Source organism: Heteronotia binoei, chromosome 3 (genome assembly GCF_032191835.1).
Source record: "Heteronotia binoei isolate CCM8104 ecotype False Entrance Well chromosome 3, APGP_CSIRO_Hbin_v1, whole genome shotgun sequence".
In the NCBI taxonomy this organism is placed as follows: domain Eukaryota; kingdom Metazoa; phylum Chordata; class Lepidosauria; order Squamata; family Gekkonidae; genus Heteronotia; species Heteronotia binoei.
In genome coordinates this window covers 864,100-936,188 of record NC_083225.1, presented here as the reverse complement: position 1 = coordinate 936,188, position 72,089 = coordinate 864,100, and positions in this window count along the sequence as shown.

Here is a 72,089-nt window from a genome sequence, read left to right as displayed (position 1 = left end):
GATTGTGAAGATTAGCCCTGTGATTTATTTCATAATTATTCACAGCACCCAGCATGAATTCTTTGCTTATTTTTAATCAATCATGTTTATTAATGCTATTAATTTTCAAACTGTCCCCTGAAAGGCAATATACACAAGCAGGAGGTACAAATTGTTCCATGCCGAAAGATAACCACATGAAGTAGGTTTAGATGTAAAAATGCCACTGGGCTACAGAGCTGTTTAATTCCTCTGGCCAGCCATTAGCTGCTGATGGTGACTTCCTTGAGTCTGTGTGTGGGAGCAAATAGTTCTTCCATACACTCCATAACATCTTTTAAAATGATCTGCTTTCACAGCACGTTTACATATGCATTTTGGAGCTTCTGGCTCTACTTAGTCCCATGTTGCAAAATAGAAGGAAAAGATAAGGGAAGTGACTACTGTTTCCAGGGTTGTCAATGCCATCTTCCAGGTGGGGAGATAGGGAAGAAGAAAGAGGAGGAGGAGGAGGAAAATAAGAAATTGGATTTAAATCCTGCTCTATACTCTGAATTTCAGAGTCTCAGAGTGGTCACAATCTCCTTTACCTTCCTTCCCCACAACAGACACCCTGTGAGGTAGGTGGGGCTGAGAGAGCTCTCCCCAGAAGCTGCCCGTTCAAGGACAACTCTGCGAAAGCTATGACTGACCCAAGGCAATTCCAGCTTCAAACACACCCAGAATACTCAGACCACGAACAGGTAAAGTGTCAGACATATAACACAAAGTCCTTAGGGATAGTTAGTAGACAAGTCCATTCATGCTTTTCCCTCTATTCACACAAAATGGATCCCATTCGATTCACTGAAGAAGATGTTTCTGCTCCGGGATAATGTCAATTAATTAATTATTCTACTGTTTGTACATAAATAAATATTAGTAAGCTTGTGTTCTGAATATTCTGAATGTATTTGAAGCTCTGAGTTACAGGATGATTTTCATGGGGGCAGTGCCTTCCCTATCTCCCCCTCTCTCCGTGATTCTTATTTTCATTGTGTAATGTACTGAGTGACGAGACGTGTTGAAGGCAACATACTTTATTAGCAAGTACATCACAAGAGAGAGAATGGCAGGCCGGGTCCCAATTATATACATGCCCCAGAACAACCCTCCATCAGGCCAGGTCCAATCCTGGTCAGTTAAACTTCACGCCACAGATCTTGATTGGCGGTGCGTATTAGTGAGCTACATCCAGGGACCAGTGAGGTTCCACTGGTTGCCTCTGTAACGTGTGCTGTGCTGTACATAGATATTTGAATGCAGGACATAACACTCCTCCTCCCCTAGTTCAGGACACAAAGTCTTTCAAGTAGGCCGGTGCCCTGCGTTCCTTGGTCGACCTCCTTGGGGTTGATTGGGGAGTTGGTGCGGCCACTGCGGCTGGCGGAGCGGCGGTTTCCCCTTGTTGAGGTGTCGCCGGACACTGACTGGCCGCCGCTTGTTGCTCGTCCAGAGTCTCTTCTCTGGTGGGGTCGTTTCCGCCGCTGTGGTGCTCTTCCACCCGTGCAGTCGATGCAGCTGGCATGGGCAGGGTATTTTCCGGGGGTGTTGCTGTCAGTTCTTCCCCGCTCCCCTCACCCCCTGTGGCGGTTGGTTTTTCTGGCAAAGTGCAGCGACGCAACTAATCGATATGCCTCCTGAGAACCTGGCCCCCCTCTGTCGAGACCTCGTAGGAGTGGGACCCGGTCACCCACAGCACCCGGGCGGCCAACCACTCCGGGCCGCTTGCAAAGTTTTTAGCATACACCAGATCCCATGGAAAGAACCTAGTGGCTTCCCTGGTTTCGGGGGAACTGCGAAGGTCTGTGGCCCGATCGGGGTGCAACTGGTCTAGCCTCGTGATTAGCTTCCTTCCTATTAGCAACTCTGCAGGGCTCAACCCGGTGACTGGGTTGGGGGTGACTCAGTTATTGAATAGGAAGGCTGCTAGGTGGTGGTCCCAATCCCCTTGTACGATGCGCCCCAGAGCCTCTTTCGTAGTGCGCACCATGTGCTCTGCTTGGCCGTTGGTGGCCGGATGGAAGGGGGAGGACTGGATGTGGTGTATTAGGTATCTGTTTACGAACTCCCAAAATTCCCGGGAGGTGAAAGCAGTCCCATTGTCCGTGACTAGGGTATCGGGGATACCATGCATGCAAAAGACCCTACGTAGGGCTCTGACCATTGCCGCTGCCATGGAGGTTGAAGCTACTGGAATAACTTCCAACCACTTGGTGTATGCGTCCACCAGAATTCAGATGTTCTTCCAACATAACTTGAAGAAAGATACTTCAATGTTAGTTATATGGGACACCTTCAAAGCATTTTTTAGAGGGATTGCTATCTGCTATTTAGCTAAGAGAAAGAAGAAAAAGACAAAAACTTATCAAGACCTATTGCTACAATTGAAAGACCAGGAAGTACAACAAAGGATAAGAAATACTAAAGAAATAAAACTAAAAATTCAAATTATCCAACACAAAATTAATTTGATTCTTACCGAAGAAGCAGAGAAAAATCTGAAATGGGTGAAACAACACTACTTTGAACACGCTAACAAGACCAGCAGATGGCTTGCCTACAAGCTAAGAAAGGAAAGGGCGAAAAATACTATCTCCTCTCTTAAGAATGGAAATAATGAGGAGGTCTCCCAAATCACTCAAATAAAAGAAATAATACATAACTATTATCAAGATCTATACGCCAAACAGGACATTCCAGAACAACACCAGGAAGAATACTTAGAGCAGGTCCAAATCCAACATTTAACGAAAGTACAAAAAGACAGATTAGAGGAACCGATCTCAATGTATGAAATTAGTGAAGCCCTTAAAAAACAGAAAATTAATAAATCTCCAGGCCTGGACGGTTTGCCTATCAAATTCTTTAGAGCTTTTGAAGAAGTATTGTTAATTCCCTACAAGGAAGTAACAGAAGATATCCAAGAAACTGCTAACATTCCAGTATTATGGAGTGAAGCGATCTCTCTGATTCATAAGAAGGCAACTGATCCCCAAGAGGTCAAAAATTACCGACCTAGATCAGTTTTAAATGAAGACTATAAAGTATATGCCATGATTCTATCCAACAGACTTAAAAATGTAATTTCGTCTGTAATCCATACTGATCAAACAGGATTTATCCCCGGTAGAAAGATGTGCCAGAACATAAGATACTTACTTAATATGTTGGAATATTATCGTCAACACCCAGACAAACAATTTGCAGGCATCATATTAGATGCTGAAAAAGCTTTTGACAAAGTTAACAGGTCTTTTATATTTAAATCACTAAAGGCAATTGGATGTGGCAGGAAGTTTATTCAACTCGTGCAAGCTATCTATGTCAAGCAAAAGGCAAGTATAAAAATTAATGGTCATCTTACGGAAGCGATTGATATTCAACAAGGCACAAGACAGGGGTGTCCACTACCACCACTCCTCTTTATTTTGACCTTGGAACCCCTGATTAACAGTATTCGAGATGATGAGGAAATTAAAGGAATTAAAATTAAGGATAACAGCTTCAAGATCCAAGCCTTTGCTGATGATGTTCTGCTTGCGGTAGAAGATCCCTTATATTCCATAGCCCAGCTTAAGAAGAGACTTCAACATTATAGCACAGTATCTGGTTTTAAGGTAAACTTTCTGAAAACGAAATTCATATCACAAAACATGACAAGGGACCAAATAACTCATCTGGAAAAAGAATCTGGATTTCAGCATGAGAAGAAAGTAAAGTACCTGGGCATATATGTAACCAGTGATTTGAGGTCACTACAAAAGGATAATTACGACAAAATATTAAAAGAAACCCGAGGCTGGCATTCATATCTGTGGTACCAGGCCCCCTTGGGAAACAACATATTTCTAAGACATGTAATAAGGAAGCCTATCTTTAAAGTGTGGAGCAAAATTAAAAAATATCTATTATACACATGTACCCTACTGGGTATCCCCAGTTGAAGCCTCCGCACATCCTAATGTTTATAATTGGGATCTTAATTATAATTATGGAACACTATTAGATAATGCCCATAAACTAAAGTTAGAGGAAGAGAATATCAAATTAGATTGGTGGACCAAGATGCAAATCAATTCAAAATTTCATGTTGATAGAGTAATGGGGTTTTATAATAAATTAAATGAATTGGATATGATTTTACAAGATGATGGAAAACTTATCTCTAAGGTCTATAATTGGCTGTTGAAGAAAAAAATGCAAGACGAGGTAGTTAAAGAGTGTTGGATTAAATGGCTTAAAGATTTCGGTTTTAACATAGAATTGAAGGAATGGGAGGAAATTTGGCGGCAAAATATTCAATTAACTAAATCAGCGATCTTTAAAGAAAACCTTTATAAGATGGCATATCGTTGGTACTTGACTCCAGCTAGATTGGCAAAGATCTACACGAATTATTCCAACAAATGTTGGAAATGTGGTAGAATAAAGGGTACCCTTTTACACATATGGTGGCAATGTAAGCACGCAAAAAAAATTGGGCTCAAATCCATGATTGGTGCCAGAAAATTCTTAAATTAAGATTCTCTCACACTCCTGAGCTCTATTTATTGAGTATTGTTAAAGAGAAGGGTTAAAGGGTTCACATCCTCTCTCTTTTGAAGCTCTCTGTGTGATCTTTGGCCAATCATGTGCACTCAAGTCTAGCCCATCTCACCAGGCTGTTTTGAGGAAATGGGGAAGGAAGATCAATAGGTACTATTCTAAGCTAACTGGGGGGAAAAGGTGGGACAAAAAACATATTAGATAGAACAGAATGGCCCATGGGAATACCAAAGTTGGCCATACTTAATTCAGGATCAAAGTGCAGTTCTTGAACTCTGCATTTGCCTAAATTACAACTGCAGGGTGGTGGATAATTATCATCTTGAGACAAGCTTGTCCTACTAATCTACTGGTGACAGGTCCACGTAATACTTCTCCAACAAAAAGGTACCAAATTAGAAATCTAGCACATTTCACCAACAGGAACATCATCATGAAAGAAATGGACAGGCCTCAGATTCAGTGGGAGCTCACAGGAGCATAGCTCCTGAACCTTTCTGAGAGTTCCACCTCCTCCTTCTGAGAGTTCCACCTCATTGTCCATTGAATAGTAGGTGCAGCTGCATAACAATCCCTGGATGAGCCCCACCTCCTATTTTTCTACAAAATGACCCCTGGAAATGGACAATAGTTTTCAAGAAACCTGAAGGTGGTCTGATGGAACAGTGCACACACATTCAGGGGTTATTTTGTAGAAAAATAGGTGATGGAGCTCATCCAGGGATTGTTATGCAACGGCACATACTATTCAATGGACAAGGAGGTGGAACTCTCAGAAAGGTTCAGGAGCTGTGCTCCTGTGAGCTCCCACTGAATCTGAGGCCTGCTTCTATTGCTTCTGGTAGACAGCTGATGTAGGTTTTAAAAGCTTTTTTTAAAAAAAAAAAATCAAACCTGTCTGACCAGAGGCCATAGTGTGATTACAATTATTATAACACAATGCTTTTGACTTCTGGAAAATAAAGTTGGCAACATCTTAAGTCATCTGTCTCTCTTTTCCTTGTTTTCACCTTTTTTGGATAAATATTCAGATTTTCTCCAGTTGCTTGCTACTAGACAAGGACTAGGAAGCTGGGCTTTTCCAAACATGTGTTAATGGTTATCTGGACATTGTGTTTTGCAGGCAATACAACCAGTTACACAGCATAAGGAAACTCTCAGAACGCTACTCATTATTCATTTTTGTGAGGTTCCTCCTAACGTTGTTTAAAGGTCACGTTTTCTCAATTTGCCCTGCTTATTGTCAACATTTATGCATCCGCATCTCTCTCTGGATTAAGCTCAGGTGCAGTCTGCATGCCAAATCGGATGCACTCCATAAACCAAGCAGGTTGTGATTAAAAATTACAGAACTGATCTCCCAAACTAGATTTTAATAGCTATTGTGATAAGAAGAGTGATGTTATTGGATTATCAGCTTTGAATTAATTTTCACTATCTTTTTTTCTCTCTTTTAATTGTTTTGGCCTACACTTCAATACACATTTCCTATTCCAGAAGAGCTAATGAACACTGGGAGAAAAGAAGTATGCAAAAGCTTTTAAAGTAAACATTTGTCTGGACTAATTAAAACAATGCACAGCTCTAAGGAAAGGATTTATTCCATGAAAATGTTTAGGCACAAAAAATGTTTACTAGTATTATTCAAGTCTGATCAATGCAGTAATTAGAGGTGCGACCAATATAGTGCATTTGAAGGATCTAAAGTCCTTCGTAGACAATTATATGAGCAATACCAACACCATCCCTATAAGCAGGGCTTCTTTTGTAGAAAAAGCCCAGCAGGAGCATATTTGCATATTAGGCCACACCGCCTGATGCCAAGACAGCTAGAATTGCATTTCTGTGCATTCCTGCTAAAAAAAAAAGCCTTGCCTATAGAATCATAAAGTTGAAAGGGACCGCCAGGGTCATCTAGTCCAACCCCCTGCACAATGCAGGAAACCCACAAATACCTACCCCAAATTCACAGGATCTTCATTGCTGTCAGATGGCCATCCAGCCTCTGTTGAAAAACCTCCAAGGAAGGAGAGCACACCACCTCCCCAGGAGGAAGCCTGTTCTACTGAGGAATCGCTCTAACGGTCAGGAAGTTCTTCCTACTGTTGAGCCGGAAACTCTTTTAAACTCTATAAAGTTGCCTAGTATTGCATCCCCATAAGGTTGGCTTGTATTCGTATCACAGCATTCCCCATTGCTACATATGGATGCAGAAATTACACAATAATGAACCTGACAGGAAGATAGTTGATTCATCTAAAATATGGTGTTGGAGGAGAGTTTTATGGATGATGTGGACCACCAAAATGACAAACGTGGGTTTGACAGGGGACTACCTTTACCTTTTTACTTTAATTAACACTAGTAAAACATTGCTATCCAATTATATATACACCATACCCTCCTTAACATACAAATAATGTGTTTTAAACAAATAGTAAATAGTACAAAACTATCCCAATTACTGTATCACAATATTAATATTTACTTAACATTTCCACCATATCTGTTCATTACAGAAATCTAGTAAATCTGTTTCCGGCTCGATATAGTCTCTGTAGTATCATTCTCAACATCCAGTCTGAGCAAAGAGTTTTCCAGTTGTTTAGCAGTTTGAAGGTAAGCTACACTGGCCATTTTGTGGCTAGCTTCTCCTCTTGTGGCAGCCATTTTGTGGCAGCCAACACTCTGTGTCAGAATTCCAAAGGTGCCTGCAGGCTTGAAAATTTTGGGGACCCCTGCTGGGATTGAATATCGCTTCAAAAGTAGTTTCTATAGTAAAATGGGTAGGAAAGAGTTAGCTAGAATCTGATTATGGGACAGAGGAAAACTCCAGCACCTAGGCTGCTCTCCTTTCCTGTTCCTGTCTGAAGAAGCTGGTTGAAATACAGCAGATGGTTACATTCAGCAACCCCTGTGAGTGAATTGCCCCAGTGAGATCACAAAAGTATGGACTTGCAAACTGTTTATTTGAGCTGCTTTGTGTGCGTGTGTCCCTTTGAAAAACCATGCTTGGAAATGCTCCTGAAGCCTGATGAAGGGGGAACCCTGAATAATTAATGAATATCCCTATGATAATGATGTACTGGGCAATTGAGATATGCTTCTGCCTTCAGAACTAGGATGTCTGATGCAACTCTTCGTTAGAAGCACAGACAGCCCCAAGTGGGTGTGAGTTCAAGGTTTTATATTAGATAAGAGATAGTGACCTCATTGAGGCCTCTGGATGTGTATTAGATAACAAAGGGGCCTCAGAGAAGCGTCTTGCTGGAGCTGATAAAGCATGGAGACAGGAAGAATGGAAAAGTACTAGAAGGAATTGCAAGGGAGTGGGGAATGCTGAATCAGATAAACCTGTGTGCCTGCGTCTGTGTGAACAAAACGGTCTGTATGTAGAATGATTTTAACTTAGTCATTTTGGGCCCATGGCCAACTAAGTTCTGCTCTTGGTACCAAAAGTAAACCTCGTTTCATACCAGTAATGTGTGTGGACCTCGTTATTTCTCTGCTTCACTGACAAGGGGATTTGTGGGGGTATGACAAATTTCACTTTCATTTAGTGAAAGTGCAGCTGCTAGGGTAGGCAAAAGAAGACAAATGAGGAAATGAAGACTGTATTCAGGGAAACTGCACTGCTGTATTTTTATTTATGTACGGAGTGGGAAAGCCTCCTGGATCCACCCCCAAATATTTCCTAGATTTGATCAACCACAATCCCACACCCTGTTGGCACATGTGGTTATGTAAGTTTACTTAGAAGTTGCAGAGTTCAGTGGGATTTCTTAGGACTGCAGTTTTAAATCATGGTTGGGTAGTGCCTATAGGTTTCAACAGTACTGGGAATGAGCCAAGAGATGTACTGGGCAATTGAGATATCATAGATTATCTTAGATCCAAGTGGGCAGCCAGGTTGGTCTGAAGTAATTGAACAAAGCAGGAGTCGAGTGGCACCTTTAAGACCAACCAAGTTTTATTCAGAATGTAAGTTTTCATGTGCTCTCTAAGCACACTTCATCAGACGAGGGGATCAGGTATTGTGGGCTGAAATACAAGCAGCTTGTTGATTAAGAGTGCAGACTGATCACATGGTAAACTAGTGTGGCTTGGCCATTTGGTCTGGATAGCCATAAAAGGTAATAAAGTCCTCTATCAATTGGTGTTTCTGTAAATGCCAACTGGGCTAAGCACTGATTAAAACAACTCCAGTGAGCCCAAAGCAATTATCAGAACCAACTTTCTCTTCAGTTTTAAAAATGAAAATTCGACTGTGGACTAAAAATAATTCTGGCAAGAAAGAAACCATTTTAAGTCTCCGTTTTTTTAAAACCCTCAAAGTATTTTGCTTGGAGTTTTTCCACCTGTAATTCTTTATTTTTCATCTAGGCCCTGTATATGCCAAAACCAATTGCTGTCAGGTTCTCTCTCAGGCTTTTAATGATTTCCTTATATTAGTCAGTAAAGTTGATGAACACAGATGCTCATTTCTTTGCCAATTTCTCAGTGCTAGAAGAGTGTTCTGAACTTGGTATTAGAAGTAGGGTTGCCAAGTCCAATTCAAGAAATATCTGGGAACTTTGGAGGTGGAGCCAGGAGACTTTGGGGGTGGAGCCACGAGCAAGGGTGTGACAAGCATAATTGAACTCCAAATGGAGTTCTGCACATCACATTAAAGGGACTGCACACCTTTTTAAATGCCTTCATATAGGAAATAATAAAGGATAGGGGCACCTTCTTTTGGGGCTCATAGAACTGGACCCCTTGGTCTAATCTTTTTGAAACTTGGAGGGTATTTTGGGGAGTGGCACTTGCTGCTATACTGAAAATGTGCTTCTATCTCAAAAAACAGCCCCCAGAGCCCCAGATACCCGCGAATCAATTCTCCATGATTTCCTATGGGAATAAGTCTCCATAGGGAATAATAAGTGTTCCCAGTGGACACTTCCCTCCCCCCCACCCTGCTTTCTGATGACCCTGAAGCAGGGGGAGGGCCTCCAAAGCAGGGGATCCCCTGCCTCGACCTGGGGATTAGGAACTTTTGTTTTGTGCTTTTGTTACTTTTATTAAAAAGGAGTTAATAGAGTGTTACGACACTTTGAATACCTTACAGATGAAAAAACAGGAAATAGATTTAATTATTCATAAATAAAAAAAGAAACCAGTCAGCGAGGTGCCAGCATAACAGCCACAGCAGAAGGCTTCTAACTGCTGCTGGATGTCAAAAATTATCATGTCCAGATTAAGAACATTTACAGTATGTATGCACGGGCTTGGATCTTAAGAATACAAGAACATTAGAGACTCAGAGCGGCTTACAATCTCCTATATCTTCTCCCCCCACAACAGACACCCTGTGAGGTGGGTGGGGCTGAGAGGGCTCTCACAGCAGCTGCCCCTTCAAGGACAACCTCTGCCAGTGCTATGGCTGACACAAGGCATTCCAGCAGGTGCAAGTGGAGGAGTGAGGAATCAAACCCGGGTATCCCAGATAAGAGTCCATGCACTTAACCACTACACCAAACTGGTTCTTCCCCTGGTGTGGCTTTTCCCTGATGTTGCTTTCTGGCTCTGGGATTCAGTGGCTTAATGCCTCTGAATGTTGAAGTTCCCCTCAGTCACCAGGGCTAGTAGCCATTGATAGCCGTATCTTGATTTGTGAACACCCAGCTATGCATGTACTTTATTTGATAGTGTAAGGTAGAAGTAACAACTTCTGAAAAGAATGAAACCTCCAATTTGCATTTTAACAGGGCTTTCCCCCCTCTGGGCACAGAACAGTCTGGGAAGGAGGAACTGAGACAAGGGCTTTCCAGATGTACCTCAGCTCACCTTCATACAAATGTAAATAGTTTTAACCAGAGAAATAATGAGTGGGACAAGCTCTCCACCTTCTCCCCACCCCCCCTTCAAGAAGGGATCAGAGGTTTGGAGGGATAAAATACTAGACAGCCTACAGGAAGGAGATTCCTGGAGGGCAGGGCAGAAATGAGACTTGCAGGCCAGAGCATGTCCCACCACAAGTGCAATAATAAAATGGCTGCCACAGGAGGTGAAACCAACCACACAATGGCTGCCATAGGAGGTAAAGCCAACATCAAAATGTCAGGGAATGAGGTTGTGTTCAAATCTAATAGTAACTCTTTGTCATTTCAGTCAGAAACTCCATTTAAAAGGATACCTTCTTTAGCCAGAAGCCAATTAGAAGCCTTGCTGGGTGAAATCCCACCTAGCTCCACCCATGCTCTGAAAGTATTTGGTGGGTACCAGGGAAGATGTTTGCAGGTGGCATAGTGCCCCCAGGAACCACATTGCGGAACTCTCCAACACCACAAAAGAAATATATTCTGGTTTAGGACTTGGGGACCAAAGCTACAGATTGTATGCACGCATGAAACACACACACAGTGTTGCTTACTTTAAAACAACAGATATACAATTTGACATGGAATTAGTATTGCCATGTCCAATTCAAGAACTATCTGGGGACTTTGGGGAGTGGAGCCAGCAGACTTTGGGGGTGGAGTCAGGAGAAACTGGGGGTAAGGCCAGGAGCAAGGTTAGCATAATGAACTCCAAAGGGAGTTCTGGCCATCACATTTCAAGGGACCACACACCATTTAAATGCCTTCCCTCCATTGGAAATAATGACGGATAGGGGAACCTGTGGGGGCTCATAGAACTGGAGTCCCTAGTCCAATCCTTTTGAATATTGGAGGGTATTTTGGTGAGAGGCACTGCATGCTATGCTGAAAATTTGTTGCCTCTACCTCAAAAAACAGCCCCCCCCCAGAGCCCCAGATACCTGCAAATCAATTCTCCATTATCCCCTATGGGAATTGGTTTCCATAGGGAATCATGGAGTGCTCAGCAGACATTCCGCCCCACTCCACTTTCTGATGACAATAAAATGGGGGGAGGGTCTCCAAACTGGGGGATCCCCTGCCCCCACCTGGGGATTGGCGACCCTACATAGAATATTTAAGCTCAGCTTAAATCAAGGCAAGTTCATTCACAATCAATTCCCTTTCGGGCTGCTTCGGCTAGCCCCCTTTTTCAGCTGCTCGCTTTCTCCCTAGCTGAGTGAACATGTAAGGGAGTTGGACAGCCTTGCCGGCCCTGTCTGGGACATGAAGGAATGCAGAGGAGGATAATCACAGCCTCATCCGCACAATTCTCCAACGGAGCTGCCCAATAATGCCGTTCTAATTGAATAACTTATCTGCAGCGATTTCCCACGGGAGAGCCTCCAGGTTCCACTTTGCACGGAGGCAGATGGTATAGCATGCACAATGAAACCTGTAATTTTCTCTCACCACTGGGCATGTTAGCAGAGATTTGTTTTCTCCCTCCGCCCTTTAATATTTTAACTATTTCTCTCAAATTATTATGTGCCAAGGAAGCAGGGATGAGGAAACTCGTGATAAATTACAGTCTGCTCAGCCCGCTACCCACTGCGCCTCCGTTAAGCAATAATTGCACATGCCAGACGCTGCCAGGTGTATGTGGAAATGGAATGATGGCAATTAAAAGCAAGTGTCGCCATTGGAAACAAACCTCTACAAATTGCCCCAGCCACCATGGCGATCCCAGTTTTATTCGTATTATAGAAGAAGAATGGGCCATCAAGTTTCAACTGACTCATGGCAAGCCCATCCATGGGGTGTTCCAGAGGAGGCACAAACAGAGGTGATTTGCTGTTGCTTTTAGGGTTGCCAAGTCCACCCCAGCCTCTGGTGAGGAATTTGTTTTGCGAGTAATGTCACTGCATCGGTGATGACGTGCATTGGCCACTCTAGGCATTTCTGGGAAAACTCTGTTTTTCCCGGACACTCTAGCATTTTGGGAGGGAAAAACTCTATGGTACCTATTATACCATAGAGTTTTCCCTCCTAAATTGCTAGAGTGTCTGGGAAAACCACAGAGTTTTCCTAGAAATGTCTAGAGCAGCCGGCATGTGACATTGCCAGCATGATAACGTCACTCATGGGTGATGTCATCGCACCGGTGATGTCAGGGGAGGTTCCCCCAGCTGGCCCAGTGTGGGCCGGTGGGTTGGGAACCTCCTGGACAGGAAAACCCCCACCCGGACCAGGGGTTTGGCAGCCCTAGTTGTTTTCCTTGACATAGCCACTCCAGAGTTTCTTGGTGGACTCCCATCTAAGTACTGACTGACTGATGAGCCCAGGCTAGGATGAGCCCATTCATAAGCCAGTGCTAAGACAATCTCGGGGGGATATTTAGGCAAATCTCCAGCACAGGGGTGTCAAACGTATTTGTTATGAGGGCCGGATCGGACATAAATGAGACCTTGTTGGGCTGGGCCATGTGTGTCATAAAAATGTAATGTCAGGTAGCAAAGATATAAACTTTGTAAAGGACACAAACACAATTAAAGATGTTGTATCTCTTCAGTGCGATCAAGGGAACTGGGCAAAGGAAGCTCTGGCTCTTTCCCTCCCTCCCCAGGGGATGAAGAGGGGCAGAGCTTCAGCCAATAGAACAAAGAGAGGCTTGGCTCAGTAGCTCTGCTGTGCAATTGAGAGAGCCTGGCAAAGCAAGCTCTTCCTCCTCCCCAAGGGAGGAGCCTCAGCCAATGGAGAAAACAGAGGCTTTGCTCTGTCACTCCAGTGCGATTGAGCAAGCCTGGCAAAATGAAGCATGAGAGAGGGAGAAGAAAGCAGATTTGCTCATGGGCCTGATAGGACCCCCTCTGGGTGCCTGATATGACCCCTGGGCTGCACATCTGACACCCCTGCTTTAGCATATAAAGATTTTGTGATAGAGTGGTTATCTTAGATGCAATCTATCCCACTCACAAAAGCTCAGGGAGTCTGGTCTCAAATTCTATACTTATCTACTTCATTTATGCCTCGCCTTAGTTTACAGCGGGGACCCAAATCAGCTTCCACTGTTCTCTTCACCTCTATTTTATCCTCACAATGAGAATCCTGTGAAATAAATTAGGCAGAGTGTATGTTACCAGCTGGGGTGGAATTCTAGCAGGAGCTACTTTGCATATTAGGCCACACACCTCTGATGTAGCCAATCCTCCAACAGCTTACAAAAAAGAGCCTTCTAAACTCTTGGCGGATTGGCTACATTAGGGGTGTGTGGCCTAATATGCAAAGGCGCTCCTGCTAGAATTCCACCCCTGGTGACAGGTAGGGTTTTCAGACCCCCCACCCCCACCCTGGTGGAGGCAGGGGCATCCTGCCACCAGGCTCCACCTCCACCACCACCAGCAGCAGAAGGAACTTACCTCAAAAAAGAGGGAGTCCCAAACTGATGTGCGGTGACGCATTCCATGAACTCTACTGGGTGATTTCAGTCAGTCACTCTCTTTCATCCTGATCAAAGGGTTATGGTGAGGAAGGAAGAACTATTTGTGCTCCCCTAGGCTACATGGAGCAAGAGCCCCGTGGCGCAATACTGCAGTCGGAGCCCTCTGCTCACAACCTGAGTTCGATCCCAGCAGAAGCTGGTTCAGGTAGCTGCCTCCAGGTTGACAGCCTTCCATCCTTCCGAGGTCGGTAAAATGAATCCCCAGCTTGCTGGGGGGAAAGTGTAGATGACTGGGGAAGGCAATGGCAAACCACCCCATAAAAAGTCTGCTGTGGAAACATTGTGAAAACAACGTCACCCCAGAGTCGAAAACAACTGGTGCTTGCAGCTTTTTTTTAGGCTGCATGGAGGAAAGGTGGGATAAAGATATCCTAAACAAACATAAGATGTGGCCAGGGATAATTTTGTAGAAAAAGAGGTGCCGGAGCTCATTAGCACAACTCATTTGCATAACTCATTTGTACATGCCACACACCCCTGACACCACTGGATGGTGTACTTAATTATATCAGCTCAGCATCTTCCTTTAAATGTTTCTTGAATTATAACTGTCATAATAAAACCTTATTCTCATTATACTTTTTCAATTACTTTCTCCTCTGTGGCCACAGCAGCATGAGGAAGATTTCCATCTGTCTGCTTTATATGCTTTGGTTATTTTCCAATTTTTGGTGGGGGAAAATATTAGAAAGTGTCACATCTTTGAGTTCAGCAAAATTCTCACAGGGGTTTTGAACAATGGAGCCTAGAAGAAAGTATTGGGGGGGGGGGGAAGAAAGAGCACAATAAAATTTACAGGTTCCACAGCGCCACTCCTGTGAGCTCCTCCCCAAAATGAGGCCTGAATGTGGCATATCTCTCTCGGCTTGACTTCGCGAACAAAGATTTAAGAAGGGTGCAGTAGGCCACATCTGCTGCCGGCTCGCTGGTGGCTGACAAGACCAATGCGGGACAGGCAGGTCCGGCAACAGTGGCTGCAGGGAAAAGTCTGATTTGGGATTGGTGTTGTAGCAGTACGATTCTTCCTCAATCTCCTTTTGTCCTCAAGACCAGCTATGCGTGCGTTCTCAAAGGAAGAGACAGCCTGGTGGATGGTGTGCCTCCATGCTTTGGAATCTGAGGCTAGGCCATAAAAATTTTGAAAGAAATACCCTGGAGTGTGCGGCAGCGAAGATTTAAATTCAAGAAATTGTCTAACTGGTTAATTCAACATGAAATACAATTTAGATGGCTCATCCCCCAAGGGCTGTTCTTCACATATCAAACTAAGCGGTACAATATTACTACTGAGGCGAAGATGGAAGAATTTTGGGAGGATTGTGTCAAGCGGGATGGTTCCGAATCAGGAGAAGAGCAAGATGGAGCCAAGAAGTCCACGGATGAGGACTCTCCCAAGAAGAAACAAGAGAAGGTGAAAACTAGACTCCAGACTAAGAAAGACTTGGCCAAGATACCTGGTAGTAATGATTCAGCAAAATGAACTCTAAATTAGGAACTAAAATACTCTCTCTGAACGTTAACGGCATGAATGAACCTGGAAAGAGGAAGAGAATCTTCCAACAACTGAAAAAATCGGGTGCACAAATTATTTGTCTACAAGAGACCCATATCAGAAGGGATAATGTCAAATATTTGGAAAACAAGAAATTAGGTACTCTATATTCATCATGTGATCCGCAAAAAAAAAAGAAGGGGGTTGCCATATTTGTTTCTCATCAGATTAAGTCAAGTTGCTTATATTCGGATGAACAAGGGAGAATTATAATAGTTGAGGTGGAAGTAAACGGCCTCAAAACAGTTCTTGGAAACATTTATGCTCCCAATGAAAACCAGGAGAAATTTTATCAGGCCTTATATCTTAAACTCAGGGAATTTGACTCAGATAGATTTTGTATTGTTGGTGATTTCAATGCGATTTTTGATATTAACATGGATAAAAAATACAATGACTTGCGGAAAAAAAAGAAAAATCGTAACTTATTATCTCCGTCCTTTTTGAAAATGGCAGAAGAATTGAATTTGGTGGACGCTTGGAGAACTAAAAACCCGACCACAAGGGATTTCACTTTTTATTCTCATGTACATAAATCGTGGTCAAGAATAGATATGGCCTGGATATCCATGAGTATGATACTGTCGGTAAATCAGGCGGATATTCTCCCTCAGTCTTATGCAGATCATAATCCAATTGTACTGATATTACAAGAACAGTCAAGAAGCTTCTGATGGTCCCTGAATTTACAAATCTTAAAAGAGGCTCAATTTTTGGATCAGGCCAAGAAAGAGATTCGGGAGTTCTTTAAACTTAATTTGAAAAAAGATACGAAGATTCCAATTATTTGGGATGCATTCAAAGCTTTTTTTAGAGGAATCGTGATTAGATACTCATCAAAGAGGAAAAGGGACCAGAAGAAGACCTACAACGAATTGATAACAAAATTGAAACATCTTGAGGGACAACAGAAAGCTGCAAATACTAGGGAGCGGCAGGCCAAAATTACTTTTATCCAGCATCAGATAAACAAACTCTTGGTGGAAGAAATTGAGAAAAAATTGAAATGGATAAGACAAAACCACTTTGAAAACGCAAACAAGGTGAGCAGATGGTTGGCCTATAGACTGCGAAAGGAGAAGGAGAAGAAGATAATAAAAATGTTGAAGAATGAGGCTAAAGAGGAAGTCTTCCAGAATTCTCAAATGAAAGAAATCATTCAAGATTTTTATCAAAACCTCTATAAAAAACAGAAGATTGAATTATCTAAACAAGAAGAGTATATAAAAGAAGTTAAGATGAAGCAATTAACAAAAGAACAGCAAGCAAATTTGGAGAATCCCATCTCAATACAGGAGATAGTTGATGTAATTAGAACCCAAAAAAGTAACAAGACACCAGGCCCAGATGGACTCCCGATAGAATTCTTTAGAGCTTTCGAAGATTTACTACTGCTGCCTTTTAAAGAAGTAGTGGAGAATGCCTACAATACAGCTGAAATTCCTGATTCCTGGAAAGAAGCTTTAATCACACTTATCCATAAAGAAGGAACTGACTCTTCTGAAATTAAAAATTATAGACCAATCTCGCTCCTGAATAGTGACTACAAGATATACGCAGCTATATTAGCCAACAGATTGAAGAAAGTAGTTGCCAGCTTAATTCATGAAGATCAAACTGGGTTTGTCCCAGGCAGATTAATGAATCAGAATGTAAGACTGCTATTGAATGCACTTGAATACTACAAAGAACATTCTGATAAAGAATTTGCGGCTATTTTTGTAGATGCAGAAAAGGCGTTTGACAACGTGAACTGGCACTTTATTAAAGCGATATTGACGGCAATTGGCTGTGGTGAAAGATATTCCAGGATGGTTGAAGCGATTTACTCCAAACAGACAGCAAAAGTGAGTTTTAATGGAGTACTGTCCGACCCGATAGAAATTGAACAAGGCACTAGACAGGGGTGTCCACTATCTCCTTTACTTTTTATTCTGACGTTGGAACCGTTAATTAAGAAGATCAGGGAAGATACCCAAATTCAAGGCACTAAAATTAACAATATAGAGTTCAAGATTATGGCGTTTGCAGATGATCTTGTAATTACCTTGGAACAACCCTCTTCATCGATCGTCCCTTTAAAACACCGATTAAGTGAGTTTGGAGGAGTATCCGGATTTAGGTTAAATTCTGCCAAGACCAAAATTTTAACGAAAAACATGGTGAAGACTCAAATTGAAGCACTAGAGTACCTCTCAGGGTTTAAACACGAAAAGAAGATTAAGTACTTGGGAATACATCTTACGAGTGATCTAAAGTCTTTATACAGAGATAATTATGAGAAAATTCTGAAGGAAATTCGTAATGATTTATTGAACTGGAAAGATCTTCAAATCTCACTTTTAGGTAGAATTGCTACAATAAAAATGAACACTCTTCCGAGGGTCTTATTCCTGTTTCAAACAATCCCAATTACTTTACCTAAATCATTTTTTCAACAACTCAACTCTATGATCAAGATGTTCATTTGGCAAGGTAAAAAGCCTAGAATTAAATTGAAAGTTCTACAAGATAGTAAACTAAGAGGCGGTCTAGCTTTACCAGATTGGAACTTGTACTACAAGGCTTCTTGTATCGCATGGTTGAGAGCCTGGTGTAAGCTGGATAATAGAAAACTACTGACTATTGAAGGGGCAGGTCTTGGTGAAGGCTGGCATAGTTACATGTGGTACCGTGCACCGGTCAAAACTGGTCGTTTCTTTAGACATGAAATAAGAAGATCTTTATATAAAGTTTGGGATGAAATCAAAGATCGATATACTTATACTCCCAAGTGGCTTTCTCCGATAGAAGCTCTGAGCCATCCAAATTTGTATAACTGGGATAATCTACAAGACTATACTTATCTGTTGAACGACCAGAATGAATTGATTGAGGAGGAGCTTCCTAAGCTAAGTTGGTGGCTTCAATGTCAAATTAAATCAAGATTTCGAAAGGACAAGGAAAAAGGCTTTACAAATGCACCGATGGAATTAGATCTTATCTTAGATTCTAAACAGAAGATAATTTCTAAAGTCTATGACTGGCTACTACAAAATAAGATGCAAGATGAGGTGGTCAAAGAAGCATGGATACGTTGGTTGAAGGACTTTGGTTATAGTATAGATTTGGAAGAATGGGAAAAATTATGGAAACAGAATCTAAAGTTGATTAAGCCAGCAGAATTGAAAGAAAACTTGTACAAAATGGTATATAGATGGTATCTCACTCCAGATAGATTGGCAAGAATTTACCCCACGTATTCCGATAAGTGTTGGAAATGTCATGAAGCTAAAGGCTCTTTGTTTCATATATGGTGGCAATGTAAAGAGGCCAAAAAATATTGGTCACAAGTTAATATTTGGACTCAAAAAATCTTGGAAATACAAATTAACCATGTACCGGAACTTTACTTGTTAAACATTAGTAGACAAAATTTACCTCAGCCTAAATTGAAGTTGTTGTTGTATATAGTTACTACTGTCAGAATAGCATATGCTAAATATTGGAAAAGCGATAAAATCCCTATTAGGGATGAATTCATTAACAAGTTACTGGGCACTGCAGAATGTGATTTAATGTCCGCAAGATTAAGAAATGGCAATGTACAAAAATCTCAAGAGGTCTGGGATCCTGTTTATAAATGGGTTAAAAGTAGAGGCTTTACATGGGAGTAATGATGCTATTATGTTGTTTCTGATATTTAAACCTCTCCATCTCCCAGTGGTATGGCTGGGTTTAGGTGTTATGTTACATGTTTGTAGATGTTTAGTTTAGTTTAGTTGTGATTTGTTAGGAATGTATGATTTTTCGTCTGGTTTGTTTTGTATGTCATCTTTGCTCTTTTCTATGTATGTTTATTTTTCTTAATAAAAACAAAAAATTTTCACAAAAAAAAAAAAAAAGGAATCTGAGGCTAGGTCAGACCACTGGTGATGGTTAATGAAACAGGTACCAAGGGATTTCTTCAAGGAGTCCTTGTACCTCTTCTTTGGTGCTCCTCTATTTCGATGGCCAGTGGAAAGTTCGCCATACAGGGCAATCTTGGGAAGGCGGTGGTTTTCCATCCTGGAGATATGCCCTGCCCAGCGCAGCTGCGTCTTCAACAACAATGCCTCAATGCATGTAACCTCTGACCACTTGGGGACTTCAGTGTTGGTCACAAAGTCATTCCAGTGGATGTTGAGGATGGTGCGAAGGCAGCGCTGATGAAAGCGCTCAAGGAGTCGCAGGTGATGACGGTATAAAACCCACGATTCGGAGCCGTAGATGAGGGTTGTCATCACAACCGCTTTGTAAACATTGATCTTTGTGCCTTTTTTCAGATGCTTGTTGTTCCACACTCTTTTATGCAGTCAGCCAAATGCATGGTTTGCCTTTGCCAGCCTATTGTCAATCTCCTTGTCGATCTTGGCGTCTGAGGAAATGATGCACCCCAGGTAGCTGAACTGCTGGACTATCTTTAAAACTGATTCACCCACAGTGATGCAAGGAGGGTGATAATCATCCTGAGGTGCAGGCTGGTGGAGAACTTTTGTCTTCTTCAGACTAACTTCTAGGCCGAATAACTTGGCAGCCTCTGCAAAGCAGGACGTCATATGCTGCAGAGCTGATACCGAGTGGGAGACAAGTGCAGCATCATCAGCAAACAGTAGCTCTCGGATAAGTTTTTCCATTGTCTTGGAGTGGGCCTTTAGTCACCTCAGGTTGAACAGGCTGCCATCGGTGCGATAGCGGATGTAGACACCATCGTCCTCATCTAGATCTACTGCAGCTCTTTGAAGCATCATGCTAAAGAAGATCGTAAAGAGAGTTGGCACGAGAACACAGCCTTGCTTTACACCTGTGCCTATTGGGAAGGGCTCCGAGAGGTCGTTGCGGTGTCTGACTTGGCCTCGCTGGTCTTCATGTAGCTGGATGACCATACTGAGGAACCTTGGGGGACATCCTAAACGTTCCAAGATTTGCCACAGGCCGTTCCTGCTAACGGTATCAAAAGCTTTGGTAAGGTCGACAAAAGTCACATATAGACCCTTGTTCTGTTCCCTGCATTTCTCTTGGAGCTGCCTGAGAACAAATACCATGTCGGTGGTTCTCCTGTTAGCCCTGAAGCCACACTGGCTCTCTGGGAGGAGTTCTTCTGCAATGGTGGGCACCAGTCTGTTCAGGAGTATTCTAGCAAGGATTTTGCCTGCGATGGAGAGCACGGTTATCCCCCGGTAGTTGGAGCAGTCTGACTTTTTTCCTTTGTTCTTATGTAGAATAATGATGATTGCATCGCGAAAGTCCTGTGGTAGTTTGCCTTGTTCCCAGCAGGTGACAAGTACTTTGTGAAGTGTGCTATGTAGTACTATGCCCCCATGCTTCCAGATCTCTGGTGGGATTCCATCAACTCCTGCTGCCTTGCCACTTTTCAGTTGCTTGATGGCTTTGTCTCTTCTAGGGTGGGGATCTCATCCAACTCTGTTTTCACTGGTTGAAGTGGGGTGAGGTGGATTGCTGAATCTTGAACTACGTGATTGGCACTGAAGAGAACCTGAAAATACTCCGACCACTGGTTCAATATGGATGCCTTGTCTGTGAGGAGCACTTGGCCGTCTGCACTATGCAGGAGACTCTGAGCCTGATATGATGGACCATATACTGCCTTCAGGGCTTCGTAGAACCCTCTTAAATCACCAGTGTCTCCACATAGCTGGGTTCTCTCTGCAAGCTTGGTCCACCACTCGTTCTGAATGTCTCGAAGCTTGCGCTGGAGGTTGCTACATACAGCGCGAAAGGTTGCTTTTTTTCCCGGGACAGAAGGGCTGAGCAAGATGTGCTTGGTAGGCAGATCTCTTTTTCGCCAGTAATTCTTGGATCTCTTGATTGTTCTCATCAAACCAGTCCTTATTCTTCCTTGTGGAGAACCCGAGGACTTCTTCAGAGGTCAACAGGATGGTAGTTTTTAGGTGTTCCCAGAGTGCTTCTGGAGAAGGATCTGTGAGGCGACTGGGGTCCTCAATTCTTGTTTGGAGTTTTGCCTAGAAGGCAGCTTTAACTTCGGCTGACTGAAGGCTGCCAACCTGAAACTTCCTCCGGGGGATACCACCTCTCCTGGGTGTAGATTTAAAGTGAAGACGGAGATTGCAGCGTACAAGATGATGATCCGTATGACATTCTGCACTGGGCATTACTCGAGTGTGTAAGACATCTCGAAGGTCTCTCTCGCGCACCAGAATGTAGTCTATAAGGTGCCAATGCTTGGACCGTGGGTGCATCCAGGTTGTCTTCAGACTGTTCTTCTGCTGGAAGATAGTGTTGGTAATGGTGAGCTGATGCTCCGTGCAGAATTCTAGCAGGAGGCGCCCGTTATCATTGCAGTTGCCAATGCCGTGTTTGCCAAGTACTCCTTTCCAGGCTTCCGAGTCTTTACCTACTCTGGCATTGAAGTCGCCAAGGATGATCACCTTGTCCTCTGTAGGGGTCTTCCGTACGAGGTTACATAGATCAGCATAGAACTTGTTCTTTTCTGCAGGATCTGCTTGAAGGGTTGCAGCATACACACTGAAGTGTGTTGCATGCTGCTTGTTTTGAAGTGCGAGGCGCATAGACATGATGCGATCTGAGTGACCTGTTGGCAGGTTTTCGAGTTTAGAGGCAATGGAGTTCCTGACCATAAAGCCAATGCCAGAAAGGCGGCTCTCAGCCTTTGACTTACCCGACCAGTAGAGGGTATAGCTAGCACCGTGTTCCTGAAGACTACCTTCCTCAGGGAAACGGACCTCACTGAGAGCTGCTATGTCAATATTCAACCTGAGAAGTTCGTGGGCAACTAGAGCAGAGTGTTGTTCAGGGCGACCACTGTCTACTGTGTCAAGCATGGTTCTGATGTTCCAACACGCAAGCTTTAGTCTTTGCACACTTTGTGAGGCAGGTGCATGCCTTTTCTTTGTTGTTATTTTTCGACCGCAAGTAAGGATGCCCGTTGACCGCGGCTAGCCAACTGGTGGGGGGGAGATGAGCTTTGTTTAGGCCACCTTTTCTAGGCCCCTCTCCATACGGAGCAAGCAGTGCTGTCCCTAAATAAGGCTGCTTAGTCGTTCAGGGTGCTGCTGAAAAATGCTTTCGTCTCTGGGTCAGCATCAAGCAACCAATACCCTGAACAGCCTACATGTAGGATCGGGACTGCGGCTTCCAGTGGCGTCTTCCTCCTTCCGTTTCGCCCCTTGTCCATCACTGCAGGACTTGGTATGTTGTGGGTTGTGGATGTGGATACCCTTCAGGCCTGCGCAGAGGAATTTTTAGGTGAAGCGCAGTGTGCACAGTACTGGCTCCACCCTTTCACCATGGGGTCATCTGCCATGGCCCAGTAAGCCGGGATGCCGGCAGCGAGTCCTCCAGGTGGTAGATGTTACATTAACGAGCTCTGTCTGCCCAGGCTTGATGTTAGAGTTTTCCTTCTCTTGGCTGGCAAGGTTGGTGAGCCCAACCTACCCATCCGGTTATACCGCCGGACATTCGGTCACACCATGACGTGGCAAACTCTGTGAAAACGGGGGGGGGGGGTGACCAGCGAGAAGGTGTTGCCATGGATGCAGTGATGTAGGAGAGGTCATTGCAGTGACCATCTGCCAGGCATAGCCAAACAGTGACCACGCAGCGTTCACTACACCGGGAAAGGATAGGCGATGTATTGGCATGCACTTTCCCTGGGGGGGCAGGACACCCGGAGGGAGCCCACCCCCCCACCCCCCTAGAAGCAACCAAAATCTCACCAAATAGTAATGGCAAGCATTCATGTTTCCCAGAACTCGTCATTAATTGGTTGCTAAGCACACTCAATTGTTTCGGGGCATGTTGGAACAAACTCAAAGTCTGCTGTTTGTACTTTGTTAAAATGGAGGCCCGGAGTTGTTGCAGTTCTTTAGGTCATATAGTTTTTGGTGCAAAAAAAGAGATGTCAAGATGTCCCACAGGGTTTTAGGAAGATAAAGGAGGGGGGAAAAAAATCTCTGAAAATATAAAATCTACCTTACTCCTCAGAGCCTATTCCCATCCAATGCAAAACACACATATGCCTTGGAAAGGTTGAGCACAGCAGAAAAATGTGGGAAAGGGTGACATGCCTTCCAGCCACCAAAGAATCCAACCCAATTTGACTTCTAATGACGTGCTACCCAGTTCGTCTTTAAAATTAATCCCCACCTTTGCGAATATGAGGACTCCCATGTTCTTCTGCTGCTCTTAGCCTTCCAGCAACCCATGTGTTCTTAAAAAGTGCTGGGAAGGGTTTCGATAAACTGCTGGATTATGTATTTTTTTCAAAGGGAGAGATTCCATTTCTTGCTTCTTCATCTCTGTTGCCTCTTGAAATCTGTTATGTCACCATTACCATGTGAACTAATTGAGCACACAGCAGCAACTTCCGCTCTCAGTTTTCAGAAAACTGCAGACGATGGGCTCTTCCAACATACCCTGATACATGGCTCCCAATGATGCCCACCTCACCTCAACTAGGGCCAGGGCTTTTTCAGTCCTGGCCCCAATGTGGTGGAATCAGCTCCCTATTGAGATCCAGGCCCTAACTGGCTTATTAGCCTTCCGTAGGGCCTGTAAAATGGAGCTGTTCCACCAGGCTTTTAGCTGAGGCTGCAGGCATCTATTCTTGATCTGGTTGGCCTCCCTGGCCAGCACTGTCATCTGTGCTAGGAATTGGAATAAAAACTGCCATCCCTATGAGATATCATAATGTGAGACAGCCAGGCTGGGCAATATGTGATGACATGGTAATCTGAGTGCTGTTGAGTTGTCTGTTTATAGAATGTTTTTTTATTGTATTTTATTGTTTTATCATATGTTGTACTCCGCCCTGAGCCCTACGGGGAATGGGCGGAATAGAAATATACTAAAATAATTAAATAAATAAATAAATTTGTTTCCCTTTCCTCCTCCCTCACCCTTTTAAAGATAGAACACCTAGATCAGGGGTGTCAAACATGTGACTCGGGGGCCAAATCAGATCCCCAGAGGGCTCTTATCAGCCCCCCCAAGCAACTGGCTGTCATCTGCTTCCTTCTCTCTCTCTCTTGCTTCCTTCTGCATCACAGCTTGCTTTGCAAGGCTTGCTCAATCGCACAGAGCAAAACCTCTATTTTCCCCATCGGCTGAGGATCTTCCCTTGGGGAGGAAGGGGGGTGATGTCAAGTCTGCTTCAACTCTGGTCAAGTCTGTATTGCATCTTTGGTTCAGGGGGGAGCATTCTGGGTAAAAGCCACACTGTATACCAATGCTGCTAGCTCGACCTCTCCTTTCTCCCCTCCCTTCCTTTGTTATGTAGTTTTGCTTTGAAATGGGGATATATGAAAGAGATTATAGTGCCTTCTCAGGCTGGGCACTGTGGGAGGATACGCCCAAGGCCACAACAGGCCTGAGAACGAATTTGTAACATCAATGTGTGAATGTGCCCTGCATAGTACCCCCTCCCTAAAGAATCCCTTTGAAGTATACCTTATATGATTACACTTTACTGTATGATCCTCAGTCTTTCAATCTCCTTGTAGTCGAGAACAATGATATCAATAAACTAGAAACTTTGTATCAACAAGGCCTCGTTATTGAATCAGCCGACTTGACAGGTGGGAGGCAGAGTTTGCTTTGCCAGGCTCTCTCAGTCACACAGCAGAGCTACGGAGCCAAGCCTCTCTTCCTTCTTTTAGTCCACATTGTCCTTTCTTCACTCCAAGCCATCAGAGCAAAGCAAGAATGACACGGTGCCTGTCCAGCTCCCTCTGAAGCAGGAGAGAGCTGGGCAAGGGGTTGACTGAGCTGTGCCAGTTTGGTGTAGTGGTTAAGTGCATGGACTCTTATCTGGGAGAACTGGGTTTGATTCCTCACTCCTCCACTTGCACCTGCTGGAATGGCCTTGGGTCAGCCATAGCTCTGGCAGAGGTTGTCCTTTTTTATATTTTTCAGAGTCAGTCTTGTCTACTCAGACTGGCAGCGACTCTCCAGGGTCTCAAGCTGAGGTTTTTCATGCCTACTTGCCTGGGCTCTTTTTAGTTGGAGATGTCGGGGATTGAAGCTGGGACCTTCCCACTTGCCAAGCAGATGCTCTACCACTGAGCCACCATCCCTTCCCACCAGACACTGAAAATGCTAGTCTCTTCCACTCAAGTGTCCACCATTGGGGACATACCAGAGGAAGTGGTCATATGAACATATAACGCTCCCTTATACGGAATCAGACCCTTGGTCCATCAAAGTCAGTCTTGTCTACTCAGACTGGCAGCAGCTCTCTAGGGTCTCAGGCTGAGGTTTTTCACGCTGACTTGCCTGGACCCTTTTTAGTGGGAGACACTGGGGATTGAACCTGGGACCTTCTGCTTACCAAGCAGATTCTGTACCACTGATACACCACAGCTACTCCCCAAACATATGAACTTATGAAGCTGCCTTATAATGAATCGGACCCTGGGTCCACCAAAGTCAGTCTTGTCTACTCAGACTGGCAGCGGTTCTCCAGGGTCTCAAGCTGAGGTTTTTCACACCTACTTGCCTGGACCCTTTTGAGTTGGAGATGCCAGGGACTGAACCTGGGATCTTCCGCTTACCAAGTAGGTCTATGGTTGAGGCAAGCGGACATCCTCACCCTACTACACCATCCATCTGACCTCCCACCAATGACTGCCACTTCATTTAGGGCCAATACTGTTGACATCTTGGGGCAACTTAGGCTGCCCACAATAATTACGCCTCAAGTGCTTATACCATCCATGTCGTCTTAAATGATTGACTTAATGTATTGGTTTTATTGTTTTAACTATTTCGATGTTTTATTGTTGGTTTTAATGTTTTAGCTTGATGGAATCCGCCCTGAGCCATTCACCAAAAAGGGCCAGCTATAAATGTACAAAATAAATAAATAATAAAAGAAAAAAGCAGATGCTCTAGCACTGAGCCACCATTCTGCCCCTGAAGAGTCTTCCAGAGGTTTACACTCCATATTCTAAATCCATACAACCTACCCTTCAGTTTTAATTTGGCTGAATAATTCTTTGTCCTGTGCAAAACATTTCAGTTGGGTGAAGGAGACTTCAGCGCTCCTTTCGGATGTATTAGTACCCTCATCCAATTACAATGCTCAAGATTCTCTGGAGGAAACCAAGATGCCTTAAATGGCACAAAGTTAACATAAATTTCTGCTCAGACACCCCATCCAGATCAAGAATTGTGGGGGCAGCTCAGCCAAATTGAAGCAAATCCCAAGCAAAGTACGTGCTTTACTTTTCCTCCAGAAACATTTGGAACTTAACATGGACAATATGGCATCCTAGTGGAATCCTTCTGAAAACAAGCCCTGTTCCCTTTGCAGCAAAGCACGAAAAACATGTTTTGTATTTGACTCATATTTTGTATTTGCATCATATTTAAAAATCTCTCCAGACTAATAAAAAATGTACTCCATGCCCATCTACAAAGGACGGAACAGCTCTCCTGAGTTTGACTTACAAATGACAGGCCGCAACTGTGTTTCCTTGCCCTTTTTTTTGTTCTCAAACCTGTAACGCAGTTGGTGGCAGCCGTTGTAGCCGAAAGGCGATGCGGCAGAGGATGCCAAGGCATGTGGAGACAGCATGTGAGCAACCCAACAATACGACAGATGACAGGCCCACAGGCAAATCCAGGATTGCCAGCAGATCAGCCCGGAGAGATGGCCAAAGAGCCAAATGCAGCGACTGAAAGGACGATAGCCTCAGCTGAGCATTTCGGGCTCTGTGTGTCCTTAGTGTTGTCAAGTATACGGATTCAATGATGAGTCAAAATTGATACTAAGACTACATTGGATGGACCAAACAGCTTCAGGTATAGTTAACTTTCAGAAAAAGAAGAGCGGAAGAGTTAAGACCAGATCGCAAACGCAAAAAGAGCAAAGACTTGATAGTAATCTGACAATTCAATGATGACCAAATTGGGACTACAGATTATCTCCGTCAATGTAAATGGTCTTAATGAACTAAAGAAAAAAAATATCTTTCTACAACTTTATAAGACAAAGTCTCAAATAGTATGCTTGCAAGAAACTCATATAAAAAAGAGGAAGAATGGGATAAAATCTGGAAATACAATATTAGACTGACCAAATCGGTAACGTTTAAAGAAAATTTATACAAAATGATGTATAGATGGCACCTCACTCCAGCAAGACTAGCCAAAATGAACCCAAATTATAATAATAAGTGTTGGAAATGTAACAAGGTTGAAGGGTCATTTTACCATATATGGTGGAAATGTGAAATTGCCAAGAAATTTTGGGCACAAATAAATATGTGGATGCAAAAGGTGTTAAAGAAAAAGATTAGACACTTGCCTGAACTATACTTATTGAGTATATGTAGAGAAAATCTAGGGCGAGGGGAAAAAAAATTATTGATATATATGATTACAACTGCTAGAATACTCTACGCGAAGCATTGGAAATCCCCCCAGATTCCGAGTAAACAAGAATTCTTATTTAAATTATTAGAATCTGCTGAAATGGATATTATGACAATGAGGTTGAGAGATGGAAATTGGCAGGATTGTATGAAAAACTGGGAACCTGTATATATATGGGCAAAAAGCATGGGATTTGAGATGAGATACTAGGATTGTTATTATAAAATACCCTCAAGGCTCCTTTTATATGTGGTGGTGGTGGGGGGTGAAGGGATGGTGATGGGTGGACATGGTGGATTTGGTGTTTACATATGTATGTTGTTTTCCTTTATTGTTTGTTTTCATTTATGAGATTTCTTTGGCTTTGTTTGTTTGTATTTTCTTTTTTTGTCGTTCTATTTTATTCAATAAAATCCTTTAATTTAAAAAAAAAAATAAAAAAAAAATAAAAAAAATAAAAAAGAGGATTTAAAATTTCTACAAAATAAGAAATTAGGTCAACTTTACCACTCTTGCGCCTCCGAGAAAAAAAGGCGTTCATGCGTTCCATCTGTCTGAGGGTGGTAGGCCGAGCTCAAACCCTGCTCCATTCCCGTTAATCTGCGAAACTCCCGCCAGAAGTTGGCAATGAACTGCGGGCCGCAGTCGCAAATTACTTTATCCGGGAATGAGTGGAGTTTGACTACGTGATTGAAAAATAAGTAGGCCAATTTTTTTGCTGTGGGGAGTTGAGTGCAGGGAATGAAGTGAGCTTGCTTAGAAAATGTATCTACCACCACCAATATCACGGTCTTGCCATGCGAGGGCGGTAGCTCCACAATGAAGTCCATGGAGACCACTGACCATGGCTGGGCAGCCGTTTCTATCGGTTTGAGCAGCCCGGGAGGTTCCCCCCCCCCTTCTGTCAAGTCAGCTGTATTTTGGTCAAACTGCATTATCCTAACTTTGGTTCAGAAGTAAAGGGTTCTGGGTAAACCACACTGAACACCGAATGCTGCTAGCTAACTTTCCTCACCCCCTCACCGTCCCTTTGTTGTGTAGCCTGCTTTGAAATGGTGATATGGGAACAAGATAGTGGAGCCTTCTCAGGCAGGGTGTCTGTGGGAGTGTGAAAGCGCCAAGGCCTCAGCTTGGGAACGAAGTAGTAACATCCTGATGTGAATATACACTGCATAGAATGCCCCTCCCTCAGGAATCCTTTTGATCTATACCTTAAATGCTTGGTTAATGTCTATGTACCCCAGTCCTTCAATCTCTATCATGGTCTGTAGTTCTGTCTTCAATAAACTAGTAACTTTGTTTCAACCAAAGACTCGTTATTGAATCCAGCCGACTTGACACCTTCATTTTGCCATTATACAGATGGGGCATGAGGAGACAAATTCTGACACGTCCTTTTTCAGGGAAGGCCACCAGAACTGTCGGCTGATCAGGTGGAGTGTTTTCACATACCCAAAATGCCCTGCCAATTTATTGGAATGGCAAAACTGTAACACTTCCGCCATCATGCTCTTGGGGACGTACAGATTTTCTCCTTTATACCATAAACTACCCTCCCTTTTCTGGACTCCTTCCGGCCTGTCTTCCCCTTCCTTTTCTGTCTCTAATGCCATTTTCTCCGTCCCCCATCCTTCCAGTTTGCGCTTTGTTTAAGACCGGGTGTTTACCACTGCGGCCACCTGGGAGGGGGGAATAAGGGAGTCCACTACGTCCTTTTTCTGGCTGTTGTGCTGGGGCAGGCGAGATAAAGTGTCCGCTAAGAAGTTTTTAGTTCCGGGGATGTGCTTCTGCACAAAGTCAAATTTGGAGAAAAACCCCGCCCATCTGATCTGTTTTTCACTTAATTTCCTTCTACCCATGAGGGCCTCGAGGTTTTTGTGGTCAGTCCAGATTTTGAACGGCACTTTCACCCCCTCTAGCCAGGACCGCTAAGTTTTCAAAGCAAAGTCACTGAAAAAACTTCTTTATCCCACACCGACCAATTTCTCTGTTCTGCAGAGAATTTCTTGGAAATATAGGCGCATGGTCTCAACCTCCCCTCTTTGTCCTCCTGCATGAGAATGGCTCCTATGGCCACATCGGAGGCGTCGCATTGCACAATGAAGGGCCGGAGCTCGTTAGGGTGGCTCAGGACCTGCTCACTAGTGAACAGCCGCTTCAATTTGTTAAATGCCAACTGGCACTTAGGTGTCCAATTGAGACGGGCCCCCGGCCATTTAGCCTCGGGGCCCTTCCCCTTCATTTTTAACAACTCTGTAAGGGGGAGCATAATTTGGGCAAACCCCGGTATGAAGGTTCTGTAAAAATTTGCGAACCCGAGGAAGGATTGGAGCTGTCTATGTGTCCTCAGGGGAGCCCAATCTAACACGGCTTGCACTTTTGCCGGGTCCATCGCCAACCCCTTTGCAGACACCCAAAATCCCCAGTAGTCTAGTTCCATTTTGTGGAACTCACATTTTGATAGTTTAGCATAGTTTGTGTTTTAACAGGGTGCTCAATACCTCTCGCACCAAATTTACATGGGATTTCTCGTCTTGCGAATAAATAATGATGTCATCCAGGTACACCACCACCCCCTTGAATAAGAACTTTCTCAACACATCATTTATAAAGTTCATTAACACCCCCGGGGCTCCCTGTAGTCTAAATGGCATCACCAAGTACTCAAACTGTCCCAGTGGAGTGTTAAAAGCCGTTTTCCACTCATCCCCCTCTTTTATGAGCACCCTGAAGTACGCGTCCCTCAAGTCCAGTTTCGTAAATATTTTCCCCTTGGACACAGTGCTTAATAGGTCTTTGATGAGGGGGATGGGGTAGGCGTTAGAGGTCAAAATCGCGTTTATCCTGCGAAAGTCCGTGCAAAGCCTAAGCGAGCCATCCTTCTTTTTCCTGAATAGGACCGGGGCGGCATGGGGAGGTGTTGCCGGCCTAATGAATCTCCGCTTCAAGTTCTGATCTAAGAATCTGTGCAGCTCCGTTTTTTCCACCCATCCCATTGAATATGATTTCGCCTTTGGCAATGCTTGGCCGGGTATTAGTTCTATGGCGCAGTCTGTATTCCTGTGGGGTGGCAGCTCATTAGCGCCCTGCTCACTGAACACCCCCATGAGGACCCGGTATGCCTGCGGGATTGCAGGGACCTCCTCTACTGTCAGGCACACCTTCTCCTTCGACGATGGGGGTCGTGGTCCCCAATCTAAGTTCCATAGATGGGTCTTGCACAGTGGGTCCACAAACTTTATGGTTTGGTCCCCACACCGAATGCTGGGCTTGTGCTGGGCCAGCCACCCCACTCCCAGTACCACTGGGTAGGAGCAGGAGGGAGCGATTACAAATGACTCCTGGTCCCAATGTTCCTTGATCCCTACCAGTAGTAATTGGGTCTCTAGGGGACAGGGTTCCCCCCGCATTACCGACCCGTCCATCTGCTTGAACTGTAGTGGACAGGGGAGAGCCGTGGTGGTCAGGCCCAGGGCCTCTACTATTTTGGGGGTAATTAGCTCCTGATTACACCCCGAGTCAACCAGAGCCCTCACTTGCATGAACCTTTTAAGCTTAGGGTTCAACAGTTTCACTGGTACAAAGTATAGTGACCCAGTCACGCTCACTGGTGCCGGTTCCACTGTGAACTGCTGGTTGGCACCCTTCAGAGCAGGTCATTCCCGTTTCCCGACGGCTTGTCCATCCACATCAACTCGCTCAGGTCGTCCGCCAGGAATGTGTCTTCATCCGACTCCCCGATGGTTGCCACGCTGCCTTTCACCGCATCCTTAGGGCGGCCCGGGGTCTTCTTCGGGATGAGGGTGCTTTGTTTTGGGGCACTTGGCAGGGGGGGGGCAGAGAGGGTTCGGGCAGCTGCTTGCCAGATGACCTGGATCTCCACACCGAAAACACTTACATGGGCCCCCGGTCTTTCCCCCACTACTACCCCCTGTTGGTTTCTTCGTTTCTGCTTTGGGGGTCGTTTTCGGGGCTTGTCCCCCTTTTCTGCTTTGTTGCGTGCGCTGCATGGCCACGTGCTTCATATTGGTCTCTACCTCACCTGCTAACTGGATCCAACCCACCAACGTAGTGGGTTGGGCCTGGATGAGGGCACGATCCAATATGCCCGCGTTCAGGCCCTGGGTGAAGGGTTCAATCTTCATGAGTTCACTCCACCCTCTCACCTTCGCTGTGTTGGCCCGGAACTCTGCTGCATACTCTTGAATCGATTTCGGCCCCAGCTGCATGTCTCTCAGGGCTGCCAACGCCTGGGTCTCCTGGAGGGGGTCTTCGTACTGAGCCAGCAGAGCCTGAAGGAACGTTGCAACATAGTCCAGTTCCGAGCTCATGGCCTCGTACAGACTCATGTACCACCTTTTGGCGGCCCCCTTTAGCTTGGACCCTAAATAGTCCACTCGACTGAACTCGTCCGGGAATGTGTTCCCCCAGTAGTGCATATAGCTGTTCACCTGGATCATAAAGTACTCCACCTCCTCGAGGTCCCCATCAAATGTGGCATCCAGCTCTCGTCCCCGACCCCCATTCCTGGGTGCCTGGGGTGGGGCGGCAGGCCTGGGCGCTGGTGGGGCCGGCGGCAGTGCTGCCGGGGCGGCTGGAGCCGGCGGCAGGCGGACCGGGAGGGGTTGTGGGACTCTGCAGGGTCCTGGTAGTCCCAATTACCGAGAGATCTCTCTGGTGATCTCCCCGGCCATTTGATTAGTCATGGCCTGCATCTCGTCTTTCAGGCCATTGACTACACCTTCCACTTCCTTGCGGACCATAGCTCGGAATTCTTTAGCCATCTCGTCCTCCTTTGGGGCTGGCGCCTCTGGGTCCTTCTCCTCTGAGTCAGGGCATTCATCAGGTACCAGGATGACCACGATGGTATCGATCCCCTCTGGTTCCATTGGCCCCCTCTGCGTTGGCTATCCTTACCCGCTGCATGTGCCGCATTAGGATGGCTTCCCTTCTGGCCGGTGCCTCATCCATCGTGCTGGTGGAAGTCCAGGGCTGCCACTGCCGGGGAGTAACCAGGAGTTGGATCTGGGGCTGCTGCTCTCCTGGCATCCAGGACGTGCCACGGCACGGATGGCCCTTCTTCAAAATCGGAAAGTTAACCGCCTCCTGGAATCTTTTCAGCCATGGGGTTACAAAGTGGCCAGAGCAGTTGATCTTCAAAAGGATTCCTCTCAAAATGTCAAGTAGACGAATTCAATGATGAGTCAAAATTGATGCTAAGACTACATTTATTGATAAACCGTTACTTTGGCTCAAGCCGATTGCTTGAGAGGAATGAGCCCAATACATTGATACAAGAGTTTTAAGGTACGCTTCAAAGAGATTCCTACAGGAGGGGGGAGCAAAGGAACATTCACACATAACTACAAAGATACTTTCCCAGGGCAGTTATCAAGCTGGTTGTCCTTGCATTCGTATGCGAATCTTCCTCCCTCAGGAGGCCCTGTGGGAAGGCACAGATTACTTTGTTCTCAACAGTTACCAGTCATAAAAGGAAAGGGGGGTAACTATAGGGCAATAAACTAGCAGCATTTGGTTCATCATGATTTTACCCAGGCCTGGTTTTGACAGGCCAGAACCCCACAGTCGTTGGTCAGAATCAGTTGAGCTTAGTAAGTGTTGACCCTGATTGGTGGAGAGAGGCTAGGAAGGAATGGGGAAAGGCTGGATGCAGTCGAAATAGCCTACCTCCATGCGCTCCACTAGGGCAGGGGTGGCCAAACTTTCTTAATGTAAGAGCCACATAGAATAAAAGTCAGATGTTTGAGAGCTGCACTTCATGAAGGAAGGGAGGAGGGGAAAAGGAAGGGAGGGAGGGAGAGAGGGAGGGAGGGAGGGAAGAAGAAAGGAAGAGAGGGAGGGAGAGAGGGAGGGAGGGAGGGAGGGAAAAAGGGACGGAGGAAAGGATGGAGGAAGGGAGGGAGGGAAAAGAAAGGGAGGGAGGAATGGGGGAGAAGAAGAAGATTGCAGATTTATACCCCGCCCTTCTCTCTGAATCAGAGACTCAGAGTGGCTTACAATCACCTATATCTTCTCTCCCCACAACAGACACTCTGTGAGGTGGGTGGGGCTGAGCGGGCTCTCAGAGTTCCTGTGAGTTGCAAAGGAAGAAAGGAGAAAAAAAGCAATTTTAACTTTAAATGCTTCTCCAAGCTGCCGGCTGGTTTGGCTTGGAGAAGTCATTTAAAGAGATAAATGCCTTCTCCAAGCCAGCTGATGGGGTGGTGGGGGCTTTGAGAACCACACAATATGTCTGTGGCTCCCAAGCTGTAGTTTGGCCACTCTCACATTTGGGTTTCAGTCATTTGTTTCTATACCAATGTGTGTTGGCATCTACACAGGTGCAAAGCTATCTCTCAGGTACCTCCATGCAGGTAATAAGAACTCGAGCTGACTCAGATGGCCCAGGCTGGTCTGAGCTCATCAGATCTCAGAAGCTACGCAAGGCTAGCCTTGGTTTGTATTTTGATGGGAGACCCCCAAGGAAGTCCAGGGTTGCTACATAAAGGCAGCCAATGTTTAAGTTTTTAAGTTTAAGTTTATTTTAATTTATATCCCGCCCTTCCCACCAAAGTGGCTCAGGGTGGCTCACAGCATATAAAATCTAACATAGAATTTTAAATTTAAAATACATCAATTACAACAGTTAAAACAGTAAAATAATAAAACATTTAAACAGCGATCTATCAAAATACTACACTGAACCTTCTATAGACTTTCTAATGCCAGTTAATTATAGGCTAGCCAGAAGAGGGATGTCTTACAGGCCCTGCAGAACTGGCCAAGGTCCCGCAGGGCCCTCACCTCTTCCGGCAGCTGGTTCCACCAGCAAGGAGCCGTTACAGAAAAGGCCTGTCCCTGGTGGATTTCAGACGGGCCTCCTTTGGCCCGGGGATAGCAAGCAGATTTTGAAAGCAGATTTGGCAATGGCAATGATACCTCTATTAATCACTTGTCCTAAAAGATCAGGATAGATTAGGCCGTCCAGGTAAGGGCTGCTCCTTCCCTAGTGAAACACAAACATGGGATCCAGTCCCCTCTACCTTTGTATGGTTTCCCTTCTCTGAAATAGGTTATACAAAAATCCAGAGGTCATTTTGTAGAAAAATAGGTGGTGGAGTTCATCCAGGGACTGTTATGCAGCTGCACCTACTATTCAATGGACAAGGTGGGAAGGAGGAGGTGAAACTCTCAGAAAGGTTCAGGAGCTGTGCTCCTGGGAGCTCCCGCTGAATCCAAGGCCTGCATAAATCAAATTGAGTTTTACTTATTTGACTTCCATTTTGTTCCCACTTCAAAGAATGTTACTTTTCCCGAAGATATCTCAGTTGTAAACACCATAGAGAGCTTCTTACAACATATTATGAGGTAGCTGGTGCCTACCCCATTTGAAAACTAATTAATCCTTTGAAATTTCAACATATGGATAATTCTTTCAATTCAGGAACAGTATGATTAGCTACAAACGATGTAGCCTCATGTCACTTTCAGGGAAAAGTTGAATGTAGTTTCACACCTGTCTAGGAATTGACCAAATTTCTGTGGTTTTGCCAAAGAGTTCTCAATGATTCCTAGAGGTCTTATGTCATTTCCAGGTTTTCCCCAGAAATGATGCCATGCTGGCACCAACAACCAGCAGCACCGTAGCTCTCAAGGGGCTGGAGGGGGAGGTGCCTCCTTGCATTTTTTACAGGCCCCCTCACACAGCCTTTTCAATAATTTTCCTTTTGGTGTGTGTTTTCAATGCAGAGTAATGACAGGTGTTGTTTTAACTCTGGTGATTCTCAATTCCAGTGGCAAATCATGTCTCCCTGAAATTAACATTTGTTCACACTTTCAAAGCCATAAAAGTAACCATTTGCCAGATCAATTGCTTCAGGCCTCTGTCAGTGGGGGAGTAAGATACAGGAGATTGTGAGTCGCTCTGAGATTTTTTATTTATATCTTTTCTGTAACACATCTCTTTCTCTGGATTCTATTATCATCCTTTGTATTTGTCATTCATAAACTATATCAAAGTATTGACATATTGGTTTGGTGTATGTTAAAGATTATTTCAAAATTAAAAAAAAATACTTTGTTGGTCTTAAAGGTGCCAGAGCATAGTGATGTTCTGTTTCTGTGTGATTGTCCTGGGGGCACTTGGTTTTTGAGCAACTGGCACAAGAACTGCTCTTTGAAGAAGGACCCAGCACACATTCCCTAGAAGGAGAGAATCCCTTGAATGTGGGGGCATATGATATATAAGGGATGGACAACATAAGAGCCACATGCAATAAATGTTGTATGTTTGAAAGCCACAAGACATGAATGTCAGATATTTGAGAGCTGCAAGGAGCGAAGGAGAGAAGGCAAATAGATTGGGAGAAGGAGGAGTGGAAAGAAAGCAACTTTAAATGCATTATCCAAGCTGCCAGCTTTGTTGACTTGGGGAAGTGTTTTAAAGAGAGAAATGCCCTCTCTAAGTTGGCCAATGGGGCAATGTGGGCTTTGAGAGCCACACAATATGTGTGAAAGAGCCATATGTTGCTCCCGAGCCACACTTTGGCCAACCCTGTGATATATGGTGGTCCAGACCTTACTTTGGAGTTGACTACTACTGTGATAAATTATAACAAATCTGAAATAGTATTGTGCAATAAACCATTTTTATTTGTAACAATAATAATAACAACCCTGAAACATTTTATGCAATAAACTGCTTGTATTTATTTTTTATTTATTGGCTATTTATAAGTATAAGCATGGCGTGACAGCTCCACACAGCCATATAACAGCAGGCCCCACTTGGGCCCCTTGAGCAAAACGTTGCTGGCTGCAGGGCTGACAGCCAGCCTCACGTTCTCTCCCTGGTCTACATCTTGTTATCAGGTTGGCCTAGCAACCCTATGTCAGCTCAGGGGCTATCTTTGATTAAAGAAGATTTCCAGTGTGATCAGAAAGCTGTCTTTATTGAGAAATAGATCAGTAACAATACACGACGGTGTCAAAACTGGCTCCCCTGTGAGGTGACCAGACTTATATACCTTTATCTATGTCCATTAAGCGGCCCTTCAAAATTTCAATGCAAAAAGCCCATGTAAAATGACACAAAGTGGTTCCACCAACTTTTCTCACACAGCAGACAGTGGGCAGTGCAGCTGTCTCTGCTAACAGATAAATTGACCTTGAAAGACTGGCTGTATATCTCTTTGCAGGGCATGAACGGATACTTATGACCAGCAGTTATAAGTTAATTTAAAAGCCACACAGAATAAACATCAGATATCTGAGAGCTGCAAAACATGAACATTACATGTCTGAGAGCCACAAGACATGACCATCAGATGTTTGAGAGCTGCAAGACAGGGAGGGAGGAAAGCAAATAGGGAGGGAGAGGTGGAAAGAAAGCAACTTTAACTTTAAATGCATTCTCCAAGCTACCAGCTAGCTTGGCTTGGAGAAGTGGTTTAAAGAGACAAATGCCTTCTTTAAGCTGGCCAACGGGGCAGTGGGGGCTTCAAGAGGCACACAGTATGCGTGGAAGAGCCACATGTGGCTCACGAGTCACAGTTTGGCTACCCCTGCTTATGACTGTTGCAAAGTGAAAGGCATAGCACAGGCAAAGCAGGCATTTGAGTGAGTCTCACCACAATGAGAAAAAACTGGCAAAAAGCTACAGCAGGCAACTGGTGCATATGTGAGAAAAAAGACTTTGAGCTTTGGAACTGACATTTTATGAATCAAACACCGCTCCTCTCCACAACGTCTGAACTGCAACTTCTCTTGTAAAATGTAAAGATACTGAGCCATTTCCTACAAGTCCCAAAATTGCTGACCTCAAAAGAACATGGGCTGTACGATCCCCTATAGAGTTACACCCTCCTAGATCCATTGTCTCCAGTCGATTTAGGAGGGTGTAACTCAATTTAGGACGGCAAATGTCAACAGAGAGGCTCGGCAATCTTTGTCTATAGAATTACATCCCTTAGATGACAAATTAACGATGTTATCAGGAACTTGGCTCACAGGACTGGAGACGGATCAAGCCTCTTCTAGTGAGAAACGGCAACAATCGAAACGACAAGTAATGATATGCCATCTTGGATAAGATAATTGCGCCTATTGTGAGATGCTAATCAGGTCAGGATTTATTCATGTAATGTATTTCCAAAGTGGCACCTATTCACTCAGTCTGGCATCGAGGTTTAAAGATGGAAGAAAGATTTCAATACTTGAATAGTTTTTGTCTTGGTTTTCATTTACTTCGATAGCACAGGATAAACTGGTGCAGATTTACAAAGTGTAGGCAAGTCAGAAGAGAGCCAGTTTGGTGTAGTGTGCAGACTCTTATCTGGGATAACTGGGTTTGATTCCCCACTCCTCCACTTGCAGCTGCTGGAATAGCCTTGTAGGAATTGTTCTTGAAAGGGCAGCTTCTCAGCCCCCCCCCCCCCACCTCTCAGGGTATTTGTTGTGGAGAAAGAAAATAAAGGAGATTGTAAGCTGCTCTGAGACTCTGATTCAGAGATGGGTATAAATCTGTGGTCGTCGTCTTAAACAAAATTTAAAATGTCTTTTTTGAAGAAAGATTTTTTTAATCCCCATTTTTTTTGTTCATTTATTTACTAGCCTGAGAGGTTTTGTAACATGTACCTTAAGTAGACTTGGATCCTAAATGATATTTCTGTGTGTGATTTTTCACCAATTCCACCCTCCCATAGCTAACTTCCAATCTCCCCGATTCTTGTTTTGGGGTCCCCTGGCCCACAGGAGCAGCATTTCAGGCACATTTATGGGTGCAGAAGGAGGAAAGAGGTGAGATAGTCTCAGTGGATATGATCAGTGGGATGCAAGTCAGTGGGGGGGGTTTGTAGAAAAAAAACCTAGCAAGAGCTCATTTGCATATCAGAAGAAGAAGACACTAGATTTATATTCCGCCCTCCACCCTGAATCTCAGAATCTCAGAGCAACTCCTGCAAGAGCTGTGGCTGACCCAAGGCCATTCCAGCAGTAAGTGGGGAGAGGTTGTCCTTGAAAGGGCAGAGGTTGTCCTTGAAAGGGCAGCTGCTGTGAGAGCTGCTGTAGAGGGTGGGGGGACAAGTTACTGATCATGGACAGCAGGGCTTCTTATGTAGCAGGAACTCCTTTGCATATTAGGCCGCACGCCCCCAATGTAGCCAATCCTCCAAGAGCTTACAGTAGACCCTGTGATAACAGCCCTGTAAGCTCTTGGAGTATTGGCTATATCGGGGGTATGGCCTAATATGCAAAGGAGTTCCTGCTACAATCTCCTTTACCTTCCTCCCCCACAGCAGATACCATGTGAGGTGGGTGGGGCTGAGAGGGCTCTCACAGCAGCTGCCCTTTCAAGGACAACCTCTCCCCACTTACTGCTGGAATGGCCTTGGGTCAGCCACAGCCCTTGCAGGAGTTGTCCTTGAAAGGGCAGCTTCTGGGAGAGCTCTCTCAGCCCCATCCACCTCACAGGGTGTCTGTTGTGGGGAGAGAAGATATAGGAGATTGTAAGCCGCTCTGATTCAGAGAGAAGGGTGGGTATAAATCTGCAGTCTTCTTCTTCTTCAGAGCTATGGCTGACCCAAGGCCGTTTCAGCAGCTGTAAGTGGAGGAGTGGGGAATCAGACCTGACTCTCCCAGGTAAGAGTCCATGCACTTAACCACTACACCAAATGGGCTCTGTTAGGCCACACCACCTGGCCTTGAAGCATGTGGCTGCCTCATGGCAGGTCAGGCTAGCCAGAGCAGAGCTCCTGTCCTGTGGGCTCCGGCAGAAAAAAAAGTCCTGATGCAAGCTATATTATTTTGAGAACACTGGGCAAGATTCATTCCCTACTGAACACCGGGGTGGAATTCTAGCAGGAGCTCCTTTGCATATTTGGTCACACCCTTGTGATGTAGCCAATCCTCCAAGAGCTTACAAAAAAGAGCCTTGTAAACTTTTGGAGGACTGGCTACATTGAGGGGGTATGGCCTAATATGCAAAGCAGCTCCTGCTAGAATTCCACCCCTGCTGAACATTCTCAAAACTGTGACCTGAGAGAAGGAGCGGTTCCTGCCTCTGTCTCTTGCTATCTTCCATGATAGCCCCGAACAGCCAACGTAGCAATGGTGGAGAGTGTTTTGCTCAATTTTAACACCGCACATGGAGCATTTTGGGCATGTGTTGCTTTAGAGTTATGCAAATACCTCTCCCTTAGGGCTGTTTCCACTTAGGGAAATAGTGCAGGGAAGAAGATAGGAGACCCCCCACCCCCATGCTGCAGTTTCAAGTTGAAGCAGACTCCCGCTGATTTGAAAAATTACGTCCCCCAGACTGAGTTTGTCGGAAAATGTATCATGCAGTTTAGCTGTTCCAGCACCTTTAGTTGAACTGCTCTGCCATACAATGGCAACTGAATTCTTGAATGAATATTCATCATGTTGGGGTCATTTATATTCCTCATACCTTGAATATGCAGTGTTTCATTTCCATCCACTTGTCTTAACAGGGGTATCATTAACACCCAAATGCCCTTTTAATGAAACACTCAAATTGGGGCAAACCAGAACCACAAGGACAATGGGGCATGGACTGGCAAAAACAAGAGGAAGAGATTTTGCATTTTTGATACATTTTTATGGTCAGTTATGCAGAGTGGTAAGGCTGCAGTACTGCAGTCTGAGCTCTCTGCTCATGACCTGAGTTCGATCCCGGTGGAAGCTGGTTTCAGGTAGCTAGCTCAAGGTTGACTCAGCCTTCCATCCTTCTGAGGTTGGTAAAATGAGTACCCAGCTTGCAGTGCAGATGACTGGTGAAGGCAATAGCAAACCACCCCATTAAAAAAAGTCTGCCGTGAAAACGTCATGATGCAATGTCACCCCAGAGTTGGAAACAACTGGTGTTTGCACAGGGGACTACCTTTACCTTTATTAATCCAAATAGGAAGTGGAATTCAGCACGTTATTTATTTACTTGTTTGTTTATTTGGGTCCCCAAATGGTTAAGCTGAGAGAATGTGACTGGTCCAAGGTCACCAGTCAGCTTCCACGGTAGGGGGGCAATTCAAATCTGGGTCTCCCAGGTCCTACTTGACATCACATCACATGGATTCTATTGCACCTGCAGCATTCAAGAGAACTTAAAATCTGCTGGCATTTGGTTCTTCTTTCCACATTTTTAAATTAGAAGAAGAAGAGGAGGAGGAGTTGGTTTTATACCCCGTGCTTCACTGCTCAAAAGAGTCTCAGAGAGGCTTACAATCACCTTCCTGTCCTCTCCCCACAACAGACACTCTATGAAGTAGGTGGGACCGACAGACTCCTGAGAGAACTGTGACCGACCCAAGGTCACCCAGCTGGCTGCAAGTAGAGAAGGACGGGAAGAATCACATCTGGTTATCTAGATTAGAGTCTGCCATTCCACCATACCAAGCACAATGATCTTTGCAAGTAAAACCAATGAAATTTCCAGCCCTAGAATAAATGGAAGCAACTGCCATCTGAAAAATAATGCTATCACAGATCACTTTGCAAAAGCTTCGTATGGAAAAGAACTTTTCATGAACACTCTGATATTCACATACAGATTTTTCTCTCATTCATTTTGATTTTTGTACGGGACCAGATGCATCGTCCGGGAAAACGTCCAGGTCTGTCATCTTTAAGTTAGTATCATCAGTCAGTATCATCAGTCGTACCCGGCAATCTCTTTTGATTTTGAGCAACATTATCAGGGACACGGGGGCTTTTAAAACACTGTCTGCACTTAAAGTCAAACGTGCTGTACTTTGGCCTTCCTCCAAAAGCTTTTGCATAAATCCATGGAAAGTGTTAAGTGTTATTATTATCAAATATAAATTGCCATCATGTATCAGCTGCGATACACTAAATACCCTTGCCTATTCGCTGTCAAGTGCGGTCAAGCACTGAAATTGAACTATGTTGGATGTCGAGTAAAGGTAGGAAATACCTAAAGTGTATTTGGCAACTATTTGGAGAACATTCAGTGTTGAATTCACAAAAGAGAGCCGAGGAACGAACCCGTTTCTAGCTCTAGGTGATGGACAACAAAAGTTACAGCTCATAATCCCATTGTGAAAACTGGGGAGAGGTGCCATTGAATATTTTTTTTACGGACTCAGAAAGAGTCTTTGTTCCCTGGCAACCCCCGGCTAGGAACAAAGAGTGGAGATCTGGGAAAGGCCTGGAATGGAATTGTTTGAATTTTGTTTGATAAAGAATACCTCATGTAGCAGTGGCAGCCATTCAGATAACTTGGAGGTAAATACTGTGGGGCGACTGAAAGGTGAAAGCAGGCCTTGCCAGTAGGCAAACTAGGCAATTGCCTAGGGTGCTGGCCTTCTGGGGATACAAATTGGATGCCCCCACGTGACTCGGTGACTTTATCAGTGCAGGGTGTGTGTGGCAGAAGTTAGCCTTGCCTAGGGTGCCAGACAGTCTAGGGCTAGCCCTGGGTGAGATGTCCAACCATCTCCTCACAGGCAGGGCTTTTTTTGTAGCAGAAACTCCTTTGCATATAGGCCACACCTCCCTGATGTAGTCAATCCTCCAAGAGCTTACATGGCTCTTCGTACAGGGCCTACTGTAACTTCTGTAACCTCCCGGAGCTTACAGCAAAAAGGTCAAGCTCCTGTCATTTCCGGCTCTAGGGTGATGTCACATCACGATGTTTTCACAGCAGACTTTTGCTGCAGACTTTTTAACAGGCTGGTTTGCCATTGCCTTCCTCAGTCATCTACTCTTCCTCCTCCCCAGCAAGCTGGGGACTCATTTTACTGATCCCAGAAAGATGGAAGGCTGAGTCAACCTTGAGTCAGCTACCTGAACCCAGCTTCCACAGGATCTAACTCAGATCATGAGCAGAGAGCTCGGACTGCAGTACTGCAGCTTTACCACTCTGCACCACAGGGCTACATTGACTACATCAGGGGGTGTGACCCAATATGCAAAGGAGCTCCTGCTGCAAAAAAGCCCTGGTCTTTCCCTTGTCTGTTCCCTTGTCTGTTTCACAAGCCCTCCCATGTCTCATGCCTTCAGACAGTGGGACCCCAGTGGGACTGAGCAGAGCATGCAGCATGGAGGTAGGGGTGGTGGAGGGCTAGCATGGGAGTGGATGCTGCCAGAAACCCTGGGCCCTGGCAGATGTCCAAACTCACCATTGGCTGTTGCCAACCCTGCAGGGTATAATGCCTTAGAGCAGGGGTCCCCAACCCCAGTCCCGGTCCATGGCCTGTTAGCAACTGGGCCTTGAGCTGTATAATTATTTCATTATATATTACAGTGTAGTAATAATAATAATACGACATTGGATTTATATCCCGCCCTCCACTCCAAATCTCAGTCTCAGAGCCTCTCACAATCTCTTTTATCTTCCTTCCCCACAACAGACACCCTGTGAGGTGGGTGGGGCTGAGAGGACTCTCACAGCAGCTGCCCTTTCAGAGCTACGCCTGAGCTATGGCTGACTCAAGGTCATTCCAGTGGAAAAGCGAGGAATCAAACCCAGTTCTCCCAGAGTCCACACACTTAACCATAACAAAAAACTAATAGAAATAAAGTGCACAATTGTATCTTCCCAAAACCATCCCTCTCTCCCCGGTCCATGGAAAAACTGTCTTCCCAAAAATCAATCCCTGGTGCTAAAAAGGTTGGGGACCATTGCCTTAGAGTCCACCTTCCAAAGCAGCCATTTTTTCCTCAGAGAAAAAACTGATCTCTGCCACAGGAATCAACATAGGGTTGCCTGATCCCCACTCCAAGCAGGGGCTCCTCCAATTTTGAGGGCTCCAATCTGTAAGGGAAGTCCCACCCAGGGGGTGGAATTCTAGCAGGAGCTCCTTTGCATATTAGGCCACACTCCCTTGATGTAGCCAATCCTCCGAGAACTTGCAAAAGAGCTTACAAAAAAGAGCCTTGTGAGCTCTTGGGAGGATTGGCTACTTCAAGGAGGTATGGCCTGATATGCAAAGGTGCTTCTGCTAGAATCCCACCCCTGCCCACCCCCAAAATTCCCCACCTCTCCACTCCTGGGAGGCTCCCTCCCACCTCCCCGCCAGTCAGGTAAGTAGACCTGACAACCAGTGTTCCCTCTAAGCTGAGTTAGTGTGAGCTAGCTCACAGTATTTTAGCCTCCGGCTCACACATTTTTGTCTTAGCTCAGGAAAAACAGCCCCAGCGCAAGCTAATTGATGCAGGAGCTCACAACTTTAGTGCCAGTAGTTCATGAAGTAGAATTTTTGCTCACAAGACTCTACAGTTTAGAGGGCGTATTGCTGGTAACCAGGGGTGAAATTCTAGCAAGAGCTCCTTTGCATATTAGGCCACAAATCCCTGATGTAGCCAATCTCTGGTGTTGGAATTCTTGCAGGAGCTCCTTTGCATATTAGGCCACTCACTCCTGATGTAGCCAATCCCCGGAGTTGGAATTCTAGCAGGAGCTCCTTTGCATATTTAGGCCACACACCCGATGTAGCCAATCCCCAGGGGTGGAATTCTAGCAGGAGCTCCTTTGCATATTAGGCCACACCCCTGATGTAACCAATCCCCGGGGTCGGAATTCTAGCAGGAGCTCCTTTGCATATTAGGCCACACACCCCTGATGTAGCCAATCCCCGGGGTTGGAATTCTAGCAGGAGCTCTTTTGCATATTAGGCCACACCCCTGATGTAACCAATCCCCGGGGTCGGAATTCTAACAGGAGCTCCTTTGCATATTAGGCCACACACCCCTGATGTAGCCCATCCCCCAAGAACTTACAGAAAAGAGCCTTGTAAGCTCTTGGAGGATTGGCTGCATCAGGGGTGCATGGCCAAATATGCAAAGGAGCTCCTTCTAGAATTTTACCCCTGCTGGTAACCCTATAAAAGAAGGGGATCAGATAGATCCATGGAGGATAGATCTATCAGTGGCTACTAGCCACGGCGACTGAGGGGAACCTTCACAAAGCCTCTGAATCCCAGAGCCAGGAGGAAGGCCTTGGCTTCTATTGCCCTGTAGTTGGTCATCCAGAGGAACGGGTTGGCCACTGTGTGAGACAGGATGCTGGACTAGGTGGACCACTGGTCTGATCCAAGAGGGCTCTTATGTTCTTATCTGAGAACAGTTGTAATTCCAGGAGATCTCCAGACACCACCTGCAACTCAAGTTACTATTTACGTTGGCATGCAGGGAAGAAGAAGAAGATATTGGATTTATACCTCACCCTTCACTCTGAAGCTCAGAGTTTCAGAGTGGCTTACAATCTCTTTTACCTTCCTCCCCCACAACAGACACTTAGTGAGCAGTGTTAGCTCTAAGCTGAGTAAGTGTGAGCTAGCTCTCAGATTTTTAGGCTTCAGCTCACATATTTTTGTCTTAGCTCAGGCAGGATGACCCCAGAGTACACTAATTTATGGAATAGCTCACAACTTTAATGCCAGTAGCTCACAAAGTAGAATTTTTGCTCACAAGATTCTGTAGCTTTGTCTTTGAGGTAGATGGGGCTGAGAGAGTTCTCTCAGAAGCTGCCCTTTCAAGGAGATCTCAATGAGAGTTATGCCCGACCCAAGGCCATTCCAGCAGCTGCAAGTGGAGGAGTGCGGAATCAAACCCAGTTCTCCCAGATAAGAGTCTGCGCACTTAACCACTACACCAGGCTAGCTGTCTGGTAACCAAAGTCTTGACCATGAGGAACTCAGATGGTTCTCCAAGAAAGCTTTCTCTGCCTGGGAGCAACAGAAAATGGAAAGGGATGTGCAGTGATGCAGAGATAGATTCTGTTTGACATGGCGAGGTGGGGGGCATGGCTGCCCCGCAGAGGTTTTTGCTCCCGTCACTGTGAGCATTCAGCAGGTGACACTGTACGGGCGAGGGAGCTCAGCTGAGCAGTCCAAGGAGCTCAAAAGAGCTGTGCATAGAGGTAAGAAAAGATCCCTGCAGGAAAGATTGGAAATCACATTAGTGAAAAGGCTGGGGGGAGGGACGTTAAGCAAGGCCAGGAGGAGTGCACAGAAGTCAGAGTGTGACCAGATCAGTTCTATGCCTGGAAAAATAAAAAGCCTACTTTAGGCCATCAGCCTCAGCAGCTCTTTCAGCATGGAAGCTAGCCAGTGCAACAATACCACCACCACCCCACCCTACTGTTCCCCAGTTCCTCCCTTTTCAACAGAGAAAAAGCAAAATGCTTTCTGCCGAATAGGATGCTGAACATGACAGACGTGGAGAATCAGAGGGCTGGAAGGAATCCAGCTATTATGACTTATGTAGTACTTTGAAAATGCACTCTTACCCAAAAGAAGAAGTCCACTCCTGAATTAAGAATAGGAAGTGGTTCTTGATTTCCCCCATCTTTAGAGAGCCAGTTTTGTGTCGTGGTTAAGTGTGTGGAGAACCGGGTTTGATTCCCCACTCCTCCACTTGCAGCTGCTGGAATAGCCTTGGGTTAGCCTTGAAAGGGCAGCTGCTGTGAGAGCTCTTTCAGTCCCACCCACCTCACAGGGTGTCTGTTGTGGGGGGAGAAGATATAGGAGATTGTAAGCTGCTCTGATTCAGAGAGAAGTACAAGGTATAAATATGCAGTCTTCAGTTTTCTTCTACTATCTAAGTACTAACCAGGCCTGACCCTTCACAGCTTCCAGGAACTAAAGAGATTGCACTAGCCTGGGCCATCCAGGTAGCAGCTAATATACTATAGGATGAAATATTTATTTTACTTACTTATAGCCTGCCTTTCTCACTAGGGTCTCTAGCCACTGGCAGGAGACGGAGGGTACGGTTGCCAGATCCAAGTTAGAAGAAGATGATATTGGATTTATATCCCACCCTTCACTCTGAATTTCAGAGTCTCTGAGTGGCTCACAATCTCCTTTATCTTCCTCCCCCACAACAGATACCCTGTGAGGTAGGTGGGGCTGAGAAAGCTCCTCCCAGAAGCTGCCCTTTCAAGGAGAGCTCCATGAGAATTATAGCTGACCCAAGGCCATTCCAGCAGCTGCAAGAGGAGGAGTGGGGAATCAAACCCAGTTAAGAACATAAGAGAAGCCATGTTGGATCAGGTCAATGGCCCATCCAGTCCAACACCCTGTGTCACACAGTGGCCAAAACCCTGTGCCATCAAGAGGTCCACCAGTGGGGCTAGAAGCCCTTCCACTGTGCCCCTCCAAGCACAAGAATACAGAGCATCACTGTCCCAGGCAGAGAGTTCCAACAATACACTGTGGCTAATAGCCACTGATGGACCTCTGCTCCATATGTTGATCCATTCCCCTCTTGAAGCTGGCTATGCTTGTAGCCATCACCACCTCCTATGGCAGTGAATTCCACATGTTAAGCACCCTTTGGGTGAAGAAGTACTTCCTTTTATCCGTTCTAACCCGACTGCTCAGCAATTTCATTGAATGCCCACGAGTTCTTGTATTGTGAGAAAGGGAGAAAAGGACTTCTTTCTCTACTTTCTCTATCCCATGCATAATCTTGTAAAGCTCTATCATGTCACCCCGCAGTAGACGTTTCTCCAAGCTAAAGAGCCCCAAGCGTTTTAACCTTTCTTCATAGGGAAAGCGACCCAACCCTTTAATAATTCCAGTTGCCCGTTTCTGGACTTTTTCCAATGCTATAATATCTTTTTTGAGGTGCGGTGACTAGAATTGTACACAGTACTCCAAATGAGGCCGCACCATCGATTTATACAGGGGTTCTTCCAGATAAGAGTCCGCACACTTCACCACTACACCAAACTAGAAGAAGAAGAAGAAGAAGATATTGGATTTATATCCCGCCCTCCACTCCGAAGAGTCTCAGAGCGGCTCACAATCTCCTTTACCTTCCTCCCCCACAACAGACACCCTGTGAGGTGGGTGGGGCTGGAGAGGGCTCTCACAGCAGCTGCCCTTTCAAGGACAACCTCTGCCAGAGCTATGGCTGACCCAAGGCCATTCCAGCAGGTGCAAGTGGAGGAGTGGGGAATCAAACCCGGTTCTCCCAGATAAGAGTCCGCACACTTAACCGCTACACCAAACTGGCTCTTTAAAGGTTTAAACATTTTCTTTTTGACATATGTGTGAAATGTCTTTCTTGCTTCCCCTCCTCCGCCACCTCTTCACAGTTATGGCACAAAGGAAAAGAAGAGGGCAAACCCCACTGCGAGGCCATTACAGCCCCAGTGAACGCTTTGCAGGAGGTCAGATAAGATAGCCTCCTGTGAACTGCACTTTTCATTCCTCTCCCCCCCTCCACCTGCCCCCCAATGCTCCATCAGCCCCTTTATTCCAACTCGACATTCTGCCAGCCCTCTTTTGATGCTGAGCAGATGTCCTCTGTTTGCAAGCTGGCAACTTGTCACCCTTGGGAAGGGCACTGACCTAATTTCCTCTGGTGGGGATGCAAAGCACTTGAGGCTGTCCCTCCCCTCCTCCTTGCACACAGCAGGGGGTTTCTTAGGCCCTGGATCAGGGAAAGAGCAGACAAAGGAGGCCGCTCGGGACAATAGGCGACCGGGTGGGGGAAGGAAGGGGAACACCTATGCTTGGACAAGGTCCACTGAATGAGCGTGGCGCCTGTTGCTACACCCGGCATGCTCAGATGGAAGATGCTCATATTTCCAGCTGGGCATTTGTGGCACTAGACTGGGAGAAAAGAAGATGTTAGGGGGGGAGCTGGGGGGGGGGCTGGCAAGGAAACTTTATGCCCCAAGCTGCCCTGATGCTCTGACCATACAGCTGATGATCGCTGAATATGAAGAATAATAATTAGTAAAGTGTTAACATGGGGCAGGGTATTTTTGTTGTGCTGGAGAGGGCAAGGGTGTCAACAGGGAAGCCCACCATCCAACTCTCATCTCCTCCCTGGGACCCCATGGGTGGTCTTAAGTTAAAAGAGGAAGAAGACTGCAGATTTATACCCTGCCCTTCTCTCTGAATCAGACTCAGAGCAGCTTACAATCTCCTATATCTTCTCCCCCCACAACAGACACCCTGTGAGGTGGGTGGGGCTGAGAGGGCTCTCACAGCAGCTGCCCTTTCAAGGACAACTCCCGCGAGAGCTATGGTTGACCCAAGGCCATTTCAGCAGCTGCAAGTGGAGGAGTGGGGAATCAAACCCAGTTCTCCCAGATAAAAGTCCGCACACTTAACCACTACACCAGACTGGCGGTTTCAACTACTTTATGCTATACTTAATGTAGATGTTCAGGATCGTTAATGTTTATGTATCTTTTTAGTTGGTTTTTTTTTTTTGTAATATAGTTGTATTTAGAGGTCGTTTTGTAGGAAAAAAGGTGCAATAGTTCAGTAGCATATGTTATTTGCATATGCCCTGGGATCTGTGTGAAGAGCCCCGTAGCATAGAATGTTAAAGCTGCGGTACTGCAGTCCTAAGCTCTGCTCACAACCTGAGTTCAATCCCCGGTGGATGCTGGGTTTTCAGGTAGCTGGCTCGAGGTTGACTCATCCTTCTGAGGTCAGTAAAATGAGTCCCCAGCTTGCTGGGGGGAAAGTGTAGATGACTGGGGAAGGCAATGGCAAACCATCCTGTAAAAAGTCTGCCACGAAAATGTGAAAGCAACATCACCCCAGAGTCGGAGATGACTGGTGCTTGCACAGGGGACCTTTCCTTTCCTGGGATCTGTGTGTAGCAGGGAGAGAAGTACCCGCTGCAGGCAGACCCTGGCTGGAGGTTCAGAAGCCATGCTCCTGTGAGCTCCTGCTGAATTTAAGCCCTGATTGTATTGCCTCTTACTCGTTATTATCTGGATTGCTATGAACTGGTCCATGACTGTTAAATAAATAATTACAATTTTTTTGAAAAAGGTTGCAACTACTTGAAATTGCAAAAAAACAAAACAAAACTCCTTCTCTGGAGAGCTAGTTGCTCCATTAATACAATTTCTCTATCTAGTCCATTTTAATTCCCCAGTTTGGTGTAGTGGTTAAGTGCGCGGACCCTTATCTGAGAGAACCAGGTTGGCCAGTCATAGACCATCATGGTTGTTTTAAGGATGAAATGGAGGAGAGGAAAATAATGTAAACTGCTGGAGAGCCCCATTCGGGTGTAAATGAAGCAAAGGAATCAATGTGTATTTATAGAAGACTGTTCTTGTTCAACACATGTCATTTTTCCTGGGCAATATTCCAATATATTCTCCCTTCTGCTTGAGTGGTGCTCTGATGGGCTGGATTTCGTCAGATCGACCAAGCTAAGCATGATTGAATCCTGGTGAGTACTTCGATGGGAGACCACCAAGGAAGTCAGGGTCATGACACAGAGGCAGGCAATAGCGAACCATCTCTGTGCCTCCTGCCCTGGAAAGCCTATGGAGTTGCCATACGTTAGCTGTGACAGGCAGGACTTTCTGTCAGAACTTGGATGAACTTCAGAAGAGGCCAATACTTGTTGCAAGTTAGGAATCTTTATTAGAAGAACTACAGTACTATAGTAACGAAATAACAGTAATGGCGATTCTGGGCAGTTGGTTACATTTTATGCCCACAGCAAAGCATAATAAAACAATAATTCACACGGGTCCCAAGCAGTTGTCTCTCCTTCCCAGCCTTCGTTATCAGCAAAGGAGGATGCCCCCCTATTGTGAAGGCCAAACGGCTCAGCTTCAAAGGGCACCTGTGGATGTTAAGCGGAGACTCTCTGCCGCCTGTCTTACTGCCCTAAATATTTGGCATAGCAGAGAGGCCCGGGTCAATGACCGCTGTCAGCATTTTAAGTTACAACATGGAGGCAGTTTGGCTAAGCAAAGAAATCACAGTTACAAGTTCTGACACTTTCCACCAATCACCATCACTTCTTCTCTGGCTCTCCATAAGATTATGATAAGAACATAAGAGAAGCCATGTTGGATCAGGCCAATGACCTATCCAGTCAAACACTCTGTGTCACACAGAGCCCAAAGAACCAGGTGTCATCAGGAGGTCCATCAGTGGGGCTAGGACTCTAGAAGCCCTCCCACTGTGCCCCCCCCCCAAGCACCAAGAATACTCCAGATAGAGAGTTCCAACAATATGCTGTTGCTAAAAGCCACTGATGTACCTCTGCTTCATATGCTTATCCAATCCCCTCTTGAAGCTGTCTATGCTTGCAGCTGCCGCCACCTCCTGTGGCAGTGAATTCCATGTGTTAATCACCCTTTGGGTGAAGAAGTACTTCCTTTTATCCGTTCTAACCCAACTGCTCAGCAATTTCATTGAATGTCCACGAGTTCTCGTATTGTGAGAAAGGGAGAAAAGTACTTCTTTCTTACCTTCTCTATCCCATGCATAAATCTTGTAAGCCTCTATCATGTCACCCCTCAGTCGACTTTTCTCCCAGAAGCTGCCCTTTCAAGGACAACTGCTATGAGAGCTATGGCTGATCCAAGGCCATTCTCGGGTCAAACCTGGTTCTCCCAGATAAGAGTCCAAGCACTTAACCACTACACCAAACTGAGCCCATGATGGAATTTTGTAGCCACAATCCTATGAACAGTCTTAGCATTTTTCCCTCTAGAATTAATCCTTGGAGAGTAATCATCGACCGAAAGCTGGGCAAATGGTGTCATAATTTGGCAGTGCAATATTTGGGGCTGCCGGCTTAAATGTACAGATGGCAAATACTTCAGTGGGATCACCTGGCAAGTTTTTATCTGGGTTCTTTCCTTTATTTCCTCCTCCTTTCTATGTGTTGTGAAAATCATTTCTTTCTTTAAAAAAAAGTCCTTTTATAAGGTGGTGGAAATTGTTCGGAATGAATAGAAACCCTTTTACAATGCCCCGGCTTGCAGGAAATTGTCAATGAATGCATTCCTTTTTTTTTTACAATGCTTTATTATATCGCAACAATTTATTGTAAGCACGGGAACCTTTCCTCCCCCCCGCCCCTCAATGAAGTTAGGATCTGCAGAGATAAACAAGACAATTTAACTAGAGTCTGGGAGAAAATGTTATTTGTGGGGGTTTGAATGAAGTGGTAGCAAACAATATTCTAGTCAAGAGATCTGATTGTTCGAGTTCTTCAAAGGGGCACTTTTAGCAATGTGTTACATCAAATCAATGAATGAGGAAACCCTCACTATGGGAAAGAGAAACTGGGAAGCTATGCCACATTGGTTCCATACCTAGAGTGCAGCAACTTAGCCACAGTAATCCATGTGACAGTCACCTCGTGAATAGACTACTGTAACTGCTGTCCCTGATGCAAACCTGGAAGCTACAACCGGTGCAGAACGCTGCAGCCAGATTGTTATTGGAGCTACCTTTATGGGAGCACATTCAGCCTGTGCTGGAGATGTTGCACTGGTTGCCCGTGGCGTTCCGAGCTCGTTTCAAGGCACTGGTTATGACCTTTAAAGCCCTACATGGCCTGGGACCTGCTTACCTCCGGGACCACCTTTCCCCACATGAGCCTCAGACAGCACTACAATCAAGCTTCTTAGTGATCCCTGGGGCAAAGGATGCTCAGGTGTCCACCACCAGGGCAAGAGCCTTTTTGGTGGCAGCCCTGGAATGCTCTCCCGGAAAACATCAGCGCCCTGCGGGACTTGCCACCATTCTGAAGGGCCTGCAAGACAGAACTGTTTAAACAGGATTTACCAACTGATGGAGGCATCCCGTATTTCACCATCCCACAGCATGAATATCTTAACCCGACCCAAACAGAAACGCAAGGCACTCAGTAACATCCAATAACATCACAGTAAGCAGCACTAATCAAGAAGTAATAATAACGCTATCTAGGGATTAAAATTGTATATGCTGAGATGTTTTAACAATTTATTGTGATTTTATTGTATGGTAATTTTATGTTGTTTTAACTGATGTTAGCCACCCTGAGCCCATCAGGGGAGGGCAGGATACAAATATAATAAAATAAAAATAAATAAATAAAAAATATCCCTTTACTGCTGATATCTGACATGGTACTTGGGGTGCTATGGTGTCTGTCAATGTGCTTCCTTGCACTCATCTGCTTATCATAGTGCCTTGAGGACAACATCCAGAGGACCATGGAATGAAGAAGAACAACAACAGCAAGCCACTCAACCAGCAAAGCAATAAGCTTCCCATGCAAGCCCATCACAAATGGACATCCTTGGTTTGGCTTGATAACACTGTTGGTGGAAAACTTCTTCCTGTGGCCACAAAGGGTGAAAACTCTCTGCTTACTTTGGAAAGTAACAATAACAGCATCTCAGAGACAGGGGTGGAATTCTAGCAGGAGCTTCTTTGCATATTAGGCCACACCTCCCTGAAGTAGCCAATCCTCCAAAAGCTTACAAAAAAGAGTCTTGGAGGATTGGCTACATCAGGGGTATGTGGCCTAATATGCAAAGAAGCACCTGCTAGAATTCCACCCCTGCTCATGGAAATTTGTTGGGAAGAGGTGTTGGAATTTTAATAAACACAGTTCTTATTGTTGGAGTGAGAGACTCAGCAATCAGGGTTCCCTCTAAATTGAGCTAGCGTGAGCTAGCTCACAGATTTTTAGCTTCAGACTCACACCATTTTTGTCTCAGCTCAGGAAGGATGGCCTCAGAGCAAACTAATTTATGCAGTAGCCAAATCACTTGCTCACAACTTTAACACCAGTAGCTCACAAAGTAGAATTTTTGCTCACAAGGCTTCACAGTTTAGAGGGAGCATTGCTCAGCATGCCTGCATTTATTTGTGAGGCACTACATCAATCTAAACATTAGGGGTGCCAAGTCCCTCTGCCGCTGTGGCAGGGGACTTGTTCTTTACGCGTGCAATGACATCCCCTGGAAGTGACATCTTCACATCAGGGACGTTGAGCTAGGGACACTCTAGGACTCGCAATAAAACTCTATGGTACGATAGAGTTTTACTGTGATTCATAGAGCATCACACTGGAAATGCTCTAGGATTCATGGTAAAACTCGATGGTACCATAGAGTTTTTAGCATGAGTCCTAGAGTGCCCCTGCATGACGTCCCCGGTGCAATGACGTCCCTTCTGGGTGACATCATTTCATCAGGGATGGCATGCACTGATGGGGCTCTTTGGGGGTTGGGATCCCCCCGGCAGTCTGCTCTCTGCTGGTGGGTTGGGGCCTTCCCAGGCAGGGGAACTCCCACCCCTGGCAGGAGCTTGGTAGTCCTACTAAATATGTATAAGTGTTATCTTTTTGAATGGGATGCTTGTCTTTGTCTTAATCTAGGAGCTGCCCTCTGACCCCCTTATTTCTCTCTTTGTTCTCTCACTCCCTTCACATGGCCTTCCATGGAGACACTCCGGTGGCAATAGGGGAAGTAGCAACCAGTGTTCCCTCTAAGCTGAGTTAGTGTGAGCCAGCTCACAGGTTTTTAGCCTCTGTTTTTGTCTTAGCTCAGGAACAATGGCTCCAGAGCAAACTAATTTACAGAGCAGCCAAATTTCTTGCTCCCAACTTTAATGTCAGTAGCTCATGAAGTAGAATTTTTGCTCACCAGACTCCACAGTTTCGAGGGAGTATTGCTGGCCACCCTAGGCAAGGGCTCTAGTTTGGTCTTCGGGGTTGTAAAGTTAATTAACACAGAGAAAAACCTCTTTTTGTTGGTATTGCTCCCCACCCCCCCGCATTATTTTGTGACTCCCTGCAGTCTGAGTCTCACAGAACAGAACCAAATAAGTCTCTGAATGGCACGGTGCCAGGGATATAATGAACAAAACAGGAAATTGAAAACGTGCCAAGGTGTGTTTTTGTTTGTTTTTGAATCAATTCTCCTGGTTTCTCTTCCAGAATCTGCTTTAACACCGTCGGGTGGAGGTGCACAAAGGGCTTAGGTGCAGCATCTCTAGAAATGCGACAATGTGAAAACAAGATCCTTGACTTCCATCCAGAGCCACAAGGAAAGCTGGAGTCAAGATCTGGCCATCCAATGGTATAAAAGGGCCATTCGAGCCACTGTGGCATATCCTCTGCTAGTCCAACTTGGAGCCATTTCATATTAATGCAAGTGCAAAGTTGCAATCCATTATTGATACTGTCTTGCCCAGACAAAGGGGAAAAAAGATCTGAACATTCGTCATTCTTTCTCTTCAGTGAACAATCCTAGGGAGTTGTATGATTTATTCTCCTGGAAAAAAAGAGGCAGCCTGGAAAATAAACAGTTGTCCCAGCAAGCTGTTGTGGATGATGGTGGAGAACAGGGGTGGAATTCTAGCAGGAGCTCCTTTGCATATTAGGCCACACACCCACAGAATCATAGAATCATAGAGTTGGTAGCTCCAAGGTCATCTAGTCCAACCTCCTGCACAATGCAGGAAACTCACAAACACCTCCCCCTAAATTCACAGGATCTTCATTGCTGTCAGATGGCCATCCAGCTTCTGTTTAAACCCAACATTTAGACAATTCACCAAGAGCTTACAAAAAAGAAAAAGAAGAAGAAGAATTGCAGATTTATACCCCGCCCTTCTCCCTGAATCAGAGACTCAGAGCAGCTTACACTCTCCTATATCTTCTCCCCCACACCAGACATCCTGTGAGGTGGGTGGGGCTGAGAGGGTTCTCACAGCAGCTGCCCTTTCAAGGACAACTGCCATAGGTATGGCAAACCCAAGGCCATTCCAGCAGTTGTAAGTGGAAGAGTAGGGAATCAAACCTGGTTCTCCACACACTTAGCCACTACACCAAACTGGCCTTGTAAGCTCTTTTTTGTAGCAGCATCTCCTTTGCATATTAGGCCACACACCCCTGATGTAGCCAATCCTCCTGGAGCTTACAGAAGGCCCTGTACTAAGAGCCTTGTAAGCTTTTGGAGGATTGGCTACATCGGAGGTGTGTGGCCTAAAATGCAAAGGAGCTCCTGCTACAAAAAAAGCCTTGCTGGCTGATTTGTTTCCAATTCCCTTCCTAATAATTTCCAGCATAGCGCTGGCCCTTTTTATTGCAGTCACACACTATCTCAACATTTTCAGTCAGTTATCTACCAGGACCCCAAGATCTCTCTCTTGGTCAGTCTCCGCCAGTTTCCACCCCATCAACTTGTATTTATAGTTTGGATTTTTGGCCCCAATGTGCATTACCTTGCACTGGGCCATTCTGCACCTCATTTGCACACTCACCCAGCCTCGATTAATCCCTTTGGAGTGCCTCACAGTCCTCTCTGGATCACCCTGCCTGAGGTGAGGCAAGGCTCCCTCTCTCCTGGCTTTCTGCAAACTTTGCAAAACTGAATTATTCATGGGGGCTTTTCTAAGCAGGCAACAGAGTCACACCATACTAAATGATTCACAAAGTTACTGGATAAGTTGTTAGGAATGGTGGTCTATAATAATGTGTATTGCTTGCTGAAACTACAAGAAGATGATATTGGATTTATAGCCCATCCTATACTCTGAATCACAGAGTCTCAGAGCAGTCACAATCTCCTTTATCTCCCCCTCACAACAGACATCCTGTGAGGTAGATGGGGCTGAGAGAGCTCTCACAGCAGCTGCCCTTTCAAGAACAATTCCTACAAGAGCTATGGCTGACCCAAGGCCATTCCAGCAGCTGCAAGTGGAGTAGTGGGGAATCAAACCTGCTTCTCCCAGATAAGAGTCTGTGCGCACTTAACCACTACTACACCAAACTACCATCTTACAATCAATACTCCCTCTAAGCTGTGGAGTCTTGTGAGCAAAAATTCTGCTTTGTGAGCTACTGGCATTAAAGCTGTGAACTACTGCATAAACTAGTTTTCTCTGGAGCCATTTTTCCTGAGCTAAGACAAAAAATGTGTGAGCAGGAAGTTAAAAAATTGTGTGCTAGCTCACAGTAACTCAGTCTAGAGGGAACACTGCTTACGATGTAATTTTTGCTTTCATTTAATGTGTCATTTTAATACTTAGACTTTGTTTCAGTTTTGTTTTCAGTCTTCTGGTTGGTTGTCATTTTTGTTATTAATTGGATTTTTGACTGTCCTTCTCAGAAACCAGGCTCAGGACATAAGAACACCAAAAGAACAATTAAAACTGAAATAGCGGACAATAAAGCATTCGATTCTAGAAAAACCAGATGGCATCCAAATTCAGAATCCTGTTGCTGTCTCACGACGGCTGTGTGAAGAAAATGAAAGTGGGAGTATCAAGGTGGAATCATTGCTGCTCTCAACCAAATGCCTGGCAGAACATCTGCAATTCTCTTTGCTACATCTACTAACATCTACAACCAGGGCTTTCTGTTTGTTTGTTTTTGTAGCAAGAATTCCTTTGCATATTAGGCCACACTCCTCTTATGTAGCCAGGGGTGGAATTCTAGCAGGAGCTCTTTTGCATATTAGGCCACACACCCCTGATGTAGGCAATCCTCCAGGATTGCCTACATCAGGGGTGTGTGGCCTAATATGCAAAAGAGCTCCTGCTAGAATTCCACCCCTGGATGTAGTTAATTCTTTAAGAGCTTACAGCAGGGGTGTCAATGTCAATCATGTGGCCTGAGGGCCGAATCAGGCCCTTGGAGGGCTCTTATCAGGCCCACAAGCAACTCACTTTTCTTTTTCCTTCTCCCTCTCTTGCTTCCTTCTACATCACAGGCTTGCTCAATCACACAGGAGCTACAGAGCAAATCTCCTTCCTTGGGGGGAAGGAGATCTTGCTTTGCCAGGTTCTCTCAAGTGCACAGCAAAGCTACTGAGCCAAGCCTCTCTCCCTTCTGTTGGCTGAGGCTCAACAAGCTAGTAAAGTGGATTAGGCTGAGTTTGTGTTTTCGTCTGTTTCCTTTATAAAGTTTATATCTCCTCTACCTGGCATTACATTTTATAACACACATGGCCCGGCCTCACAAAAGTGAAGATCCGGTCCTCATAACAAATGAGTTTGACACCCTTGGGTTAGACTATTCTAACTGATGTAAGACTTTGTCTGGACTAATAGACAAACAGAACTAAACTACAAGAAGAACTTCCGTGGGCTAACAGAACTTCAGTGTGGAAATGAATGTTTATTAATTATTGCCTAGAGTCGGTTACAATTATTGTTATATATGTAACACGCATACACCCCCCTTCTGATATCACAACCCATCAATTGATATGACTTTATTTTTCCCCTTATAGTTAATGTCCTAGAAATGGAAGAGATGGCCTGTGATCTAGAAAAGAATACATTTTCTTCTGCTGAATAACAGCTTCCTTGTACCACCTACCATGTGCCCTTCATATCCAGAGGCTGAAGAAGGCACGCTCGACAGACAGGTTTGTGTGGGGACTGAGGGGTCTAGTCACCCTTTGGAAATTCTATTTCTAGACACTGAACAATGTGCAACAAGGAACAACAAGTCCAGATGGAAGTTACATTTGCTCTCCTCCGCCCTCGGAGCCTTGGGCTATCTCTAATAAAAACCAAACATCTCTGCAGAAACAATAAATTAAGAAATGTGGGTTGACTTGACAAAAAGGGGGGGGGGGGCATAGTTTAAAAAGAAAAACTGCAAGGAAATGACATATATTTGCAAATTTTGAAGGCCAAGATCAATTTTTTAAAAAGGACCCATTGGAATTTTTATACAAAGTGCTAGATGCTGGGCTCTTAGGTTCATTCGCACTGCTGAAATCCAGTGGCTGACAGAACAGAGCCTTGTGGGCGAGGTCAGCTGCGCCCAAGACTGAGATGTCTCGAGGTGCCGTTGTCTATGGTTGGAGACCAATTAGCTCCCAGACAGGCCCAAAAGCAAGAGCGTGCTCTGCATGTGCGCGCACCCTACAGTCCCATCTTAGCTGAACCAGCGTGCCTTGAGGCCAGAGGGGGAGAGAGGAGAAACAGAAGAAACAGAATAAAAATGTCTACCCAACTGCCAAAAAGGAAAACAGCTCATTCTGGGAAGTCTACATTCATATGAACATATGAAGCTGCCTTCTACAGAATCTGACCCTCAGTTAGGCTTGCCAGTCCCCAGGCCTCAGTGGGGGTTCTTCCGCTTTCCCAGGCTCCTTCCCGCCCCCAGTCAGCTGGCTGGCGTGGGGAAGCCCCGCCCCCAGAAGACCATGTGCCTTTTCACCTCCGGAGGCTTCAGTCTCCGATTGAAAGGCTTCCTCTTGGGATGGTGTGTCTGAGTTACATTGAAGAAGTTGGCAGTAACTCATGAGTAGAGAGGCCAATCCCTCGCTTCAGAGTTCCCAGAAACGGGGCGGGGGGGAGGGAAATGTCTGCTGAGCACTTAATTATTCCCTATGTAGAGATTGATTCTCATAGGGTATAATGGGGAATTGATCTGGAGGTTTTGAGGGCTCTGAGGGAGCTTGTATTTGAGGTAGAGACACCAAATTTTCAGTATAGTACTTAGTGCCTCTCCCCAAAATCCCTCCAAAGTTTCAAAAAGATTGGACCAGGGGGTCCAATTCTATGAGCCCCAAAAGAAGGTGCCCCTATCCTTCATTATTTCCTATGGAAGGAAGACATTTAAAAAGGTGTGCTGTCCCTTTAAATGGCCAGAACTCCCTTGGAGTTCAATTATGCTTGTCACATCCTTGTTCCTGGCTCTGTCCCAATGTCTCCTGGCTCCACTTCCAAAGTCTCCTGGCTCCACCCCCAAAGTCCCCAGATATTTCTTGAACTGGACTTGGCAACCCTTCCCTCGGTCCACCAAAGTCAGTCTTGTCTACTCAAACTGGCAGTGGCTCTCCAGGGTCTCAAGCTGAGGTACTTCACATCTATTTGCCTGGACCCTTTTTAGTTGGAGATGCCAGGGATTGAACCTGGGACCTTCTACTTACCAAGCTGATGCTCTACCACTGAGCCACCGTCCCTCCCATTGCCCAGCATGCACAAACAGAGTTCACTTGCCTCCACGATTAGGGTTTCCAGTCCCCAGGTGGGGGAAGTAGATCCCCCCTGCTTCAGGATAATCAGAAAGTGTGGGGGGGAAGAGGGATATAAATTGTCAGCTTCTGTTCCATTGAAGCTAACTCTGCTGTTTGAAATGTTTATTTACTGCTAACTAACCCTATGAATCTTTGCCTACTAACACTAGTGCCATTGTAGAATGTGAAGGGGGGAAGGAGGAGGTGATTGAGGTGCCAAAGGCCAGTAAGGTCTTTGAAGTGCAAAAATGCTCGGCCGCTTCTCAGGCGCCTGCTGGAGCCGAGCAAGGACACCACCGGGAGGAAGATACAGTTTGCATATGTGGGAGATAAGAGGCGTGTGAACTGGGCACTTCCAAAATACAGACTGCAACTTTATTATGAGAAGTGATTTAAAACCCCAATGCTTTGATGTATGTCCATAAATGCCAATACCTTCCTTTACTCGTTATCAGTTTCAAAGAACCTGTGTAGAGAGTAGCATTGATTGTTGCAATCAATAAATGAAGCTTAGTTTTTGAACAAAGACAAGTCTGATCATTTTGAAACTTCAATGAACCCTTTGCTGACATTAATCTAATAAATCAAATAAATCATATCAAATGTCTGCTACACACTCCATTATTCCCTATGGAGACCAATTCTCATGGGGTGTAATGGAGAATTGATCTGCAGGTATATGGGGATCTGGGGGCTGTTTTTTGAGGTGGAGGCTTCAGCGGGGAGGGCAGGGTATAAATCTAATAAATCAAATAAATCAGATGTCTGCTGCATGCTCCATTATTCCCTATGGAGACCAATTCCCATAGGGTATAATGGAGAATTGATCTACAAGTATCTGGGGTTTGGGGGGGCTGTTTTTTTTTTTTTTTAGGTAGAAACACCAAATTTGTAGCATAGCATCCAGTGCCTCTCCCTAAAATACCCTCCAAGTTTCCAAAGGATTGGACCAGGGGGTCTAATTCTATGAGCCCCAAAAGAAGGTGACCTATCCTTCATCCTTTGCAGGATGACTGGGGCTCTCTGGACTGGATTTGTGTTTAAGCAGCCATTGACAGGAGTGCCTAACTGATTACACGAACATCTGTTTTAAAATGAGAAATGCCAATGGCCAATGACATGTGAAGTTGCTCTATTGCAGTGGTGGCCAAGCAGTGGCTCGGAAGCCACATGTGGCTCCTTCACAGATATCGTGTGTGTCAGCGCAGGGTTCATCGAAATTCCAGAATAATAGAACTCTTTCTTTATGAAATAAGTTTCTTTATTAGAAATACAATGTCTCTGCAGTTGAAGAGCTTTGAGAGTGATAACATACATTGAATAGCTTGGGGCATATATGGGAGTACATCAAAGGGGGCTTTAAATCATTCTCAAAACAAAGTTACTTTTCTCTCACTGAGGTACGAGCTTCACACGTCTGTTATCTATCTTCCTGAACCATTCGTACTCCTCCCTTTGGCCAGTGGCCTTGGGGGGCCTGGGAAACGGCATCATTGTCTCTCTCTGTTCTGCCAGCCGTTTATTGCTCTTGGCGCCCAGGGCTCCCCTCCCTTCCTCCTTCGCCCCCCCCCCCAACATGTCTAACATTCTACAGAGGGGCAGTGGGGTTAGTCTTTAAACAAATAAACAATATAGGCAGCATGGTTAGTATCAATAGTAGGCAATTGAACACAAGCTGACAGTGTGGCTCTCAAAGCGCCCCCTTCCTCAGTCAACTTGGAGAAGACATTTCTCTCTTTAAATCACTTGTCCAAACCAAGCCAGTTGGTGGCTTGAAGAATATATTTAAAGTTAAAGTTACTTCCTTTCCACCTCTGCCACCCCTCCCAACTATTTACTTTCCTTCCTTCCTTCCTTCCTTCCTTCCTTCCTTCCTTCCTTCCTTCCTTCCTTCCTTCCTTCCTTCCTTCCTTCCTTCCTTCCTTCCTTCCTTCCTTCCTTCCTTCCTTCCTTCCTTCCCTGTGGAGGCCCCTAGGCAGTCAAAAATCTCAGAGCCCCCCTCACAAATTATCTCAGAGTCTGCAGGCCCCTTCTCAAAAACTTCTTTGACAAAGCTGCAGGGGAGAGTCAGAAAGAGGCAAACTTGGTGACACCCACCAAAGCCTTCTCGATAGCAGCCCCCTACTGCTGGAACCAACTGCCGGAGGAAGTATTATTTGTTTATTTATTTATTTACTTTGATTTATATCCCGCCCTACCCCACCAAAGCGGTCTCAGGGCAGCTCACAATGTAAAAATTCTAACAATAAAATTAAGAATTAAAATACATTAATAATTTACACAATAAAATAAATGCAATTCATCAGTGTGCTACCCCACAGTCTTCCTTAAAATATTCAGATGCCGGTCAGTTGTATTTCATTTGATTTATATCCTGCCCTATCCCACCGAAGTGAGGGCCTTGTGAGACCTTGCCCAGTTCTGCAAGGCCTGTAAGACCACTTTCTTCCGGTTGGCCTTTAACTGACACTGAGCCTTGTGCTGTGGGGAAAATTTAAGAAATACTCCTGCCACTGAAATTATATCACATCAAGGATGCTAGCACCACATTGTTTTGATAACATTGTTGTGGATTTTAATTGTCTGTTGTGGTTTTATGTTGTGAGCCGCCCTGAGCCTGCTTCAGTGGGGAGGGCGGGATGTAAATCAAATAAAGTAAAGTAAAGTAAAGTAAAAGCAGCCGCACCAGGCAAATTGGGCAAAGAGCAGCTCAGTTGCTGGCTGTGCATGCAGTCTGGGAGGGCTGCAAGCAGGGGGGAAACCAGGAAGGGGGGAGCTGGCCCAGGGCCCCTAAAGGATTGGGGGCCCATAGGCCAGTGCCTACTTGGCCTAGTTGTTAATCCGGCCCTGCTTCCTTCCAATGCTCATGTCTTATGGCTCTCAAACATCTGAGGTTTATTCTGTGTGGCTCTTACATTAAGCAGGTTTGGCCACTCCTGCTCTATCGAGTCATCTAAGCTACCTGGGTCCTGCCTGACTCAGATAGTCCAAAGGTCAAACCACCTCTGCTCATCTCTTGCCTTGAACACCCCCGCAGCTAGAGCTGTTGTGAATCATTTGTGTCTCCATGGCACATTATGCGCTAGCGTGATCTCATCAGATCCAAGCAGGCTCAGCCCTGGTTAGTACTTGGGAGACGGGAGACCACCAAGGAAGTCCAGGGCTGTGATGCAGAGGCAAATAATGACAAGCCACCTCTGAACATGTCTTGTCCTAAAAACCCTGCAGGGTTGCCGGAAGCAGTCACACTTTGCACGTACACAAGCCAGTTGGATTGGGCCCTCTAAGCCACCTGGGTGGGAGACAATCTGGCAGTCATGTGTAAGCAGCCATAAGCAGGGCTGTTTTTGCAAAAAAAGCCCAGTAGGAACTCATTTGCATATTAGGCCACACCCCCTGTTGCCACCATTATTTCACACAGGGTTTTTTTGTAGAAAAAGCCCAGCAGGCATTCATTTCCATATTAGGCCACACCCCCTGATGCCAAGCCAGCCGGAACTGTGTTCCTGTGTGTTCCTACTCAAAAAAAGCCCTGGTTATAAGTATAATGCAAATCCCCTCCTCTTAAGGTGAAAAGACCAGGGCTTTTTTTCTTTTTTTCTTTTTGTAGCAGGAACTCCTTTGTGCTTTAGGCCACACACCCCTGATGATGAAGAAGAAAAATTGTAGATTTATACCCTGCCCTTCTCTCTGAATCAGAGACTCAGAGCGGCTTACAATCTCCCGTATCTTCTTCCCCCACAACAGACACCTTGTGAGGTGGGTGGGGCTGAGAGAGCTTTCACAGAAGCTGCCCTTTCAAGGACAACTCTGGCGAGAGCTATGGCTGACCCAAGGCGATTCCAGCAGCTGCAAGAGGAAGAGTGGGGAATCAAACCCAGTTCTCCCAAATAAGAGTCTGCATACTTAACCATAACACCAAACTGGCTCTCCCAATCCTCCGAGCTTACAGTAGGCCCTGTACTAAGAGCCCTGTAAGCTCTTGGAGGATTGGCTACATCAGGCTGACGTGACCTGATATGCAAAGGAATTCCTGCTACAAAAAACTCCTGAAAAAGACCATTCTCTCTCTCTCTCTGTTGTGAATGGGGTGACCTTGATCGTTGTGAATGGTTTAGTCACTATGTCTTTGTGTAGGTAGAAAAACAAGCAGTACACAGAAATTACAGTACAAAATACAAACTGTGTATACATATTTAAAAGTGAATTCATCAAAAGAGAAAGTTACTAGTACACACTCACAAAAGGACAATAGCTCAAAGGCAATAAATCTTATTGGTGCAAAATCCACAAGCGGTTAAATGGCTTACAAGTCCATGTTATCACTCCGTTAAATGTCCATATGCACATATTCTTGAGGATGCAATCCTTCGCTGAAAAGCCCACCAAAGAGGCTCAACTTCCAGTACAATAAACAATGCTGGAATCAACCTTCTTCTCTACGTGTTTGCCAGCTAATTATCACATTTCTGAGTGTGTACTAGTAATTTTCTCTTTTGGTAAATTCACTTTTAAATGTTTATACACAGTTTGTATTTTGTACTATGTGTCAGCAAAGGATTCATTAAAGTATCCAAAATGATCAGACTTGGCTTTGTTCAAAACTAAGTTTCATTTATTGATTACAACAATGTTGCTCTCTGCACAGATTCATTGAAACTGATAACGAGTAACTGGAATCATTGGTATTTATGAACATATTTCAAAGACCAGGGCTTTAAACTACTTCTCATAATAAATCTACATTCGTCCCTGCACTTGTTACTTTCACATGCTGGTTATCTTTTCTCCAGGCACAGTTACATCCTCCCTCCTGTTGGTGTCCTTGCTCTCGCCCGGGAGGCGCCAGAGCGGCCAGCCTGGTATTTTGCACTTCAAAGGCCGGGCTGCTCTTTGGAGTTTTGGCAATCTCCTCCCCACCCCTCCTGACTGTCCGTGCAGGGCACAATCATTAGTAGCTAACATTCTATTGAGCATAAGGATTGGTAAGCATGGATTAATAAGCACAGATGACTTCAATAAAGCATTGCCTGACATACTTCCCCCCCTAAGCTCTTGCTCGGGGTTTGTCTGGGTGCAGTAGGTAAAATTGCTTGAGTAGTTGGGGGGGCATTGAGATCAGAGGCTTTCACCCATTTGTCACAGCTGGGTGGGAAATAGCGCCAGTGGACTAGGTAGTACAACCCCCCCCCCCCTTTGCAGTTTAGAGTCGAGGATCTCCTTCACTTCGTGATGTTTCTGACCCTTCACCAGAATAGGTTCCGGTTCGGGGCCCCGAGGATGCCACCTCGAACCACCCGGATCCTGACGAATAAGACTGCAATGGAAAACAGGGTGCATTTTACTAAACAGTTTGGGCAAGTCCAGTTCCACAGTCACTTTATTGATCACTCTCTTTATTTTGAACGGTCCCAGGTATCGGTAGGCTAGCTTGCAGGAAGTTTGGGGCAATGGTAGGTTCTTGGTAGATAGAAACACTGTCTCTCCTTCTTTGAAATTCCACCCCGGACTATATTTTTTATCAAATTGAGCTTTATAGTCTCTTTTTGCCTCTTCCAGGTTCTCCTGTATAACTGTCCAGGATTTCTTTAGTCTTCCCCACCATTGCTGGCAGTCTGTAGAGAGGGGTTTGTCCTCTCCTCCCGGGAGGGAGGGGAAAGGCTTTCCCTTATAACCATGCACTGCTTGGAAAGGGGAGACTTCGGTGGAGCTATGGAGGCTGTTATTGTATCCGTATTCAGCAAAGGGCAGGAGCTCTACCCAATTAGACTGTTGAAAGTTTATATAGCATCGCAGGTACTGCTCCAGAAGCCCGTTAACCCGCTCGCTCTGCCCGTCCGTCTGCGGATGATAGGCGGAGCTCAGTCCCTGCTCCATCCCGGTTAATTTGCAAAATTCCCACCAGAAGTTGGCAATGAACTGTGACCCGCGGTCGCTAATGACCTTATTGGGGAATGAGTGGACCCAGACCACGTGCAGGAAAAACAAATAAGCCAGTTCTTTGGCAGTGGGGAGTTTTCGGCATGGAATAAAATGGGCTTGTTTAGAAAAAGTATCCACCACCACCAGTATCACCGTTCTGCCCCTAGAGGGTGGTAGCTCCATTATGAAGTCCATTGATACCACCGACCAGGGCCGTTCAGTGGTAGGGAGGGGCTGCAGTAATCCCGGCACCTTTCCCCCCCTCCGCTTAGCCATAAGACAAGTGGGGCACGTCTGCATGAATTCTGAAATGTCTTTTTTCATTTGCAGCCACCAAAATTGCCGGTGCATCAGGTGCAGGGTCTTTACATATCCGAAGTGCCCGGCTAGCTTGTTGGTGTGACAATGCTGCAGAACCTCCACCCTCAACGACTTGGGGACATATAGTTTCCTGTCATGGTACCAAAACCCTCCGTCCCCTTTTTTCAACCCATCTGGCCGCTCCTTCCCTTCTGCTTCTGCCTCGAGTATCAATTTGTTGCTCCCCCAGGGCTCCTTCGCCCGGGCAGCCGTTTTTGATCTGGTCTGGACGGCCCTGGCGACTGCCTCGGGTGGGATTAATGAGTCTATGACCTCCTCTCGCTCATTCTCATGTTGGGGCAGCCTGGAGAGTGCATCCGCCAAAAAGTTTTTAGAGCCCGGGATGTGGTGTAACGTAAAGTTGAATTTAGCAAAGAATCCCGCCCACCGAATCTGTTTCCAGGTCAGCTTGCTGCGCCCCGTGAGCACGTCGAGATTTTTATGATCGGTCCAAATCTCGAACGGGACCCTCACCCCCTCCAGACACAACCTCCATGTTTTTAGAGTGAACGTTACGGCATAGGCCTCTTTGTCCCACACTGACCAGTTCCTTTGCTCATTTGAGAATTTACGGGAAATGTAGGCGCAGGGTCGTAGTTGGCCCCCCTCATCTTTTTGCATTAATATTGCCCCCACGGCCATGTCGGAGGCATCACACTGGACCACGAAGGGCTTGAGCTCATTGGGGTGCACCAGCACCAGTTCGCTAGTGAATAGGCGCTTTAGCGTGTCAAATGCCTCCTGGCACAGCTTAGTCCAATTTAACTTGGCCCCGGGTTTTTTCGCCTCGGGCCCCTTCCCTTTGGTTTGGAGGAGGTCCGTCAGTGGCAGGGCCACCTTGGCGAACCCCTGAATGAACTACCTGTAGAAATTTGCGAACCCGAGGAACGATTGGAGCTGTCTACGTGTCCTCGGGGGTTCCCAGTCTAGGACTGCCTGTATTTGGCGGGGTCCATGGCTAGCCCTTTGCCTGACACCCGGAAACCTAGGTAGTCCAGTTCCTCTTTATGGAACTCACATTTGGACAACTTGGCGTAGAGCTTGTTCTGGTACAATGTTGTCAGGACCTCTCTCACCAACTTCATGTGGGAAGGGAGGTCTTTCGAATAAATAATGATGTCATCAAGGTACACCACCACCCCTTGGTATAGGTACTTCTTCAGTACATCATTGATGAAGTTCATGAAAACCCCCGGGGCTCCTTGGAGCCCAAACGGCATCACTAGGTACTCGAACTGTTCCATCGGGGTGTTGAATGCCGTTTTCCACTCATCCCCCTCCATGATCCTAACCCAGAAATAAGTGTCGCGCAGGTCGAGCTTGGTGAATATCGACCCTTCTGACACTGCGCTCAGCAAGTCTTTGATTAGGAGGATGGAGTAGGCGTTTGACATGGAAATCCCATTGATCCCGCAAAAATCGGTAAAAGTCTCAGGCTCCCGTCCTTCTTTTTACGGAACAGGACGGGGGCGGTGTGTGGGGCCGTGGCTGGGCGAATGAAGCCCCGGCGGAGGTTTTTGTCCAGGAACTTCCGCAGTTCCGCTTTCTCGGCCCACCCCATGGAGTATAGCTTCGCTTTGGGTAGGGACTGGCCTGGAATGAGTTCTATGGCACAGTCCGTGTTGCGGTGCGACGGTAGCTCATCAGCCTCCACCTCGCTGAACGCCCCTTTTAGGTCTTGATACACTTCAGGAATTGTTTTTATTTCCTCTATGGTAACACATAACTTTTCATTCTTAGGGTGAGGTCGGGGACCCCACAGGTCGCGCCACAGGTTGGAGGTGCACCGTCTGTCAAGGAAATAGATCGTGTGCTCCCCCCACTGTATGTCCGGTTGGTGCCGGGCCAGCCAGCCCACCCCCAGTACTATGTCAAAGGAGCAAGATGGGGTGACACAAACACTTCCAAGTCCCAGTGCTCTTCTACCCCCATGGGGACCTCTTGGGTCTGCTCCACACAGGGTTCCCCCTTTATTCAAGTCCTGTCCATTTGCTCAAATTCGAGTGACCGGGGAAGTAATTCCTTGGCTAGTTCTAGCATCTCCACTAGTCTGGGGGTTATAATCTCCCGGGTGCACCCTGAGTCTATGAGGGCTCTTGCGTGCACGAATCTCTTTAACTTTACGCTTAATAAAGTCAATGGGACAAACATCAGTTCCCCCGAAATTCTCACCCGTAGTGGTGCCGCTTTCTCCGGGACCTGCCGCTGGGCACCCTCTAGTGCAGGTCGGCCCCGTTTCCCGCCGGCTCAGCTTCCCACGGGTCTTCCCCCAGCTCCTCCAGCATTATAGAATCCTCGTCAAGCACCATCGATAGGGCGGTGCTGCTTTGACCCGATTCCTTCGGCATGATCGGCTTCTTTGACCCCCCAGGGGCGCTTTTGGGGTAGGGGTGGCAGCCTGGGTTCTCTCTGGGCAGTTGGCCGCCAGGTGGTTCGGGTCCCCGCACTGGTAACACTTGCGGGAGGGGGGGTAGGTTTTGGTTGTCCCCCCCCCCCGTAGCCTTCTTCACCTCTGTCTTTGGAGCGGCTCGGGGCCCGTGGCTCGTCTTCCCCTGGTGCTCTTGCCGTTGGAGGGCCACTGCTTTCATGTTGGTGTCGACCTCTCCCGCCAACTGGATCCACCTGACCAGGGTGTCCGGCCACACTTGCCCCAAGGCCCGATTCAGGAGCCTGGCATTCAGCCCTCGGCGGAATGCCATGATCTTCATCGGTTCGCTCCAACCTCGTATCTTGGGGCAGTTGTTTCAGAACTCGAGGGTGTATTGTCGGATCGACTTGTTCCCCTGCCGGTTGTCTTGGATCGCGGTGACTGCCCGGGTCTCCTGCAGCGGGTCTTCAAATTGGGATAGCAGCGCCTGTAGGAACCCCGCCACGGTGGCCACCTCGAGGCCTCTGGTCTCATACAGGCTCACGTACCACAGCTGGGCTTCTCCCATCATCTTTGATCCTAGGTAGGCCACTTGGCTGTGCTCGTCTGGGAAGGAGTTGCCCCAGTAGTGCATGTAGGTGTTGGCTTGGAATATGAAGTACTCCACTTTGTCCGGGCTCCGATCGAAGGTGATGTCGAGCTCCTGGGTCTTCACTCTGGGCCCCAGGGCGGCCGGTCCGGCCGGGACCGCCGCGCCGATCAGGGCGACGGGTCTTGCAGGTTGCACGGGCTGTGCCGGTGCTGTCGGTTGAGCTCAAGTCAGGGCTCGGTCGATCTGCTTCTGGACCTCCCGCACCGCGAGCATTAGGTTCGCCTTCATTTCTCTCCACAGGTCGCGGTTCATGGTCTCCATTTCCTGTCTCAGGTCTTCCATTGGGTCTCGTTTCGGGGACAAGGATTTTGAGTCACGCTCGTCATTCAACTCCGACCCCAATGGTAGGTCGTCCGGCTCCACTGGGCATTCCCGCTCATCGTCCGGCTCCGCAGGGCACTCCCTCTTGTCATCCTTGTCTAGGGTTTGACTCCCCTAGTCTTGCTCGTCGGCCGGGGGCCTGGGGTCTTCCTGGGTCCGCAGGATGTTCGCGTGCCTCAGCGCCGCCTCATCCATCAGCGTGGTTGAGGTGCAGGGGTGCCAAGCCTTCGGGGTGATGAATAGCACCTGGCTGCTCACCTTCTTAGCTCTCCGGGGCTCGACGATGTGCCATGCTGGGGTGCCCGGTAGCTCAGTAGGTTCGGAGGGCTCTGGGTCGCTGGGTGCTTTTGCAGCCATCCGCTACAAAGTAACTCGCGCCGATAAGCCCCGTAGGGATCAGTTTCAAAATGTCAGCAAAGGATTCATTGAAGTATCCAAAATGATCAGACTTGGCTTTGTTCAAAACTAAGTTTCATTTATTGATTACAACAATGTTGCTCTCTGCACAGATTCATTGAAACTGATAACGAGTAACTGGAATCATTGGTATTTATGAACATACTTCAAAGACCAGGGCTTTAAACTACTTCTCATAATAAATCTACATTCGTCCCTGCACTTGTTACTTTCACATGCTGGTTATCTTTTCTCCAGGCACAGCTACATCCTCCCTCCTGTTGGTGTCCTTGCTCTCGCCTGGGAGGCGCCAGAGCGGCCAGCCTGGTATTTTGCATTTCAAAGGCTGGGCTGCTCTTTGGAGTTTTGGCAACCTCCTCCCCACCCCTCCTGACTGTCCATGCAGGGCACAATCATTAGTAACTAACATTCTATTGAGCATAAGGGTTAGTAAGCATGGATTAAACATTATTAATAAGCACAGATGACTTCAATGAAGCATTGCCTGACACTATGTCTTTGTGTAGCATACCAGCATCCCTCGTTGGGTAGTTAAAGGATTTAACAACAACAAAATAACCATGTTCTCTCTCCAGCCTTTGGATGAAAGACCTCTGAAATTTTGGGAAGCAGCAGGTGGAGGAACAGAAACTGTCTGGAGCCAGTTTGCAATTAGAAAAGAGAGAAAACCAAACAGAGAAGACACCATCATGTGCCAACTGAAGCATCCTTTGGCACACAACTTCTCTCTTTGCAAGCACAATACAGAATCAGCAGTTGTGCTGCCTGCTTATCAGCAGGGGCGGTTCTAGGGTAAATAGTCCCTAGGCAGGCAGGCCCCACCCCGGCACGGCGCTTGCCTGCCTGCCCCCCGGCACTCCACTTGCCTGCCCGCCACCGGTGCACCCTGCTCGCCATGGCGAGCAGGGGGGAGGGAGTAAACGGAGCGCCGCCGCTGCTGCAGCAGCGGCAGGCAGGTGAGCGGAGTGCCAGGGGGCAGCGGGGGTGGGGGGCTAATGGCAGCCTGGAGGGGGCTAGTAGCAGCAGGGAGGAGGGAGGGAGGTCAACTAAGCACTTGCCTGGGGCACCGGAGGGGGAGAGAGCCCAATCTGCCACCCCTGGCCTCTCAGCGCCCTAGGCAACCACTTAGTTTGCCTAGTGAGTGAGCTGGCCCTGCTTATCAGAGCATATCAGCCCCCAGTGTCTTGTGATGGTTTGTTTGTAAACAATCAGTAGAGAGTCCCCCGTGCTATCTCACTTGAACAAAATACAAGATGGCAGCCCTGCTCCTCATGATTCATATCACTCAGGGATGCAGAGCAAGGATGTAATGACATTAATCAGCTTGCAGGATAGTATTGCACCAATTTCGCACTAGACCTTTAATCCTGGTTTAGCTCTGTCCCCAAACTGACATTCTATGCTAGAATCAGAGAAACCAATTCTATGACACTATGATTCTAAGATTTTAGTGTAGAATGTCCGCTTGAAGACAGGGCTAAACCAAGATTAAAGGTCTAGTGCGAAATTGGTCTGAATTGCACCTTGCATCTAACATTTAAACATTTTTGTGCATCTTTGATCTTGTTTTAATTTTCTTTTTAAATGTCCATTGCCTTGGGGACCCTAAACTGGGCAGAGAGGTGGTTTCGCAACATGTTTTAAGTAAAGGAAAGAATATAGCAATTATCTACCTGGATTCACAATTGGTATGTATAGTAGTGACCTGACCTGGACGAGCCAGGCTAGTCCAATCTCATCAAATCCTGAAAGCTAAGCAGGATCAGCCATGCTTAATATTTGGATGCAGAACTTTTTCGTAGCAGGAACTCCTTTACATATTAGGCAGCACCCCCTTGATGTAGCCTATCTTCCTAGAGCTTACAGTAGGCCCTGTAAGAAGAGCCCTGTAAGCTCTTGGAGAATTGGCTATACCAGGGGTGTGTGGCCTAATATGTGAAGGAGTTCCTGCTACAAAAAAAGCCCTGTTTGGATGGGAGACCACCAATGAACTCCAGAATCACTGCACAGAGGAAGGTAATGGCAAGCCACCTCTGTTAATCTCTTGCCTTGAAAACTCCAAGGGATCACCATAAGCCATCTGCAACTTTATGATACTTTACACACACACTGTCCTTAGATAGTGACATTGGCTCTGTTAATGCTCATACAACCCATCCACAGTGTACATTTGATTTGTTCTTTATAAATATGTTGAATAGTTCCCATGTTACATTACATTCAACGCATGCGCAGCTGAATGTGTGATTGAAACACTTATTATTTAGGTACTGGTCCCCAATTTCATTGCAAACTAACACTTGGAGGTATTTTCTTACAAACAGATGTGTGCAGGTCGTATGGGTGTTCGCTCTAACATGTGAGACGGGCTGGTATTTTGGTTTTTTTTTTAAATCTGAGTGCACATAACAAAAATGTGTAGAATTGTCAAAGGAGACAGAGAGGGATGTACATG